Genomic DNA, 72,089 nt, shown 5'->3' with positions numbered 1-72,089 from the left:
CTTTCCAGAGGTTCTTGCATAACTGGTAAGGAAATAAAGGGAGTCTTTTCTGGGAGCTTCTGGGGCACCTTCTGGCATTCCAGACAGGAATGGCAGTATTCCTTCACATCATGGTAAAGTCCAGGCCAGAAGAACCGGGCAGTCAGATGATCTACGGTCCTGCCTTTCCCAAATGGCTGGTTAGTGTGTGTGAATAAGCCATATTAAGTAGGGGTCTCCTAAAGATCATGGGAATCATAACCTGTTTTCTTTCTTGTGCCTTTTCACTTTTTATTACTCAAAAGAAGAGGTTATGACTTTAAAAAAAAAAAATTTATATTCCACATATCCTACAATTCTATGCGGATTACAAATTATTCAGGTACTCAAGCTTTTTCCCTAACTGTCCCGGCGGGCTCCCACTCTATCTAATGTACCTGAGGTAATGGGGATTAAGTGACTTGCCCAGGATCACAAGGAGCAGTGCAGGATTTGAACCCACAACCTCAGGGTGCAGGAGCTGTAGCTCTAACCACTGCACCACACCCTCCCACAAGTGGGGATATACTTCCTGGCCCTTAGTTCTACTTGGTCTTTTTTCTCCCAAAAGCTTTTCAGAGAGGTCTCTTTTTTATGTTCTTGGGGAAATTGCCTGAACCTACCCACCACCTCATTTTTCAACGATTCTACCTGGTTTGACAGTATCTCCCACTTCCCCTTCTCTTCCCTCCTGGCTGACTTTGGCTTCCTACTCTTTCCTGGTGGGCCTATAATGTTAGGGTTTGAGAAAGAAAATATCACCCCTAATTGGAGAGTCTTTGTTTCTTCCCTTGAATAATCTTTTACTCAAGTAGAGACCCAGGCAATTATGGCCATTAATACTTCTTGTATTCCCTTTCAGTCTCTTCTCAGGATTAGAGGGAAGGGCAGTTTTTCTACTATTGCAATTCTCAAGTTCTGGGATTTCCCTTCTGTTATCTCAGTGGTATAAGTCTTTTCAAGTTTCACATCCCTGTGAACAAAGTGGACGTAAACCGAGCCACTGTAAAAACCTTATTCATCCCCAACCCTCAGCCTCTGGGCCAAATGTCCAGACATCAGGGACTGATTACTGCCCATATCTATAAGGGACATCACCTCCCCCAGCCACTCATATACCTCTTTTTAGGGCCTAGTAAGAGGGGGGCGGTCTGACCCATATGTGGTCTTCAACGGGGCACCCCCCCCTTCTCACTCATCCCACTGCTGCCCTTTTTAATTTCAGCGCGAGCAGCGACGAACTTGCTGCCCATGTCGGCGCTTTCTCTGAAGCCGACGTGGGCAGCAAGTTCGTCGTTGCTGCTGATGAAGTTAAAAAGGCATGGGGAAGGGGCGTGCGCATGGCAGGGGGCGGGAAAGATGGCGAAAGAGAGGTGCCACCTTCCCGGGCGCCAGTCAACCTCGCTACTCCACTGAACACAAGCAACTGAGTTTTTTGAAAGGTTGTACCAAAACCAGATCAAAGTGGAAGGCTCTATTTGTGATTTACAAACAACAGTTGCACAGAATGTCCCTTTTGTACTTTAATAAAAAGATTTAAATATAAAATCATAAGTGTTTGTCCCCTTGTCATTCTCTACACTGTAAGTGCTGTACAGTGAGAGATTAGAGAAACTGGGCCTCTTCTCCCTTGAAAAGAGGAGACTGAGAGGGGACATGATCGAAACGTTCAAGATAATGAAGGGAATAGACTTAGTAGATAAAGACAGGTTGTTCACCCTCTCCAAGGTAGGGAGAACGAGAGAGCACTTTTCTAAAGTTAAAAGGGGATAGATTCCGTACACACGTAAGGAAGTTCTTCTTCACCCAGAGAGTGGTGGAAAACTGGAACGCTCTTCCGGGGGCTGTTATAGGGGAAAACACCCTCCAGGGATTCAAGATAAAGTTAGACAAGTTCCTGCTGAACCAGAACGTACACAGGTAAGGCTAGTCTCAGTTAGGGCACTGGTCTTTGATGTAAGGGCCGCCGCGGGAGTAGACTGCTGGGCATGATGGACCACTGGTCTGACCCAGCAGCAGCAATTCTTATGCTCTTATAAAGTTAGGACAGAAAAAAAAAGCTGTCCTATTTTTATGCACCAAGTTAACTGGGCACAGGTCTGAATATCAGCAGATGCTTGTTTAACTTCTGGGTGAGTGGCCATGCCCTGATATTCAGTGCAACGAGCCAAGCATTTCCTGGCTTTGAAAAATCTAATCTAATCTGGTATTTATGAGTCACACTATGCCTACACGGGTTCAAGGGAACTAAAATTCAGAGTTAATTTAGTATGTAGCTGTTAGCAACATGCAACTGCTTACTGCTGAGGGCTGAATATTATGTCCAAAAGAAGACAAAAGAGGCGACCTGTGATGCTCAATCTGTTTATTCACTGTTAAGACCCGACATGTATGTGTTTCGGCCATAAGGTCTGCTTCAGGGGTCTTATCTAAAAAGATGGTAATTAATAAACTGTTTGAAACCTGATCACTAAGACCCCTGAGGCAGGCCTTACAGCCGAAACACGTACATGTCGGGTCTTAACAGTGAATAAACAGATTGAGCATCACAGGTCGCCTCTTTTGTTTTACCTTGAGGAGGTAGAATCTCCTGTATTCGTGTATCATACTGAATATTATTTCCTACATTTAAAAGAAGTCAAAGAAAATATTTCTTCACTCATTGTGTAATTAAGCCTTGGAATTCATTGTCAGAGAATATAGTGCAGCAGAGTTTAAAAAGAGTTAGGAGAAGTTCCTGGAAGAAAAGTGCATAAAACATTACTAAGGTGAACTTGGGAAAATTAATTGCTTATTCCTATGATAAGCTGCATAAAACCAGTTTTGCAGTACACTTTTGCAATCTTTTCAGCCAGGGAACAGCTACTGTTGGAAATAGGATACTGGGCTTGATAGACTATTGCACCGTCGAAATACAGTAATGCTTATGTAGTTATGAGCACTAAATGGATTACACCGGCCCTGAGCTTCATATTTACATGTGTAATTATAAGCAGGTGTCATTACTGATAACTATTTGAATATTTGCATGAAGAATCCTGGGGGCATCCCTGCTGCTAGTATTTGTACTCCTGCCAAAGTGCATGTCTTCACTTTTCAGTACAGATCAGGGCTAGGAGCAGGAGAATTTCCTCCTTACAATGAGGCAGCTACAGACTTTGTTACTCTGTGTCCTGCTCTGCTTTTCATGTATGTACAGCATTAAATTTTTATAAATTGGATTATATATAAGAATAGTGTAAATAGTAATTTATTAATTCTTTTTTGTTCTGCTTCCAGATGTTCAGTCTCAGACGCCTGTGATGTCTCCTCCTGTTCTCTCTGCTAGACTTGGGCAAAGTGCGACTTTTAACTGTGATGTTGGAGTGAAGAATATCCATGTTACATATTTTCTTCAACAGATCCCGGGAGAAGCTCCAAAGTTCCTCCTGTACCACCATCACTCCTACTCAGCACCAAAGTATGGACCAGGAATTTCAGCAGCACATTTTACTTCCACTATAAACAGTGCAGGGACAGTGTATCAGCTACTTATAAATAACGGAGAACTTAAAGATACGGCTCTTTATTACTGTGTAAAATGGTATGATAGTCCCCAAGGATACCACTCTGATAAAGTACTTGACAAAAACCTAGACTGATCTGTGTAGAAGAGCACAAAGAGGAAGAGAAAAGAGCAGGTGTTAGAAGCAAATAGAGTGTGACAGAGGGAAAGAGCAGCGTTGCTAACTTCTGCTTCCTTGTTTTTCCTTCTGCTATGGACAAGGATCCACATCACAGTGGGAGCAAAACTACCTCTCTATCTCATCCCAAGAATTCATCTGGATCACTGACTCCCAAGTTCTATCTATAGCTTTCACTGGGACACAGTGACTTACTAGGCTTACCAGATGTTTGGAAAAACCCAGAGATGTCCTCTAGAGGAGTCGTCCTCAACCTTTTTGACACCAAGGACCACTTTTATAGAAGTAAATTTTTCCAGGGACCGGTAGGGGAGGGGGACGATTCAGAGCAGGTTTGTAGGGCAGTTTTATACATAATATACATTACATTTCTATTATTATTGTTATAATATCATAATAGAAATTATACAACTTACCATAATGCAGAATCAATGGGAGCCCTGAGCTTGCAGAACCCCGATGACCCCGCCAACCCATCCCTCTGTGCAGCACCTTTCCATCTCTCCCTCCCATTCTATCCCGCACAGCCGACCCTCCCACCGCGATGCCGACATGCCTCTGTTTGAAACAGCAGGGGCGGCAGCAGTGAACAGGCTGCTTCGCTGCTTTCCCCACTGGGGCCTTCCCTCTGCTGCCACGTCATTAATGCATGGAGGTGCAAATCATTTGCATGCAAACCCACCGACTCAATCGTTCAGTGAGCGATTGAGACATGTGTAGAGCCCTAACAGTAGTGATAGGGAAAGCAGCCTCCTGTCACTGCTGTCATGGCTTCTGCTAGGTTGTTTTTTTGGTTTTTCTTCTTTTTTTATGGCATAGATATTGTCCCCCACCGCCGGCCCTCCCCCAAGACCCCTGAACAAATGCTCACCTCCCGACACATGGTGACCCACAAATGGCAGGAGGGATGCCCACTCCCTCCTGTCATGAATAACAAACCCCCACACACACAAAAAAGGCAGTAGGGATGCCCACTCCCTCCTGCCACCAGACACTCCGACAAGCCCTTCCCTCCCACTGAACTGAAATATGGCAGGAGGAATGCCCACTCCCTCCTGCCATCGCCCCCCCTCACTGTCTGGCCCCATACCTTTAAGTTGGGAGCAGGAGGGTGTTTAGTCAGTTCCTCCTGCTCCTCTGCCAGCCACTGACTGCAATGTGGGCCTTAGGCCCTGATTGGCTCAGATGCTTCAAGCCCCTCCACTTAGGTAGGCTCTTAGGCATCTAAGCCAATCAGGAACTCCCTTAGGCTCCCTCTGTATCCTGGATACAAGGGGAGGAGCTTTAGGCTTAGGCTCCCCCCCCTTGTATCCAGGATACAGAGGGAGCCTAAGGGAGTCCCTGATTGGTTCAGATGCCTATGACCCCACCTAAGGCTAGGGTTTTGAGGCATCTGAGCCAATCAGGGCCTTAGGTCCTTCCCCATGCATCAGATGATGCACCAGGGAGTGGCTTAAGGCCCAAGTTGCAGCCAGCAGCTAGTGGAGGAGTAGGAGGGACTGACTGAACACCCCTCCTGCTCCCGACTTAAAGGTACAGGGAGGGGGGCGATGGCAGGAGGAAATGGGTATCTCTCCTGTAATATTTAAGTTAAGCATGAGTGGGAGGTGGGAGACCGGGGAGGGGCCGATGGCCGGAGGGAGTGGGTATCCCTCCTGCCATTTTATTGGGTTCAGGGAGGAAGGGGGTGCTTTGTCAGGTACACACAAAATATCTGTGCCATTGCAAAAAAAAAGGGAAAAAAATCCTCCAGGCAGACCTGTCTGTAACACAGTTATCGACATGTTACAGCAATCATGTTTTAGGATAGGTAAAACCCGTTGCTAAATAGCCAGGCAATGTATGTGAATCAATTGCTTGGCTATTTTTCATGGGGTTTTACTGATTTGCATGGCCGGAAAATGGGTGATCGAGGGGAAAAACACACGGTGGACCATTTTGGGAATCGGGTTGGTTAGCAACAATCATTGCTAAACCTGTGAAAACAGGTTTAGTGACAATCACTGACTTTAGGGATTCTAGGCCTTAAGGCCTGAAAAAAACAGCTAAATGATTGGATTCAGTATGTAAGGATTATATAGTTATCCCTCACTGATATCTCCCACTCTAAACTTTGGCAAGTTCAGTAAAGCAAAATGTATTCTCACAAATGACAAACCTATCCTATTCTTTTTTTAATAAAAATCAAAATTTCACTCACCAGCTTTAACACCATTTCAGCGGAACTTCCTCTTTGAAACTACTACCATACTTGATCCACCAGCCAATCAAATGACTCCTAGCTGTAGCTGTCTCCAGGTCACTTAGTAATTACATTACACATGATTACCTATGGCAGATGATTGGGCCTAGCAGAAGATTAGTTTATGTGGAGACTATTTTATGAATGCTCTTGTGTGTTCTTTGAATGATGTCCCTTTATTTATCATACTGAAGGAGTCCCTTAATCTATTTGTTTTAACATATATACTATATGTTATCTCACCGTAAAAACTCAGGACAGACTCTGCTATAGAACAGTGATTTATTTTACTCTCATGCAAGAAAGGATGTCTCACATACAGAGTAAAAAATCAATCAAATACTATACTTCTTATGGTCATCAGTTATATACGTTTGGATCTCAGCAATGTGCCTCCGCTGCAATCCAAATTTCATTGCCACTAACAGGAGAGTACTTCAAATCTTCACTGATTCAATAAATTTATCCAACCTTAAATTTTAATCTATTGCTTATATTTTAACTTTTGAGTAACTTATTTCATTTAAATAGTTTCCAACAGTAATAAATATTAATTGAAAGCATATAACTTAGCTTTAAGATTCAGTCGGCAAGGGGGTTCACTTCACTGACATGGCTCATGTTTCGTGTTTCAAGGTAAACACCCCCTTTTACTAGCATCACGTCACTCTCCTAGTCTATTTTTATTCTTGAAGACTAGAGTAGGAGAGTGGCGGTGACGTATGCGAATAAAAACCTTTTTAATAATCTTTGAAAATTATTCAAATTTTCTTGACTTATGTACAACAAGATCTCATTCCACTTGTGAGGGCCTATACAGGAAAACATGCCCTGGTTACTTTCAACTTTACTTGTTTAATCTTTGGAGTATATAGATCGACACGATCCACAGAGCGCAACTTTGGAAGTGTAACATATGAGAAATCTGCCTTTGGTTAAATGACAATATGTTAGCCCTAAACATCTCAAAAACCAAGAACTTGTTTTTTCCTTGGAAAGAGAGGCTAACCCTATGTGCCCCTATCACACTCAAAGGTAGTATGTTGCAAATAGTTACATCTATTAAAATCCATGGGGTCATCTTTGGCACTAAGATTTCGTACCGCGACCACATTAGTAGTATGGTTAAATCCAGCTTTTACAGACTACGTTTGATTTGTTTGGTATCTAAATTTTTAAGATTCCAAATCATTGAACATTCTGATCCATTCCCTAGTAATCTCTAAGCTTGATCACTATAATTCTTTATTCAAGGGTATTACTCAACAGGAAATGCGACACCTCCAAATCATACAAAACACGGCCATAAAACTTATCATGAATGCAGGAAAATTTGATTAGGTATCGTCACTCCTGGTAAAAGCCCACTGACTCCTGGTCTCACATAGGATTACATACAAAATAATTTTGCTGTCATTTAAAACACAAGTATTTAAAGCTCCACTATTCATTGACAAACTCCTCATACCATACATCCCTCTACGGTCGCTTCAGTCTAACAGTCAACACATACTAACTATCCCTTCTTTGAAAGTAATTAATACAAGATGCCAAAATATTTTCACTGTCTTTGCATCTCAACTCTGGAATTCTCTACCGATTCACTTAAGAGAAGAAAAATCTTTTGAACGGATCAGAGGCAACTTAAAAAGCTTCCTATTTAAAGGCTCTTTCAATTTATAACATCCATTATTAGGTTATTTTTCTACCAATTACATTTCCCCACTTCCAATCATTCTTTGTTTCCTTCATCTTTATCCCCCACCTTGCTGTTTTTACCTTAAACGTGCCACTATCCTATCTTAGAAAAACATAGAAAAAAACATAGAAAAATGATGGCAGAAAAGGGCCATAGCCCATCAAGTCTGCCCACTCTGATGACCATCCCCCCAACTTTACCCTCTTAGAGATCCCACATGCGCATCCCATTTACTCTTAAAATCTGGCACGCTGCTGGCCTTAATCACCTGCACTGGAAGTTTATTCCAATGATCGACCACTCTTTCAGTGAAGAAATATTTCCTGGTGTCTCCATGAAATTTCCCGCCCCTGATTTTTAGCAAATGCCCTCTTGTGGCCGAGGGTCCTTTAAGAAAGAAAATATCATCTTCCTCCTCGATACGACCGGTGATATATTTAAACGTCTCAATCATGTCTCCCCTCTCCCTACGTTCTTCGAGAGAGTACAGCCGCAATTTATTCAGCCTCTCCTCGTATGAGAGATCCTTTAGCCCCGAGACCATCCTGATGGCCATTCGTTGAACCGACTCAATTTTCAGCACATCTTTTCGGTAATGTGGCCTCCAGAATTGTACAGTATTCCAGATGAGGTCTCACCATGGATCTATATAACGGCATTATGACCTCGGGCTTCCGGCTGACAAAACTTCTACGGATACACCCCATTTGTCTAGCCTTGGTTGAAACCTTCTCCACTTGATTGGCAGCTTTCATGTCTTCACTAATGATTACTCCTAAATCACACTCTGCTGCAGTTCTAGCTAAGGTCTCACCATTTAGGGTGTAATTTCTGCACGGATTTCTGCTGCCAATGTGCATGACCTTACATTTCTTAGCATTGAAGCTAAGTTGCCAAGTCAAGGACCAATGTTCCAACAAGAGTAGGTCCTGTGTCATACTGTCGGGCAAATTGCTATTACATACTATGTTACATAGTTTGGCGTCATCGGCGAATAATGTTATTTTACCTTGAGGCCCCTGAGTCAGGTCTCCTACAAATATGTTGAAAAGGATCGGGCCCAAGACTGAACTCTGCGGCACTCCACTGGCTACATTTTGGAGAGGGTACCGTTAACCACCACCCTCTGAAGTCTACCACTTAGTCAATCATTGAAACCATGTAGTTAGTGTTTCTCCTAATCCCATCGATTTCATCTTGCTCAATAACCTACGGTGTGGAACGCTATCAAAAGCTTTACTGAAGTCCAAGTACACGACGTCCAAGGACTCTCCCAAATCCAGTTTTCTTGTGACCCAGTCAAAGAAGCTAATTAGATTGGATTGGCAAGACCTACCCTTGGTAAATCCATGTTGGTGGGAATCACGTAGATTCTCGTTGCTCTGGATTGTATCTAATTCATGTTTAATTAGTGTTTCCATGAGTTTACTCACTATCGATGTGAGAATCACCGGTCTGTAATTCGCAGCCTCTGTCCTGCAACCCTTTTTGTGCAGTGGAGTGACATTAGCTGTTTTCCAGTCCAAGGGGACTCTTCCTGTACTCAGGGAAAGATTGAAGAGCACGGATAACGGTACCGCTAGGACATCACACAACTCTCTGAGCACCCTCAGGTGTAGATTGTCCGGTCCCATGGCCTTGTTCACCTTGAGTCTTGATAGTTCGCGGTAGACATCGCTGGGTGTAAACTCGAAATTCCGAAACGGAGTTTTGCCTTGCCTGCAACTGTGGACCGGACCCTGGCGCCTCGCAAGTGAAGACTAAGCAGAAGTATTCATTTAGAAGTTCTGCTTTATTGGAATCTGATTCTACATAATTCCCATCTGGTTTTCTAAGGCGTACTATCACGTCTGTGTTTCTTTTTCTGTCGCTAATATACCTGAAGAAAGATTTGTCCCCCTTCTTAATGTTCTTCGCTAGATTTTCCTCTATTCGAAGCTTGGCCTCTCTGACTGCCATTTTGACTGCTTTAGACCTGGCTATATAGTCTGTTTTAGCCTCCCTTTTCCCAGATTGTTTATAGGAAATAAATGTTCTTTTCTTTTCTTTAACGAGGTCCGAGATCTCCGCAGTGAACCATTGGGGTCTATTGTTTCTTTGCCATTTGCTCACTGTTTTTATGTAGCAGTTTGATGCTTCGTGTAGGGTAGATTTCAGGGTTGACCACATCGCCTCCACATTATCGGTTTCGGCTTGGTTTTTTTAGTGCCCGATGGACGAAATCTGCCATGAGTTTGAAGTCAGTGCCTCTAAAGTTGATGTATTTGATTTAGTGGAACCTTTCCTGAGGTTGAACCATACCATGTTGTGGTCGCTGGAGGCTAGCGTATTGCCTACTGAAACCTCCGAGACGCTTTCTCCATTTGTGAGTACTAGGTCCAGTATCGCCTGATGCCTAGTGGGCTCCAATACCATTTGTTTGAGTCGTGCTCCTTTTATGGAGGTTAATAGCCTTCTGCTGCCCCTGGTTGTCGCTGAAAGTGTGTTCCAATCTGCATCGGGCATATTGAAGTCTCCTAACAGTACAGTGTCCCCACGTAAAGTGATATTCTCTATGTCCTCGATTAATTCTATGTCCTTGTCTTCCAGCTGTCTTGGAGGTCTGTATACTACTACTACTACTAATAATAATAATAACAGTTTATATACCGCAATAGTGTTAAGTTCTATGCGGTTTACAAAAGATTAGTGGGGTACAAGTTGAGTTGACGTATAAGTTGAATTAACTTAAGGGATGTGGGGAACAATTGGGAGAAAGGGCAAGAGAGGGGAAAGAGGGAAGTGGGTCAGCTGTCTAGGTCTTTCAGGAATAGGTGGGTTTTGAGGCATTTCCTGAATATCTCATAAGTGGTGGGCAATAGGAGTTGTTCTAGGTCTTTACCCCATAGAGCAGCCTGATGTGAGAGAAGATGCTCATGGTGTTTTTTTAGTTTGCATCCTCTAACCGGGGTAGAAACGAAGTGCGAGTGGGAGCTTCTCTTGTGTTTGTTGGCTGAGAAGGAAAATAGGTCAGTGATGTATTTAGGGGTTAGACCGTAGAAAACTTTAAAACAAAGGCAGGCAAACTTAAACTTTACATGAGCTTCCATCGGCAACCAGTGTAGCTGTTTGAAGTATGGCGTCACGTGATCGAATTTCTTTAGACTGAAGATTAGTCTGACCGCAGTGTTTTGCACTAGTTGCAATCGTTGCATATTCTTTTGAGGGATTGATAAGTAGACGATGTTACAGTAGTCGAGTTGACTTAATACTACACCAAGATACAGTGGTGCCTCACACAACGAACTTAATTCGTTCCAGGAGCAAGTTTGTTATGCGAAAAGTTTGTTATGTGAAACGCGTTAAGCGCAGTGACTAACGACTGCCTGCAGTGCCTGCGCGGGAGGATGCAATACATCGGCAGCGATCGTGGAAGCTCGGGCGACTTCGTTGTGTGAAACGAAGTTCGTTGTATGAATCATGACATGAAGTTCGTTGTGTGCAGCGTTCGCTGTGCGAGGCGTTCTTTATGCGAGGCACCACTGTACAAGCATTTTTCGGTACCTCTGGCCAGGTTCACCCAGAGGGATTCTCCGGTGTACTAGACATCTGTGTTTCTGCTAGTTTTGATGTCTTCTTTAGTGTATAGCGCTACCCCTCCTCCTAACTTGCCCTCTCTATCTCAACGAAGTAAGTTGTAACCCAGTATAGCCATATCCCACTCATGAGAGTCCGTGAACCAAGTCTTGGATATCGCCACCACGTCTAGCTCAGCGTTTATTATTTCCGTCTCCAATTCCAGAATTTTGTTGCCTAAACTGTGTGCATTAACATACATAGCCCTCCATACCTTATGTTTGCTAAGTCCCAGTGGGGATTTTCCCGCCTGAGTTAGTGTGACTCTTAAAGAATTGTTTGCAATGTGGGTACTTACCTCGGACTCCGAAGTGGAGTCACGACTTACCTCCTCAGGATAGTTACTCACTGCGCTGGTATGTGAGTGGATACCCTCCCCCAACTTACCTAGTTTAAAGCCCTACGAAGTAGGCGGGCTAGTCGGTGTCCAAAGACGTTCTTACCTCTACTGGTCAGGTGTAGTCCGTCTGGTCCTTGAAGTCCCTGCAGTGCCTCTCCATGGTTTAGGAATCCGAAGTTCATCTCCCTGCTGGCTTATATTGTATTTCTTCCCTTTTTTCCCCTCTCTGTTTCAGTCTGTCTATTTGTATTTGTATTTTCTAAGTAATCAAAATGTCTGAAAGTATAAGAGAAATTACATCCCTTGATAAATTTAAAAGTAATTTGAAGGCTTTTCTTTTTAAAGACGCATATGGTGTATAATAGTCTTTTTAAGGACGGTAATGGAATTCTATTCCTTGCCGTCTTTTAACCTTCTAGCATATTTTTACATAATTCTAGACCTTTTATACTTTGTTCCCCTTCCTATAGTTTTGATCCCTCTTCCCCCTCTCTTTCTCTTCATACAAATTGTATTTCTCCCCCTCTCCATCTTGTATCGGTAAGTTTATGTTCGTCAGTGAATTTGATTGTTTGTAACACTTTGTAATTTGTTTTTAATGTATATTTTTACTACACTCTGCTTTTATATTATGTAAAACCGATTTGAATTTTTAATAAGGCGGTATATCAAATTTTTAATAACCCTAAAACCTGAAAACATGAATACTAGATATTTTGGTGCTAATCGATAAACAATCAACAACAATTTATAATGTATACTGTACTCCAGTTTAAGCCAGTACAATTTTATGTAATATTCTGATACATGTTCATGATTCCCCACTCAAAATAATGCCTTAATAATCGAGATTTGCGCAACCTGCAAAGCACACAGAGCCGTTGCAGGTTATGCCCAACAAAACTCGATAAAAGTACTGTCTGCAAAACAATCTTAAAATTACTCCCTGACAAATACGGTTTGAGATTACTAAGGTGAATTTGGGAGAATCTACTGCTTATCCCATAGATAAGCAACATATTATTTTGTAATCATGCAAGATACATAGACCAGGATTCGGCACAGTTGGAAATAGGTTACTGGGCTTAATTGACCTTTGGACAGTTTACATCAGCCATGATCTTCATATTTACATGTGAAATTATAAGCAGGTATCATATTTGCATATACAGTCCTGGGGGTCTCCCTACTGCTGGTATTTAAACTCCCACCAAGTGTCTGCCTTCACTTTAGAGCACAGATCTGAGCTGGGAGCAAGAGAATTTTCTTTTTTACAATGAAGCAGCTACAGACTTTGTTACTCTGTGTCCTGCTCTGCTTTTCATGTATGTATGGCATTAAATGTTTATAAATTGTATTATATATAAGAATAGTGTAAATAGTAATTCATCAATTCTTTTTTGTTCTGCTTCCAGATGTTCAGTCTCAGACGCCTGTGATGTCTCCTCCTGTTCTCTCTGCTAGACTTGGGCAAAGTGCGACTTTTAACTGTGATGTTGGAGTGAAGGATAACCGTGTTACAGCTTTTCTTCAACAGATCCCGGGAGAAGCTCCAAAGTTCCTCCTGTACCACCATCACTCCTACTCAGCACCAAAGTATGGACCAGGAATTTCAGCAGCACATTTTTCTTCCACTATAAACAGTGCCGGGATAGTGTATCAACTACTCATAAATAATGCAGAAGTTAAAGATACGGCTCTTTATTACTGTGCAAAATGGTATGAGAGTCCCGAAGGATACCACTCTGATAAAGTACTTGACAAAAACCTAGACTGATCTGTGTAGAAGAGCACAAAGAGGAAGAGAAAAGAGCAGGTGTTAGAAGCAAATAGAGTGTGACAGAGGGAAAGAGCAGCGTTGCTAACTTCTGCTTCCTTGTTTTTCCTTCTGCTATGGACAAGGATCCACTTCACAGTGGGAGCAAAACTACCTCTCTATCCCATCCCAAGAATTCATCTGGATTACTGACTCCCAAGTTCTATCTATAGCTTTCACTGGGACACAGTCTATATCTCACTCCCAGTGATAAAAGTAGGTGACTAACTAGGCTTACCAGATGTCGGGAAACCCGGAGATGTCCTCTAGAGCAGTAGTCCCCAACCTTTTTGACACCAAGGACCACTTTTATAGAAGTAAATTTTTCCAGGAACCGGTAGGGGAGAAGGGAGGATTTGAGGCGGGTTCATAGGGCAGTTTTATACACAATATACATTACATTTCTATTATTATTGTTATAATATCATAATAGAAATTATACAACTTACCATAATGCAGAATCAGTGGGAGCCCTGAGCTTGCAGAACCACGATGACCCCGCCAACCCATCCCTCTGCGCAGCACCTTTCCATCTCTCCCTCCCATTCTATCCCGCACAGCCGACCCTCCCACCACGATGCCGACATGCCTCTGTTTGAAACTGCAGGGGCAGCAGCAGTGAACAGGCTGCTTCGCTGCCTTCCCCACTGGGGCCTTCCCTCTGCTGCCATGTCATTAATGCATGGAGGTGCAAATCATTTGCATGCAAACCCACAGACTCAATCGTTCAGTGAGCGATTGAGACATGCGTACAGCCCTAACAGTAGTGACAGTGGAAACAGCCTCCTGTCACTGCTGTCATGGCTTCTGCTAGGTTGTTTTTTGTTTTTTCTTCTTTTTTTTTTATGGCATAGATATTGTCCCCTATCGCCGGCCTTCCCCCAAGACCCCTGAACAAATGTGTACTCCCCGACACATGGTGACCCACAAATGGCAGGAGGGATGACCACTCCCTCATGCCATGAATAACAAACCCCCCCCCACACAAAAAAGGCAGTAGGGATGCCCACTCCCTCCTGCCACCAGACACTCCGACAAGCCCTTCCCTCCCACTGAACTGAAATATGGCAGGAGGAATGCCCACTCCCTCCTGCCATCGCCCCCACTCCCCCCCTCCCCCTCCCCACTGTCTGGCCCCATACCTTTAAGTTGGGAGTAGGAGGGGTGCTTAGTCAGTCCCTCCTGCTCCTCCGCCAGCCACTGACTGCAATGTAGGCCACAGGCTCCTCCCCTGTGCATCATCTGATGCACAGGGATGGACCTAAGGCCCTGATTGACTCAGATGCTTCAAGCCCCTCCGCTTGGGGAGGCTCTTAGGCATCTAAGCCAATCAGGAACTCCCTTAGGCTCCCTCTGTATCCTGGATACAAGGAAAGAAGCTTTAGGCTTAGGCTCCCCCCCCCCCTTGTATCCAGGATACAGAAGGAGCCTAAGGGAGTCCCTGACCCCACCTAAGGCTAGGGTTTTGAGGCATCTGAGCCAATCAGGGCCTTAGGCCCTACCCATGCATCAGATGATGCACCAGGGAATGGCCTAAGGCCCAAGTTGCAGCCAGCAGCCAGTGGAGGAGCAGGAGGGACTGACTGAACATCCCTCCTGCTCCCGACTTAAAGGTGCGGGGAGGGGGGCGATGGCAGGAGGGAATGGGTATCCCTCCTGTAATATTTAAGTTAAGCATGAGTGGGAGGGGGAGACCGGGGAGGGGCCAATGGCAGGAGTGAATGGGTATCCTTCCTGCCATTTTATTGGGTTCGGGCAGGAAGGGTGGTGCTTTGTCAGGTACACACAAAATATCTGTGCCATTGCAAAAAAAATGAAAAAAAATCCTCCAGGCAGACCTGTCTGTAACACAGTTATCGACAGGTCTACAGCAATCATGTTGCTAAATAGCCAGGCAATGTATGTGAATCAATTGCTTGGCTATTTTTCATGGGGTTTTACTGATTTGCATGGCCGGAAAATGGGTGATCAAGGGGAAAAACACGCGTTGGACCATTTTGGGAATCGGGTTGGTTAGCAGAAATCATTGCTAAACCTGTGAAAACAGGTTTAGTGACAATCACTGACTTTAGGGATTCTAGGCCTTAAAGCCTGAAGAAAATAGCTAAATGATTGGATTCAGTATGTAAGGATTATATAGTTATCCCTCACTGATATCTCCCACTCTAAACTTTGGCAAGTTCAGTAAAGCAAAATGTATTCTCACAAATCACAAACCTATCCTATTCTTTTTTTTATAAAAATCAAAATTTCACTCACCAGCTTTAACACCATTTCAGCGGAACTTCCTCTTTGAAACTACTACGGTACTTGTGCCATCAGCCAATCAAATGACTCTTAGCTGTAGCTGTCTCCAGGTCACTTGGTAATTACATTACACATGATTACCTATGGCAGATGATTGGGCCTAGCTAAAGATTAGTTTATGTGGTGTCACAACCCCAGCCTTAAGGCTAAGCTTGTGCCAGGTAAATCTCCTCATAATCCAAGCCTTACCCTGAAAAAGCTAACCAGTGTGACAGGTTAAACTCAGACAGACAGATAGGGTCTGAGTTCCAATTAAACTACCATGGGGAGGGGAAGATGAGTGGGAGAACAGCCTGGAGCAGCTGTCCTTACAAAAAAGGACAGCCTAAGAGGCAGGCTCAGAGCTCATGTAATGCACAGCTGCTGGGTCCAATTAAGGCCCAAAGGAGAACTCAGCAGAAGCAGCAGGTTGCCCTTCCCCCTCATAGGTTATGGCATGGCCAGCTCAGTGCTTTAGAAGCTGAGCTGAAAAAGACCAAATCAGTCTACCCTGGGTCAGCCCAGGAAGGAGGCTCGAGGGACTGGGCTCCTGAATTCCAAAAGAACCAGGACATTGAAATGCTGGATGCAACTTCTTTCCCTGAGGCAAACCAGACAGCCAACCCGGATGCCATAGAGCTTATAGATACTTCCATGGAACCTGAAGAAATCCACATGGATGAGAATTAAGTGGAATTTCCTGACTGTTTGTGGGTTTTGAATTTTGGTTTTTCTTTTGGGCTGTCTGGAAGCACAAGGCAAGTGCAGGCAGCGTGAGCAGTGCTAGGCTCACGGCTGGATTTGGCACCTTATTTTTGGGACATTGAAGAAAGTGTGTTTTGTGCATTTTTACTTTTGCCTTTTTCTGTTTGGATGGGACTTTGTGGCTGACCGTGTGAAAGGGGTAGTAGTGGGGAGAATCCACACAAGATCCTCGGGTGGGATTGTGGGGCCAATTTTTGGCAAATTAAAGTATAGTGGATTCAGCTACTCCCCTCCTCCACCAGCTGCTTGTTAAGTTGGCTGGGGAAGGCCTGTTAAAAACCAGGCCTAGGCAGCACGTTCTAAAAGTGTTTAAAAACATAGTGAATGACCAGTGTAAAGTCTGGATAAGTCCTGTAGCCTTAGTTTGCCCTTTTGACTGTGGGACTGATAGGGCAGTGCTACAATAATACCATTTGGACACTTACCTGCAAGCAAGGTGTGGGCTATGTTTTTGCAAGCCCGTATTTTCTATTTATGTCTTGAGTTCAAAGACTAAACTGTAGCAGTTGCTACTTAGGAAATAAAGTTGGACTCAAGTTTATTGAAAAGCTTAATTGTTCCTGACATTTTTCTTTATTTTACGCATAAGAACCAGCAGGACCTTCAACTTCTTTTGAAGGCACGTCAAGTTCGGTGTTTGTTGAGCCCTGTTCGGTAGCCAGTTACAAAACCCGGCACCGGCAGGCTCACAGTGGAGACTATTTTATGAATGCTCTTGTGTGTTCTGTGAATGATGTTCCTTTATTTATCATACTGAAGGAGTTCCTTGATCTATTTGTTTTAACATATATACTATATATATATATATATATATATGTGTGTGTGTGTGTGTGTATATATATATATATATGTGTGTGTATATATATATATATATATATATATATTGTACACTGTGAGAAATAACATTATCTCACCATAAAAACTCAGGACGGACTCTGCTATAGAACAGTGATTTATTTTACTCTCTTGCAAGAAAGGATGTCTCACATACAGAGTAAAAAATCAATCAAATACTATACTTCTTATGATCATCAGTTATATAAGTTTGGATCTCAGCAATGTGCCTCCGCTGCAATCCAAATTTCATTGCCACTAACAGGAGAGTACTTCAAATCTTCACTGATTCAATAAATTTATCCACCATTCAATTTTAATCTATTGCTTATATTTTAACTTTTGATTAACTTATTTCATTTAAATAGTTACCAGTCAGTAATAAATATTAATTGAAAGCATATAACTTAGCTTTAAGATTGAGTCGGTAAGGGGGTTCACTTCACCGACATGGCTCATGTTTCGCGTTAGCTGTTTCAAGGTAAACACCCCCTTTTACTAACATCACGTCACTCTCCTAGTCTGGTTTTATTCTTGAAGACTAGAGTAGGAGAGTGGCGGTGACGTATACGAATAAATACCTTTTTAATAATCTTTGAAAATTACTCAAATTTTCTTGACTTATGTACAACAAGATCTCATTCCACTTATGAGGGCCTATACAGGAAAACATGCCCTGGTTACTTTCAACTTTACTTGTTTAATTGTTGGACTATATAGATCGACACAAACCACAGAGCGCAACTTTGGAAGTGTAACATATGGCAAAACTGCCTTTGGTTAAATGACTATGTTAGCCCTAAACATCTCAAAAACCAAGAACTTGCTTTTTCCTTGGAAAGAGGGGCTAACCCAATGTGCCCCTATCACTCTCAAAGGTAGTATGTTGCAAATAGTTACATCTATTAAAATCCATGGGGTCATCTTTGGCACTAAGCTTTCGTACCGCGAAGTAGTATGGTTAAATACAGCTTTTACAGACTACGTTTGATTTGTTTGGTATCTAAATTTTTAAGATTCCAAATCGTTGAACATTCTAATCCATTCCCTAGTAATCTCTAAGCTTGATCACTGTAATTCTTTATTCAGGGGTATCACTCAACAGGAAATGCAACACCTCCAAATCATACACAACACGGCCATAAAACTTATGAATGCAAGAAAATTTGATTAGGTATCGCCACTCCTGGTAAAAGCCCACTGACTCCTGGTCTCACATAGGATTACATACAAAATAATAATGCTGTCATTTAAAACACAAGTATTTAAAGCTCCACTATTCATTGACAAACTCTTCATACCATATGCCCCCCTATGGTCACTTCAGTATAACAGTCAACACATACTAACTATCCCTTCTTTGAAAGTAATTAATACTAGACGTCAAAATATTTTCACTGTCTTTGCATCTCAACTCTGGAATTCTCTACCAATTCACTTAAGAGAAGAAAAATATTTTGAACGGTTCAGAGGCAACTTAAAAAGCTTCCTATTTAAAGGCGCTTTCAATTTATAACATCCATTATTAGGTTATTTTTCTACCAATTACATTTCCCCACTTCCAATCATTCTTTGATTCCTTCATCTGTATCCCCCCACCTTGCTGTTTTTACCTTAAATGTGCCACTATCCTATCTTAGAAAAACATAGAAAAATGACGGCAGAAAAGGGCCATAGCCCATCAAGTCTGCCCACACTAAAGACCCACCCCCCTAACTTTACCCTCTTAGATATAACATAGCCCATCAAGTCTTCCCACTCTGAAGACCCTCCCCCCAACTTTACCCTCCTTAGAGATCCCACATGCGCATCCCATTTACTCTTAAAATCTGGCACGCTGCTGGCCTTAATCACCTGCACTGGAAGTTTATTCCAATGATCGACCACTCTTTCGGTGAAGAAATACTTCCTGGTGTCGCCATGAAATTTCCCGACCCTGATTTTTAGCAAATGCCCTCTTGTGGCCGAGGGTCCTTTAAGAAAGAAAATATCATGTTCCTCCTCGATATGACCGGTGATATATTTAAACGTCTCAATCATGTCTCCCCTCTCCCTACGTTCTTTGAGAGAGTACGGCCGCAATTTATTCAGCCTCTCCTCGTATGAGAGATCCTTGAGCCCCGAGATCATCCTGGTGGCCATTCGTTGAACCGACTCAATTCTCAGCACATCTTTTCGGTAATGTGACCTCCAGAATTGTACACAGTATTCCAGATGAGGTCTCACCATGGATCTGTATAACGGCATTATGACCTCGGGCTTCTGGCTGACGAAACTTCTACGGATACACCGCAACATTTGTCTAACCTTGGATGAAGCCTTCTCCACTTGATTGGCAGCTTTCATGTCTTCACTAATGATTACTCCTAAATCACGCTCTGCTGCAGTCCTAGCATTTAGGGTGTAATTTCTGCACGGATTTCTGCTGCCAAGGTGCATGACCTTACATTTCTTAGCATTGAAGCTAAATTGCCAAGTCCAGGACCAATGTTCCAACAAGAGTAGATCCTGTGTCATACCGTCGGGCAAATTGCTATTAATTACTATATTACATAGTTTCGCGCCATCGACGAATAATTTTATTTTACCTCGAAGCCTCTGAGTCAGGTCTCCTACGAATATGTTGAAAAGGATCGGGCCCAAGACCGAGCCCTGCAGCACTCCACTGGTTACCTCTGACGTTTTGGAGAGGGTACCGTTAACCATCACTCTCTGAAGTCTACCACTTAGCCAATCATTGACCCATGTAGTTAGTGTTTCTCCTAATCTCATCGATTTCATCTTGCTCAATATCCTAGGGTGTGGAATGCTATCAAAAGCTTTACTGAAGTCCAAGTACACGACGTCCAAGGACTCTCCCAAATCCAGTTTTCTTGTGACCCAGTCAAAGAAGCTAATTAGATTGGATTGGCAGGACCTACCCATGGTAAATCCATGTTGGTGGGGATCCCGTAGATTCTCTTCGTTCAGGATTGTATCTAATTCATGTTTAATTAGTGTTTCCATGAGTTTACTCACTATCGATGTGAGACTCACCGGTCTGTAATTTGCAGCCTCTGTCCTGCAACCCTTTTTGTGCAGTGGAGTGACGTTAGCTGTTTTCCAGTCCAAGGGGACTCTTCCCGTACTCAGGGAAAGATTGAAGAGCACGGATAACGGTACCGCTAGGACATCACACAACTCTCTGAGCACCCTGGGGTATAGATTGTCCGGTCCCATTGCCTTGTTCACCTTGAGTCTTGATAGTTCGCGGTAGACATCGCTGGGTGTAAACTCGAAATTCTGAAACGGGTCTTCCGAGTTTTGCCTTGCCTGTAACTGTGGACCGGACCCCGGCACCTCGCAAGTGAAGACTGAGCAGAAGTATTCATTTAGAATTTCTGCTTATCGGAATCTGATTCTATATAATTCCCGTCTGGTTTTCTAAGGCTTACTATCCCGTCTGTGTTTCTTTTTCTATCACTAATATACCTGAAGAAGGATTTGTCTCCCTTCTTAATGTTCTTCGCTAGATTTTCCTCTATTCGAAGCTTGGCCTCTCTGACTGCCATTTTGACTGCTTTAGACCTGGCTATATAGTCTGTTTTAGCCTCCCTTTTCCCAGATTATTTGTAGGAAATAAATCTTCTTTTCTTTTCTTTAACGAGGTCCGAGATCTCCGCAGTGAACCATTGGGGTCTATTGTTTCTTCGCCGTTTGGTCACTGTTTTTATGTAGCGGTTTGATGCTTCGTGTAGAGTAGATTTTAGGGTTGACCACATCGCCTCCACATTACCGGTTTTGGCTTGGTTTTGTAGTGTCCGATGGACGAAATCTGCCATGAGTTTGAAGTCAGTGCCTCTAAAGTTGAGTACCTTTGTTGATGTGTTTGATCTAGTGGAACCTTTCCTGAGGTTGAACCATACCATGTTGTGGTCGCTGGAGGCTAGCGTATCGCCTACTGAAACCTCCGAGACGCTTTCTCCGTTTGTAAGTACTAGGTTCAGTATCGCCTGATCCCTAGTGGGCTCCAATACCATTTGTTTGAGTCATACTCCTTTTATGGAGGTTAATAGCCTTCTGCTGCCGCTGGTTGTCGGTGAAAGTGTGTTCCAATCTGCATCGGGCATATTGAAGTCTCCTAACAGTACAGTGTCCCCACGTAAAGTGATATTCTCTATGTCCTCGATTAATTCTATGTCCTTGTCTTCCAGCTGTCTTGGAGGTCTGTATACTACACCAAGATACAGTCATTTTTCGGTACCCTCTGGCCAGGTTCACCTAGAGGGATTCTCCGGTGTACTTGACAGCTGTGATTCTGGTAGTTTTGATGTCTTCTTTAGTGTATAGCACTACCCCTCCACTAATTGCCTTCTCTGTCTCGACGAAGTAAGTTGTAACCCGGTATAGCCATATCCCACTCATGAGAGTCCATTAACCAAGTCTTGGATATCGCCACCACGTCTAGCTCAGCGTTTATTATTTCTGTCTCCAATTCCAGAATTTTGTTGCCTAAACTGTGTGCATTAACATACATAGCCCTCCATACCTTATGTTTGCTAAGTCCCTGTGGGGATTTTCCCGCCTGAGTTAGTGTAACTCTTAAAGAATTGTTTGCAATGTGGGTACTTACCTCGGACTCAGAAGTGGAGTCGCGACTTACCTCCTCAGGATAGTTATTCACTGCGCTGGTATGTGAGTGGATACTCTCCCCCAACTTACCTAGTTTAAAGCCCTACGAAGTAGGCGGGCTAGTCGATGTCCAAAGACGTTCTTACCTCTACTGGTCAGGTGTAGTCCGTCTGGTCCTTGAAGTCCCTGCAGTGCCTCTCCATGGTTTAGGAATCCGAAGTTCATCTCCCTGCACCATCCGTGTAGACACTCGTTAGTCCTCTAGACACGCTCATCCCCGGCTTATATTGTATTTCTCCCCTTTTTTCCCCTCTCTGTTTCAGTCTGTCTATTTGTATTTGTATTTTCTAAGTAATCAAAATGTCTGAAAGTATAATAGAAATTACATCACTTGATAAATTTAAAAGTAATTTGAAGGCTTTTCTTTTTAAAGACACATATGGTGTATAATAGTCCTTTTAAGAACGGAAATGGAATTCTATTCCTTGCCATCTTTTAACCTTCTAGCATATTTTTACATAATTCTAGACCTTTTATACTTTGTTCCCCTTCCTATAGTTTTGATCGCTCTTCCCCCTCTTTTTGTCTTCATACAAATTGTATTTCTCCCCCTCTCCATCTTGTATCGGTAAGTTTATGTTCGTCAGTGAGTTTGATTGTAACACTGTTTGTTATTTGTTTTTAATGTATGTTTTTACTACACTCTGCTTTTATATTATGTAAAACCGCTTTGAATTTTTAATAAGGCGGTATATCAAATTTTTAATAACCCTAAAACCTGAAAACATGAATACTAGATATTTTGGTGCTAATCGATAAACAATCAACAACAATTTATAATGTATACTGTACTCCAATTTAAGCCAGTACAATTTTATGTAGTATTCTGATACGTGTTCACGCTTCCCCATGCAAAATAATGTCTTAACAATCAAGATATGCACAACCTGCAAAGCACACAGAGCCGTTGCAGGTTATGCCCAACAAAACGAGGTTACAATAATCAAAACTCGATAAAAGTACTGTCTGCAAAACAATCTTAAAATTATTCCCTGACAAATACGGTTTGAGATTACTAAGGTGAATTTGGGAGAATCCACTGCTTATTCCATAGATAAGCAACATATTCTTTTGTAATCATGCAAGATACATAGACCAGGATTTGGCACAGTTGGAAATAGGTTACTGACCTTTGGACAGTTTACATCAGCCATGATCTTCATATTTACATGTGAAATTATAAGCAGATATCATATTTGCATGTACAGCCCTGGGGGTCTCCCTACTGCTGGTATTTAAATTCCCACCAAGTGTCTGCCTTCACTTTAGAGCACAGATCTGAGCTGGGAGCAAGAGAATTTTCTTTTTTACAATGAAGCAGCTACAGACTTTGTTACTCTGTGTCCTGCTCTGCTTTTCATGTATGTATGGCATTAAATGTTTATAAATTGGATTATATATAAGAATAGTGTAAATAGTAATTTATGAATTCTTTTATGTTCTGCTTCCAGATGTTCAGTCTCAGATGCCTGTGATGTCTCCTCCTGTTCTCTCTGCTAGACTTGGGCAAAGTGCGACTTTTAACTGTGATGGTGGAGTGAAGAATAACCATGCTACAGCTTTTCTTCAACAGATCCCGGGAGAAGCTCCAAAGCTCATCCTGTATCACCATCACACCTACTCAGCACCAAAGTATGGACCAGGAATTTCAGCAGCACATTTTACTTCCACTATAAACAGTGCCGGGACAGTGTATCAGCTACTTATAAATAACGGAGAACTTAAAGATACGGCTCTTTATTACTGTGCAAAATGGTATGATAGTCCCCAAGGATACCACTCTGATAAAGTACTTGACAAAAACCTAGACTGATCTGTGTAGAAGAGCACAAAGAGGAAGAGAAAAGAGCAGGTGTTAGAAGCAAATAGAGTGTGACAGAGGGAAAGAGCAGCGTTGCTAACTTCTGCTTCCTTGTTTTTCCTTCTACTATAGACAAGGATCCACATCACAATGGGAGCAAAACTACCTCTCTATCCCATCCCAAGAATTCATCTGGATCACTGACTCCCAAGTTCTATCTATAGCTTTCACTGGAACACAGTCTATATCCCACTCCCAGTGATAAAAGTAGGTGACTAACTAGGCTTACCAGATGTTTGGAAAAACCCAGATATGTCTCTAGAGGAGTCGTCCCCAACCTTTTTGACACCAAGGACCACTTTTATTGAAGTAAATTTTTCCAGGGACCAGTAGGGGAGGGGGATGATTCAGAGCGGGTTCTATAGGCAGTTTTATACACAATATACATTTCTATTATTCTTAAGTTTTAATATCATAATAGAAATTATACAACTTACCATAATGCAGAATCAGTGGGAGCCCTGAGCTTGCAGAACCCCGATGACCTCGCCAACCCATCCTCCTGCGCAGCACCTTTCCATCTCTCCCTCTCATCCTATCCCACACAGCCGACCCTCTCACCGCGATGCCGACATACCTCTGTTTGAAACAGCAGTGGCGGCAGCAGTGAACAGGCTGCTTCGCTGCCTTTCCCGCTTGAGCCTTTTCTCTGCTGCCGCATCATTGATGCATGGAGGTCCAAATTATTTACATGCAAACACACCGACTCAATCATTTAGTGAACGATTGAGACATGCGCAGAGCCCTAACAGTAGTGACAGTGGAAGCAGCCTCCTGTCACTGCTGTCATGGCTTCTGCTGGGTTGGTTTCTTTTTTTTATGGCACAGATATTTTCCCCCACCGCTGGCCCTCCCCCAATGACCCCTGAACAAACGCACACCCTACCCTGACACATGGCGACCCACAAATGGCAGGAGGGATACCCACTCCCTCCTGCCATGAAAAACCTACCCTCCCCCTACAAAAAAGATACTCCCCCAAACTCTCCCCCCCACTGAACTTAAATATGGCAGGAGGGATGCCCACTTCCTCCTTCTCCTCCGCCAGCCACTAACTGCAATGTGGGCCTTAGGCCCCTCCCCGGTGTATCATCTGATGCACAGGGAGGGGTGTAAGGCCTTGATTGACTCAGATGCTTCAAGCCCTTCCGCTTGGGTAGGCTCTTAGGCATCTAAGCCAATCAGGAACTCCCTTAGGCTCCCTCTGCATCCCAGATACAAGGGGGTGGAACTTTAGAGTTAGGCTCCCCCTGTGTATATAGGATACAGAGGGAGCCTAAAGGAGTCCCTGATTGATTCAGATGCCTAAGACCCCACACAAGGGGAGGGTCTTGAGGCATCTGAGCCAATCAGGGCCCTAGGCCCCTCCCCATGCATCAGATGATGCACCAAGGAGGGATCTAAGGCCCACATTGCAGACAGCGGCCAGTGGAGGAGCAGGAGGAACTGACTGAACACCCCTCCTGCTCCCAGGGAGGGGGGGGGGGCGATGGCAGGAGGGAGTGGGAAATAATAGTATCCTACTGGAAAAACTCAGGATGGACTCTGCTATTGAACAGTGATTTATTTTATTCTCTAGCAAAAAAGGGTGTCGCACAGAGTAAAAAATCAATCAAATACTATACTCCTTATAGTCATCCTCTATAATAAAACCCTAAGCGCACATGCGCACTTGGGATGGCGTGTTCACTGACAGTGTGATGTGTTCCTCTGTGCCGAATTCCATTTTCAAACACGGAGGCAGGGAACACGCCGGCAACTCCCCCCCTCCCCCCTCACTCACCCACACAAGAAACCGCTGGTGCCACTGTTGCGTCTCTTCAAAGCAGCCTGCTGAAGATCGTGGCCGGTTGTAGCGAACCTCACAGACAACTCTCCACCTCAGTAGCACGTTCCCTATGATGCGATCCCGTACGTCAGAGAGAACGTGCTAACGAGGTTCGAGGTTCACTACAGCCGGCCGCGATCCTCAGCAGGCTGCTTTGAAGAGGAGCAGCAGCGGCGGTTCGTGCCGATGGGCCAGAAGAGGGAGCAATACAGGCAGGCAGGGTGCCAGAGGGAAATGGAAAGGGGGCTGCTTTGGGGGGAGGGGTGTGCTGGGGGCAGACAGCAATCATGCTTTGCACTGGGAAATGAAAGGAAAGGAAGGCAGACAGAAGACAGAAAGAAGACAGACAGACAAGTGTCCAAGGAGAGAGAGACAAAGAAAAAAAGACAGACAGACAGCGGCCAAGGAGAGATAGAGAAAGAAAGAAAGACACACACACACACATCTATTCTAGCACCCGTTAATGTAATGGGCTTAAAGACTAGAAACAGAGAAACATAGAAAGATGACGGCAGAAAAGGGCTATAGCCCATCAAGTCTGCCCACCTACTGTCCCACCCCATTAAGTCAGAGTGCTGCTCGACCCACGTAGAGATCCCACGTGGATGTCCCATTTATTCTTAAAGTCGAGCACGCTAGTGGCCTTGATCACCTGCACCGGTAGTTTGTTCCAGTGATCCACCACCCTTTCTGTAAAGAAATACTTCCTGGTGTCACCACCAAATCTCCCTCCTCTGAGTTTGAGCTGGTGCCCCCTTGTGACTGAAGGTCCCTTAGGAAAGAATATGTCGTTTTCCACCTCGACACGACCTGTGACGTACTTAAATGTCTCAATCATGTCACCCATCTCCTTGCGCTCCTCTAGAGAGTAGAGCTGCAACTTGCCCAGTCTTTCCTCGTATGAGAGACCCTTGAGTCCGGAGACCATCCTAGTGGCCATTCGCTGGACTGACTCAGCTCGAAGTACATCTTTACGGTAATGTGGCCTCCAGAATTGCACACAGTACTCCAGATGAGGTCTCACCATGGTTCTGTACAGTGGCATTATGACTTCAGGTTTACGGCTGACGAAGCTTCTATTGATACATCCCATCATCCGCCTTGCCTTGAATGAGGCCTTCTCTACTTGTTTGGCAGCCTTCATGTCTGCACTGATGATCACTCCCAAGTCCCGTTCTTCTGAGGTCGTAGCTAGTGTTTCTCCATTCAAGGTGTATGTTCTGCATGGATTTCTGCTGCCGAGATGCATCACCTTACACTTCTTTGCGTTGAAGCCCAGCTGCCATGTTGAGGACCAGTTTTCCAACTTGATCAGATCCTGCGCCATACCATCCGTGAGATCACTTTCACCTACTATATTACACAGTTTGGCGTCGTCGGCAAACAGCGCTACTTTTCCCTGAAGCCCTCGGGTCAAGTCCTATATGAATATGTTAAAAAGGGATGGTCCCAGGACTGAGCCCTGCGGTACTCCGCTAGTCACCTCCAATGTCTTAGAGAGGGTGCCATTGACCACCACCCTCTGAAGTCTTCCACTCAGCCAATCATTGACCCATGCCGTTAGTTTCTCACCTAACCCCATCGATTTCATCTTGTTTAATAGTCCACGGTGTGGGACACTGTCAAACGCTTTACTGAAATCCAAGTACACTATGTCCAGAGACTCTCCCGAGTCTAGCTTTCCTGTCACCCAGTCAAAGAAGCTGATAAGATTGGATTGGCATGACATGCCCCTAGTGAATCCATGTTGACAGGGATCCCTCAGATTCCCCTCATCCAATATCGTGTCTAATTTCCCTTTAAGTAGAGTTTCCATGAGTTTACACTATTGATGTGAGACTTACTGGTCTGTAATTCGCAGCCTCCGCTCTGCAACCCTTTTTGTGCAGAGGAATAACATTGGCAGTTTTCCAGTCCAGGGGGACTCTCCCCGTACTTAGGGAGAGATTGAAGAGCATGGCTAACGGTTCCGCCAAAACATCGCATAGCTCTCTGAGCACTCTTGGGTGCAGATTGTCCGGTCCCATGGCTTTGTTCACCTTGAGTCTTGACAGTTCTTTGTAAACATCAGCTGGTGTGAACTCAAACTTCTGAAATGGGTCATCCATGCTTTGCTTTGCATCCAGCCGAGGCCCGTGCCCTGGTGCCTCGCAGGTAAAGACTGAACAGAAGTAATCATTCAGTAGTTTGGCTTTATCGGAGTCAGTTTTCACATAATTCCCTTCTGGCGTTCTAAGGCGTACTATCCCGTTTGTGTTCTTTTTCCTGTCGCTAATGTATCTGAAGAAGGATTTGTCCCCTTTCTTGATGTTCTTCGCTAGAGTTTCTTCCATACGAAGTTTGGCCTCCCTGACTGCTGTTTTGACCGCTGCAGACTTTGTCCTGTATTCAATGTTTGCTTCTTTTTCCCCCATGCGTTTGTATGATAGAAATGCTCTTTTCTTCTCCTTGACGAGGTATGATACCTCATCTGTGAACCATTGGGGTTTCCTTTTTCTTTGTTGTTTGGTTACCGATTTTATGTAGCGGATAATTGCCTCATGAAGGATCGATTTCAAGGTTGTCCACATAGCTTCCACATTATCAGTTACTTCTTAAACCTGCAGCGTCTGGTAGACAAAATCTCCCATGCGTGCGAAGTCAGTGCCCCTGAAATTGAGTACCCTTGTTTTTGTTTGTGATCTAGGGAAGCCTTTCTTAAGGTTAAACCATACCATGTTACGGTCACTGGTGGCTAGCGTCTCTCCCACCGAGATGTCCGAGACGCTTTCCCCATTCGTAAGTACCAGGTCCAGGATGGCCTGAGCCCTAGTGGGCTCTAGTACCATTTGTTTGAGCTGTACTCCCTTCATGGACGTTAATATCTTCCTGCTATCACAAGTTGTCGCTGATAGTGTGTTCCAGTCTACATCAGGCATGTTGAAGTCTCCTAATAGAACAGCCTCCCCCCGTAAGGTGATATTCCCAATGTCTTCAATTAATTCTGCGTCCTTTTCCTCCGATTGTCTCGGAGGTCTGTATACCACACCAAGGTACAGGCATTTTTCTCCACCTCTGGCCAAGTTTACCCAGATGGATTCCCCAGTATACTTGACATCTGTGATCCTGGTTGTCTTAATGTTCTCTTTGATATAAAGTGCTACCCCACCACCTAACTTACCCTCTCTATCTTGTCTAATCAGGTTGTATCCTGGTATGGTTATATCCCACCCATGAGAGTCTGTGAACCATGTTTCGGATATTGCTACTATGTCTATGTCTGCATTAACTATTTCTGTTTCTAGTTCTAGAAATTTATTCCCTAGGCTGTGTGCGTTAACATACATAGCTCTCCACTCTTTCTGTTTGCTAAGCTCCTGTTGTGAGCCACCCATTTGAGTCAAATTGTCTCCTAGCGATTCGTTTGCAGTAAGGGTACTTACCTCAGACCTAGAAGCGTAATGTTGGTTCGCTACATCAGGATTGTTACTTACTGCTCCGGTGTAAAAGTAGGCGGGCTAGTCTGTGTCCGAAGACATTCTTACCTCTGTTGGTCAGGTGGAGTCCGTCTGGTCCCTGTAGTCCCTGTAGTGTCTCTCCGTGATTCAGGAATCCGAAGTTCATCTCCTGGCACCATCTTTGTAGCCACTCATTCGTCTTCAGGATGCGTTCGTCCCTGTCCCTTCCTCTGTCCCTAACAGGAAGAATGGAAGAGAATACTACCTGTGCTCCTATCTGCTTCAGCCTCTTTCCCAGAGCTCCGAAGTCTCTCGCTATGTCCTCCAGGGTGTTCTTGGCAGTGTCATTCGTTCCGACGTGGATGAGCAGCATGGGGAAGTGGTCCTGGGGCCTGAGAAGTCTATCGAGACAGGTGGTCACGTCTCTTATTCTGGCTCCGGGCAGACAGCAGACTTCCCTCGACTGCATATCCAGTCTGCATATTGGTCCCTCGGTGCCCCTCAACATGGAGTCCCCAATGGCTAATACTCTATGCTTCTTTTGGGGGTGTCGATCCATCGTCCCCGGAGATGGAGAAGTGTGTTGATCCTGGTCCACGTTGGTAGTCTCTTCCTGCAAGACCTGGAATCTGTTCTTCAGGCTCAGCTGTGGAGTCGATGTGGAGCTGCCCTGGTGAGAGAAAGAGTGAGAAGGTGAGGAGATTGTAAATGGGGGGGGGGGTCTCCTACGTTTACCTGTGGAGGAGGTCACTAACTGCCAGGAATCAGTGTCTCCATCCATCTCCTGAACTGCAACAGTTGGTTTCTTTCTTTGTTGGCGGCCCTGGAGTCATCATGGGTGATCCGTCACGGGCCCGTTCTGTGATTTGGGATAGTTCCTGCACTATCCCATCGATGTAGGCCTCATCCTCTCTAATGCCTCTCAGACGTTTCACCTCCTCCCTAAGGCTTCTTAGTTCCTGCATGATGTCTTCATCCCGCTGACCGACCTCCTCTGTCTGTGTAGAGGCCGTGATATACTGCTGTGGGATGGCCTCGGTCTGCGCGGAGACGTCCTTTCCCGGGGCTGTGTTCTCCTCCGTCTGTGTGTAGGCCGAGTTCATCTCCCGGATCACCTCAGTGCAGGGGATGCCAACCTTGCTTGTAGTTTTCACACTCCTCGTCCGCCCTGCCATAACAAAAGGGAGAGAGTAAATGAGAGAGAGTAAATGTAAGAGTATGAGAGATAGTATGAGAGTATGTGAGGTTAGGACCTCTGAGGGGTAAAGTTGAAGTAAAGTTGAAAGTATAAGAGATAGTATGGGAGATAGTATAGAGTATGTGCCTCTGAGGGGTAAAGTAGAAGTAAAGTAAAGTTATATACTTTGGATCTCAGCGATTTACCTCCGCCGCATTCCAAATCTTATTACCGCTAAGAGGGGATTACATCAAATCTTCACTGATCCAATAAATTTATCCAACCTTCAGTTTTAATGTATTACTTATTTTTTAACTTTTGATTAACTTATTTCATTTAAATAGTTTCCAATCAGTAATAAATATTAATTCAAAGCATATAACTTAGCTTTAAGATTCAATCGGTAAGGGGGTTCAATTCACCGACATGGCTCATGTTTCGTGTTTGCTGTTTCAAGGTAAACACCCCCTTTTATTAGCATCACCGTTACTCTCCTACTCTAATTATATTCTTGCAGACTACAGTAGGAAAGTGGCGGTGACATGTGCGATTCTCAAAATTCGCTTCTGAGATTGGGCATCCTATACAGAATCCATGTCTCAGTCCCCATACTTCATCTTGCATTATAATCACCTTTTTATTAATCTTTTTAAATTAGTCACATTTTCCTGTTGACATATGTGCAACAAAATCTCATTTCATTTGTGAGGGCCTACACAAGAAAACATGCTTGCACTGCTTACTTTCAACTTTACTTGTTTAATCGTTGGAATATATATATCAACACGATCCACAGAGTGCAACTTTGGAAGTGTAACATATGACAAATCTGCCTTTTGTTAAATGACAATATGATAGCCCTAAACATCTCAAAAACCAAGATCTTGTTTTTTCCTTGGAAAGAGGGGCTAACCCTATGTGCCCCTATCACTCTCAAAGGTAGTACATTGCAAATAGTTGCATTTATCAAAATCCATGGGGTCATCTTTGACACTAAGCATTCGTACTGTGACCACATTAGCTGTTTGATTAAATCCACCTTTTACAGACTATGTTTGATTTCTTCCATATCTAAATTTTTAGATTCTAAATCAAACATTCTTATCCATTCCCTAGTAATCTCTAAGCTTGATTACCGTAATTCTTTATTCAAGAGTATCACTCAACAGGAAATGCAACGCCTCCAAATCATACAAAACACAGCCTTAAAACTAATTATGAATACTAGAAAATTTGATCACGTATCACTGGCTCCTGGTCTCACATAGGATTACATACAAAATAATTTTGCTGTCATTTAAAACACAAGTATTTAAAGCTCCACTATTCATTGACAAACTCCCCATACCATATGCCCCCCTACGGTCGCTTCAGTCTAACAGTCAACACCTACTAATCATCCCTTCATTGAAAGTAATTAATACAAGGCGCCAAAATATTTTCTCTGTCTTTGCACCTCAACTTTAGAATTCTCTACCGATTCACTTAAGAGAAGAAAAATCTTTTGATCGGATAAGAGGCAATTTGAAAACCTTCCTATTTAAAGGTGCTTTCAATTTATAACATCCATTATTAGGTTATTTTTCTACCAATTACATTTCCCCACTTCTAATCATTCTTTGATTCCTTCATCTGTATCCCCTACCTTGCTGTTTTTCCCTTAAATGTGCCACTATCCTATCTTATATTGTGTTTCTCCCCTTTTTTCCCCTCTCTGTTTCGGTCTGTCTGTTTGTATTTGTATTTTGTAATCAATCAAAATGTCTGAAAGTACTAATCTCTGTACCCATTTTAAGTTTTGTACATCGCTTAGAAAGTTTGATAAGCGATATAATCAAATCTATATATATAAAATCGGAGGTATGTATGTGTGTATGTATGTATGTGCCGCGATCACGCAAAAACGGCTTGACCGATTTGAACGAAACTTGGTATGCAGATCCCTCACTACCTGGGGTGATATGTTCTGGGGGTCTCGCGGCCCACCTGCACACGTGGGCGGAGCTACAAACAGAACATCAGATTTCACCCATTCATGTCAATGGAAAAAAATGTAAAAAGCTGCCATTCTCACAGTAATTCAAAAACGGCTTGACTGATTTGAACGAAACTTGGTATGCAGATCCCTCACTACCTGGGGTGATATGTTCTGGGGGTCTCGTGGCCTACCTGCACACGTGGGCGGAGCTACAAACAGAACATCAGATTTCACCCATTCATGTCAATGGAAAAAATGTAAAAAGCTGCCTTTCTCACAGTAATTCCAACTACCTGGGGTGATATGTTCTGGGGGTCTCGCGGCCCACCAGCACACGTGGGCGGAGCTACAAACAGAACATCAGATTTCACCCATTCATGTCAATGGAAAAAATGTAAAAAGCTGCCATTCTCACAGTAATTCAAAAACGGCTTGACCGATTTGAACGAAACTTAGTATGCAGTTCCCTCACTACCTGGGTGATATGTTCTGGGGGTCTCGCGACCCACCTGCACACGTGGGCGGAGCTACAAACAGAAAATCAGATTTCACCCATTCATGTCAATGGAAAAAATGTAAAAAGCTGCCATTCTCACAGTAATTCCAACTACCTGGGGTGATATGTTCTGGGGGTCTCGCGGCCCACCTGCACACGTGGGCGGAGCTAGAAACAGAACATCAGATTTCACCCATTCATGTCAATGGAAAAAATGTAAAAAGCTGCCATTCTCTCAGTAATTCAAAACCAGCTTGACCGATTTGAACGCAACTTGGTATGCAGATCCCTCACTACCTGGGGTGATATGTTCTGGGGGTCTCGCTGCCCACCTGCACATGTGGGCGGAGCTACAAACAGAAAATCAGATTTCATCCATTCATGTCAATGGAAAGGATGTAAAAAGCTGCCATTCTCACCGTAATTCCAACTATAAAACACTTTCTATGACACTATAACCACTAGAGACATCGTTTCTATTCTACCACGGACACCATACATATAGAGTTTGTATGTTCTAACTGTGTTTGTAACTGTTTCCTTCATGCACCCCAGTTCATAATGTTATTACATTACATGAGTACTCACATATCCTGAACTAGGAACACAGGTTCCATTCTGAACCGGGAAACAACTGCATGGAGTTTCTTTTCAACCTGAGTTTCCACATATTGAGTTGTTTAAATCAATGCTGGAACTTTTGGATGCCACTTATTCCAACAGATCTTCCTTTTCAGTTTAAGAGATTGCAAATTCCAGTGAGACTTGCATTCTCTATCACAATCAACAAATCACAGGGACAGACTATTACATACTGTGGAGTGGATTTAAGATCCCCCTGTTTTTCCCATGGTCAACTCTATGTTGCTTGCTCAAGGGTGGGTTCACCCAAGAATTTATATGTTCTTGCTCCTGGAGGTGAAACTAAAAATGTTGTTTATAATCACGTTTTGCGTTAGTTGTATTGTATTCATTTTGTCAAATATTTCACATTATAATTTGAATATTGTACTTTTTATAAAGCTGTTAAAAAATAATTTCATTCACCACTATAAAGTATCTTTATTTGATTCCATTTACAGTGTTATTGCTATAATTAAATACCCGTGCAACGCCGGGGCATCAGCTAGTTTTAAATAAAACTTAAATACTATGCACTAGATATTTTAGTGCTAATCGATAAATAATCAACAACAATTTATAATGTATACTGTACTCCAGTTTAAGCCAGTACAATTTTATATAGTATTCTGATATATGTTCACGCTTCTCCACTCAAAATAATGTCTTAACAATCGAGTTTTGCGCAACCTGCAAAGCACACAGAGCCGTTGCAGATTATGCCTAACAAAATGAGGTTACAATAATCAAAACTCGATAAAAGTACTGTCTGCAAAACAATCTTAAAATTACTCCCTGACAAATACGGTTTGAGATTACTAAGGTGAATTTGGGAGAATCCACTGTTTATTCCATAGATAAGTAACATATTATTTTGTAATCATGCAAGATACATAGACCGGGATTGGGCACAGTTGGAAATAGGTTACTGGGCTTAATGGACCTTTGGACAGTCCCACTGAGGTGATGGTTATATTTACATCAGCCATGATCTTCATATTTACATGTGAAATTATAAGCAGGTATAGGTACACGACGACATTCTATTTTTTTCAGTTACGGCTCCTCTAGCCTGGAACGCCTTGCCAATTTATTTAAGAGAAGAAAGAATTTTAGATAAATTTAAGAGCAAACTTAAGGGATTTCTTTTTAAAGATGCTTTTAGTGATTAATTGATTTTTTTTACATTTTATATTGAATCTTTTTTGCAGTCCATATCAAATTTCTGCACCTCTCCCTACTGTTTTTATCCTTAAATGTTTCTTTTATATTGAATTGTATTTCTTCCCATTACCTTACCTATTGTCATCACGTATGTTTATTGTTCTATTGTGTATGTTTAGTCATGTTATGTGTTTTAGGCTATTTTGATTTGTTTTAAGTTGTTCTAAATATGTATTTTTACCCTAACTCTGTAATTTATGATGTACATCGCCTAGAACCTGGAATAGGCGATTAATCAAATCTTATAATAAACATGGAAACTTGGTATCATATTTGCATATACAGTCCTGGGGGTCTCCCTACTGCTGGTATTTATACTCCCACCAAGTGTCTGCCTTCACTTTAGAGCACAGATCTGAGCTGGGAGCAAGAGAATTTCCTTTTTTACAATGCGGCAGCTACAGACTTTGTTACTCTGTGTCCTGCTCTGCTTTTCATGTATGTACGGCATTAAATGTTTATAAATTGTATTATATATAAGAATAGTATAAATAGTAATTTATGAATTCTTTTTTGTTCTGCTTCCAGATGTTCAGTCTCAGACGCCTGTGATGTCTCCTCCTGTTCTCTCTGCTAGACTTGGGCAAAGTGCGACTTTTTTTTTTTTTTTAAATATCATGTTTATTAAGACAAGAAACAGGTGGACAGCCACTGCCGTCTACAGCACAAAAAACAAACAGTACAGGTGCGCAAGAAAACATAGCAGATAACGTGTAAATCCAAACAGAGGAACAAAATGCGTTTTCATAAATATACAAGAACATGTGGTTAGGATTGTAAGTATACAGGAATATGGGGTATCGCACACCTGTAAAGAGCGTATAACAAGCAGAAAGAGAGGACAGTGGGCAGCCCAATGCCCCCCGTCTGTAATTTCTATTGAGAGAAAACAGCAAAAAACTAGGATCCCCAAACGATCCCTCTTATCTTCATAACATACGTATCCAATCAACCAATTATACCACCATTCATACCACATTCAACTCAACAAACACACATACATTAGTTTTCCTTAAGAGAATAGGAACAAAGGTAAAGCGGTATTTAAATATGCAAGAGCCAACGCAGGGAAGGGTACAAAATACAAGTTGTAAAAGAAACATAGCCAGAAATGTTCAATGCAGGGTTCATGTCTACAGTGCAAATAAGCAACCTGGGCTAAGGTGTCCCTCCAAAGTGAGCAATAAAGTTTCCAAGGGGGCTGGGGTCGTGAGGCATAAGTGTCCAGTTCAAAACGTGCCTGCATATGCATCCGTGAGATCCATATACTGTATGTCGGTACTTCTTCAGCTGCCCACTTGCCCAGTATTTCAGGATGAGTTGTTTGCCCAGAAGGATCGCGAGTAAGAAGTACTTATGAGCAGGAAAGTCCAGGCCCTGCTGTTTAAGATCAGTAATATTTCCCAGGGTATCGTACACTGCATGATGTTCGCTAAGCAGCGCTTCACAGAGTCCCAGAAATGTAATTTGGAACATGCAAAGAATGAGTGTACATAATCGCACCTATGAGAATTACATTTGAGACACATATCATCGCGCCACAATCCCATATGATATCCCCGGGCTCTAGTGATATATGAGCGATGCAAAATTTTATATTGTGTTTCCTTCAGGCCCGAGGCCTTCACATATAGATAAAGTGTTTGAAAGAGGAGTCGGAGGTCATGAATAGAAACAGATAGTCCAAGCTCTGTGGACCACTCTCCCCCCAGAACATGGAGGCAACTCTCTCCTGAGGTATCTCTCCCCACCTTATACCATGTAGAAATCTTATTGGAAGCAGTGGGTGTGGAGAGGAAAACCAGATCCAAAGGGCCGTAATTCCATCTATCCCCATGAGCATGTACTAAAGAGTAATAATAGTGGTGAATTTGCAGAAAAGTATACATATGTGTGGGTGGTAGTCGCCAAGAGATCCGCATCTGTGCTAAACATGGAAACTCTCCCCCTCCCATAGCCAGGACATCACCCAGTGTCGTGTCGCGTGCAGTGCGGTCTCTCAGGCCCGCCAGGCCTCCCACACCAGAAGTAAAGTCAGGGTTGCGAAGAAGTGAAAGAAACGGGGAAGCAGTAGGCAAACGGTTCTGTAAGACACGCCACCATCGCCATGCCCGTCTGAATGGAAAGAGGAAGGGCAAAACAGTGGAACGAGGCTTTGCGCCCCTACTCCCTGCTCCATGAAGAAAGGAAGAAAAGGACCAAGGTAAGCAGCAATCCTCAAGTAAAGAGTCAGTGGAATAACGGCGCAAGGAGACCAACTGCTCATGAATCCACCGAAGGAGCGCGGCTACATTATAAATTCTGAGGGCGGGCAGGCCCAGGCCACCTCGTTCACGACTCTGAGAGAGCTTAGTGGCGTTGATACGTGCTTTTTTCCCCCTCCAGACGAAGGAGCAAATAATGGTTTGATAGGCTCGTTCATCTGAACGAGAGATCCAGACGAGTATAGTCTGCAGGGGGTAGAGCAGTTTCGGGAACAGCACCATTTTGACTAAGGCCACACGCCCAAAGAGTGATAGAGGCAACGAGTGCCATTTAAGACAGAGCGTTTTTATTCGACCAATGACTGCAGAGATATTAGCCTCGTATAGTTTGCGCGGATCCCTATAAAGCATGATACCTAAATATTTCAATTTTCCAGGGGCTATACTCACACCCAAGTCTCTACACCAGGGCTCCGCTGGCAGACCCCCCAGCAATAGAGCCTCCGTTTTGTCAAAGTTGATTTTCAGACCTGAGAATACACCATAATTTCGAATTATGGACATCAGGGTAGGCATATTTTGATCTGCATGGTTGACGTACAAAAGCATGTCATCAGCGAACATGCTTATACGGAACTCATTTCTGCCCACCGAGAGGCCCTCCAGCTGGGTATCCTGACGAATGCGGGCTGCCAAAGGTTCAAGCGAAAGAAGGAAGAGAAGGGGCGAGAGGGGGCAACCCTGACGAGTTCCCCGACCCAAAGGGAAGGGTTCAGAAAGGTCGCCATTCACTAAGAGCTGGGATGTAGGTTGATGATACAGAGTCTGTAGCCATGCGAGAAAGTCTCCGTGAATTCCGAAGCGAGCGAGCGTCCGAAATAAATGGGGCCAGGAGACCATATCGAAAGCTTTTTCTACATCCAGGCTGGTGATGAGCGCTCTATCCGATGCGACATGGGGATGTTGTAACACTGCCAGAACTCTCAAAAGATTCATAGACGCGTGCCTACTGGGTACAAACCCGACTTGATCTTCGTGTATGAGGGATGGTAAAAATTTATTTAGACGCGCCGCCAGGATACTGGCCAAAAGTTTCACATCCTGGTTAAGAAGTGAGATAGGGCGGTACGATCCCAAAACGTCAAGAGAGTGCCCAGGTTTAGGGAGAACGATTACGTGCGCCCTGTTATGGGAGTCACCCGGGGGAGTGGAGCTACGGAGTCCCATAAAGTATTGTTGTAAAGAGGCCAGAGCCGGAGGGTCTAGTAACATAGAATTCTGGGCCAAAGCCATCAGGGCCCGGCGCCTTGGCCAATTTAAGCTTTTTGATAGCAGCCTGTACATCCTCTCCTGAAATAGGACCATTAAGAGCAAGAGATTGGTCTTCCGTCAGGGAGGGTAGACAAAGGCCCCGGAAAAATTTATCACTGGCCTCCGCGTCATAGGGTTGCCCTGCGTACAGGTCGGTGTAGAATTGCACAAACTGCTCCGTGACTCATGACGCCCCTTTTGTCTTTAATAGAAGTAATAATGTGACGAGCCCTGTACGGGCGCACCAGATTGGCCAGCAGTCTCCCCGTCTTGTCCCCCCAACGGTGTAGTTAATCTTTTCTTTAACATCGCACATGGCTATTTTTGAAGCATCATCGAGTCGGGAAATATGAAGAGACCGAAAGCCAGCCAGGTCCCGCGACAGGGCCAGTAATTCCCCATCCCTTTTTTTCTTCAAGGACGCCGAGTAGGCCAGGATGTGACCTCGCATGACCGCCTTGGCCTCCTCCCAATACACAACGGGTTCTACATCCGCTGCTGAATTAGTATCATGAAATTCGGCCCATCTCTTGTGAAAGAATTCTCGAAATTCCACATCCTTGTAGAGGAAAGGAGACATCCGCCAGATCCGGCTCGTGGCCTGGGACCCAAAATTTAAGTCTAGGCCCAAAAGGGCATGGTCAGATACTAATGGAGCCGATAGGCTCGCAGCCGATAGAGACGGAAATAGGGAGGCCGAAATGAGAAAGTAATCGATTCGAGAGTGAGACGAGTGGGGGTGAGAGTAGAAAGAGAAATCAAGGTCAGTCGGATGTAGCGTGCGCCAGGAGTCTATTAGTCCTAGCTCTTTAAGAAGGAAATGCACCCCTTTGGTAAAATGTCCCTTTGGAGCTGGTTTAGCCGGTCTGCGGTCCCACTGGGGGTTTGCCACAAAATTAAAGTCGCCTCCCAGTATAATCGGCTGAGGCAATAATGGCGCCAAATGACCCACCACTGATGTGAAAAAGGAATGAGAGTAAGTGTTGGGCGCGTAAACATTACACAAAACTAGTGGCTTGCCCCATAGTTCCCCCACTAGTATAAGAAACCTCCCGCTGGGATCATCATGTTGACTATGTAGGTGGAAGGGTATGTTCTTATGGACGAGTATAGCTACCCCACATTTTCGTGTAGTAAACGGTGCAGAGTAAGCCTGGCCCACCCAGCCCCTACGTAGTTTCCCATGTTCCACTGCACTCAGATGGGTTTCCTGCAAGAATGCTATGTCCATGTGTTCACGCATGAGATATGCCAGGATTTTTGTACGCTTAATGGGCGAATGGATCCCATCTACATTCAATGATTTAACATGCAATTGTACCATAAAACAAACAGTAAGTCATATAATGTGCAGTATAAAACCATAGGGCGAGCGGGAGAGGCCGTCCCAGCCTATGCCTTCCCCCACTCAAAAGATACAGATCTGGCGTGCTCGAGCAAAAATAATGGTTCATCATATGGATTCTCATACATACTTCCATACCATCTTCAGACATGCCCCCCACACAAACCCGATACATCCAATACAGCCATACACACAGTCCCCCAAACATTCTATCCCACCCTCCCTTACCCCCTCCCTCCCTCCTCCCATCCCCAGCATGGAAAGCCATGCTAAGTCAGAAAATAGAAAACAAAAACATTGAAACAACTCCAGGCCATGCCCCCAACAGGTAAAGCCTTCAAAACAGACAGAAATACTAGCAATAAATTTTAGCCGTGGTAAGGCCCAGGAAGCCAGAGATCTAAAGTGTAGTGAGATATGCCTTAAGGGGTTTGCTGGCTCAGGCCGTCCCCTGATCCCCCCTCCCCCCAATTCCGAAGCATAAAACATTAGATTTTACATGAATTAGGGAGGCAATGCTTAATGTTATATCCACAATATAAGAAAGAAGTTGGCACCATCATATCAGCTCTCACCACCTCCTACAGCAGGTCATTACAACAAGCAAATCTCCGGGAAGCCGGACAAGAGATGCACGTTCACAACGCTCCCCGGGGGGTGCGCCTCGTGCCCCCAAAGGCCAAAGAGCCTCAGCAAGCCGCAGGGGAAGGCACACCACAGGCCTTAGGCCTTAGAAATCCCGGTCATCCCCGCTGAGAATCAAAATCCAGATGCAGGTAACCAAGTACGCCAAAAGTAAGGGGCTTCCACGGCACATCTGGGAGAGGTAGGTGATGAATCCTCGAGGAGCAGGATATAGATATAGATAGATATACCCCCGGATGGTCGCTGCTTGTTCTCCATTTTGCTAGCAGCAGTTATAGCTCCATAGGTCCCCAACGTTGCTATTGCGGTTACCAGATGTGAGACGTGTCAAGCAACAGTCATGCTGATCCCGGTTCCGCCCGCGTGGGCGCCGGTAAGCTTTGTATGAAATGCTCAAGTTCAGAAGGTGTCTCGAAGTACTGGATCTTATTGTTGAAGGAGACACGTGCTCTGGCCGGGTACAGCAGAGACACCCTTATGTTTCATTGGTAGAGGGTGTTGCAATGCGGTGCCATTGCCCTGCGCCTTGACGAAACCTGTGGGGAGAAATCTTGAAAGACCAGAATCTTCTGCCCTTCGTAAGTAAATCCTGTCCCACGGCGAAATCGGGCGAGAACGCGCTCTTTCTGGGCAAAATTGAGGAAGCGAGCGAGGACAGGTCTGGGCCGCTGCTCATGTTCTCTCCTGATCCCCACCGGATGGGCGCGCTCGATGATCACCTTCTCTCCCAGGGCGTCCATCTCCAATGCAGCCGTGAGCCAAGTCTCCAGGCATGCTCGCAGATCGACTTCTCTGATATTATTGGGCATGCCGATAAATCTTAAGTTATTCCTCCGGCCCCTGTTCTCGTAATCATCCAGTCCCTCGAAACATGCGGTTTTTGCAGTTTCCAAAGAGCGCAAACGTTCTTCGAAGTTGCGGTGCGATCTTCCTGCTGGGCCACTCTGTCCTCCACTCGCTGTATCCTGCCCACGTGGGTTTCGAGTGTTTCCCGGAAATCCTCCATAAACGTTTGAATTTTTGCAAGTTTATCTTCCATTACAAGAGTAAGCGATTTGGTAAGTTCTTGTATAGCCGCTTCTTGAATTGTAAACATCGGCACCTCGTGGCCCTCGGCCATCTTTGTTTCAGGGAGCTTTGCTTTACCCCGGGTGTCCCGTTGAGCTCTCGCCGTCATTCCGAGCGTGGATTTCCCCAGAAAAACGTTCCAGGGGCGCCCGACAACCCCAAGAAGTCAGCGGGGTGGAGGGGAGGAAGATAGATGGGCAAGTTTGTGCTAGCATACAAAGTTCATGGCAGCATGGCCCGGAGCTGTGCAGAGGCACGTCCGATCAACGACTCGGCATCACGTGACCCCCCGCAAAATGCGACTTTTAACTGTGATGTTGGTGTGAAGGATAATGGTGTTACAGCTTTTCTCCAACAGATCCTGGGAGAAACTCCAAAGCTCCTCCTGTATCACCATCACAGCTACTCAGCACCAAAATATGGACCAGGAATATTAGCAGCACATTTCACTTCCACTATTAACAGTGCTGAGACAGTGTATCAGCTACTCATAAATAACGGAGAAGTTAAAGATACGGCTCTTTATTACTGTACAAAATGGTATTCCAGTCCCAAAAGATACCACAGTGATAAAGTGCTTGACAAAAACTTAGACCTATCTGTTTCTAACAGCACAAAGAGAAAGTGAAAAGAACAGGTGTTAGAAGCCAATAAAGTGCAAAAGAGGGAGAGAGCAGTGCTGCTATCTTTCTGCTTCCTTATTTTTCCTTCTGCCATGGACAAAGATCCATATCACAGCAATATGTATGAGAGCAAGACTGCCTCTATAATCCTATCCCAAGAGTCCTTTTGGATCACTGAAACCAAGTTCTATCTATAGCTTTCACTGAGACACAGTCTATATCCCACTCCCAGTGATAAAAGTAAGTGATTAGCTAGGATTACCAGATATCCGGGAAAACAAGAACATGTTCTCTAGAGAACTGTCTGGATGCCCAGATAGATTTCCAAAACCTGGCAATTTGCCCAGGTTTTGGAAAGCCTCAAGCTCAGGGCCCTGCGCTTGCGCTGATGCGACAAGATGACATCACATGCATGCATGCGACATCATTGCGTCACATCCATGCATGCTCAGAGACCCTCCAGACATGGCCCCGAGCTCGGGGTAGAAGAGATGAGGTATATGTGGGTATATATGGGGGCGGGGCTGGGGTGGAACAGGGTATAACTAGGGGCAGAAAGGGGCAGGGCCACGTCCTCTTTTTTTATCAAAGAAATCTGGTAACCCTATGACTCCAACCTCTATATAGATCCCCCTCCGTGGAACACAGTCGAGAATCTCTCTATATTCGACCTCTGGGCCCAGATCTGAACTGCTGAATTCAAGCTTTGTCTGAATCTCATTTTCACCCACAAACATATTCTGGGTAAGCGACTATAAATCCCACCCTCAAAACACAATTTAGGCCCTGGATTCTCAACCTAGTTCTTGGGATACATCCAGCCAGTCTGATTTTCATGATATCCACAATGAATAAGCATATGATAGATTTGCATGTTCAGTCTCTTTCGTGTGTGATCTCATGCATATTCATTGGCATATGCATATGCATTTTTGGTATTCTTCTAGCATCACTAGGTCCTTCCTCATGTTATTCACATCATCAGGGCTCTAGTGCACATTCTGGTACCACCCTCAAAGGGGCAAACCTTAATAGGCAGCCCTTCAGCAATATCATTAACAAAAATAGCCCAAGAACAGAGTTTTGTGGCATACCACTGCATTAGGGCTTAAAACTGAGGGGGCATAGGGGAGGAGTAGGAAGGAATGGGGCAGAGAGGAGGAGGGGTGCCGTGCCCCAATCAAGACAGCACCCGGGATGGACCGCCCCCTGCCCTTCTTCTTACTATGCCACTACCTCTTCTGCCAATTCCAGACTACGTTCCTTTCACCTCGCTGCCCCACATGCCTGGAATAGACTACCTGAGTCCATGTGTCACTCTCCTTCCCTTGTTCAAAAACAGATTGAAAGCCCACCTTTTTGAAATTGCCTTCAATATATAACCCTCTCCCTCTGCTCATCACCCTAGCCAGAGGTTTAACTATACCCCGCTAACTGTAACTCCAACCCTGGCATCCTGTTTGTCTGTTGTGATTGATTAGATTGTGAGTTCATTTGAGCAGGGACTGTTTACTTCATGACTATGTACGGCACTACATATGTCTGGTACTGATCTAGAAACAGTAGTAGTAGTAGTAGTAAAACAGGAAGTGCCCCTGTAGTCATCCCCATCTTGAACAAGGGGCATGGTCTGGGTGGTGTTTGGTGCAGGTTATGATATCACTTCCTTTGATAGCATCCAAAGGGCTAGGGTTTGAAGCAGGACCATGATGTCACTTTCAGTGATGACATCAAAAGGGGTGCGTCAGGGTAGGTGTGACTTGGGCAGAGTAGATATAACCTGGATGGAGAATAGGTTGGGCTAAGGTCCATCTCAGATCCAACATTGTGCCCTCTTCTCTCTCCATCACCCTCTCTCCAGCATCTTTCCTGCCTTTCTAATAGCTCACAACTTCACAGATTTCAACAGGGTCAGAACAGACTTAAGGCCAGAAGAAAACAGCTAAATGTTTTGGTTCAGTATGTAAGAATTATATAGTTATCCCTCACTGATATCTCCCACTCTAAACTTTTACAAGTTCAGTAAAGCAAAATGTATGTTCACAAATCACAAACCTATCCTATTCTTTTTTTAAATAAAAATCAGAATTCCACTCACCAACTGTTAACACCATCTCAGCTAAACTTCCTTTTTGAAACTATTATCGTACTTGAGCCACCAGCCAATCAAATGACTCTTAGCTGTAGCTGTCTCCATGTCACTTGGTAATTACATTACACATGATTACCTATGGCCTAGCAGAAGATTAGTTTATATGGAGACTCTTATGAATGGTCTTCTGTGTTGTGTGAATGATGTCCCTTTATCTATCATACTGAAAGAGTTCCTTGATCTATTTGTTTAAATATACTGTATATATATTATATATATACACACATATATATATTGTATACTGTGAGAAATAATAGTATCCCACTGGAAAATCTCAGGATGGACTCTGCTATGCAACAGTGATTTATTTTACTCTCTTGCAAGAAAGGGTGTCACACAGAATAAAAAAATCAATCAAATACTATACTCCTTATAGTTATCAGTTATATACTTTGGATCTCAGCAATTTGCCTCCACCGCATTCCAAATCTTATTACCAGTAAGAGGGGAGTACATCAAATCTTCACTGAGTCTGATCCAATAAATTTATCCAACCTTCAGTTTTAATCTATTACTTATTTTTTCAAGTTTTAAGTTTATTAAAAATTTGTTGTACACGCAATGTCAAATACTTCAATGCGTATGATAATTTATAATTAGGAAACAAACAATAAAACAACTTTATACAAATAAACATACAGTGTATATGTACAAATAATTATCAGTACAAAAGGAAAGGATGGTGAACTACAATCTTTAAAGAAAATAGAGATACATGTAGGGATAAAAACAACTAGAGGGTAATAGAAATTAGAAATTAATCTTGAAAGTATGGCTAAATATGGAAAACGTGGAAAAGAGGTAAAGGAGATTTCGACCTATACGTACAGTCTGATTAAAATTAAGTATTAGAGCATATGCTTTAATGATAGAAGATTTATGATATCTATGTCTCAAATGCGTCCCTATACAAGTAACTTTTTAAAGAGCTTTTAAATTTTTCTAGTGAGGATTCACCACGTAAGTAAATTGGTAAGTTGTTCCAGATCTGGGGTGCTATAACCGAAAAGATAGTAGATCTCCTAGTACCTATTACTTTTAAAGAAGGGATAGTCAGCAGATGTTGTTCTGTTGATCTATGTGTCCTGACTGGAAAATATGGTATTAGAAGATGATCCAGAAACATTGGTGCATTAGTTTGTTAGATTTTAAAGGTTATCAGTGCGATTTTATAAATTATTTTATGTGAGATTGGTAGCCAGTGTGCTTTTTGTAACAGAGGTGTGACATGATCATATTTTTTTGAATTAGTAATAATTTTTATTGCTGTATTTTGTATGATTTTTAGTCTTCTTATTTCTTTCTGGGTTATACCATGATACAATGTATTGCAGTAATCAGTGGCGTACCAAGGGGGGGATGGGGGGGTGGGAGTGGGGCGGTCCGCCCCGAGTGCAGGCTTAGGGGAGGTGCACAGACGGCCAGGTCTGGAAAATTCAGCGGTGAATTTGAAACAGCTCCCTTTCTCCCTCCCTGCCCCTTACCTTGTGGCTGCCAGTCTACATTACCTTCTTATAGCAGCTGGAGTTGCATCAGAGACGACCTTTACGGCAGCCATACAGCAGCTGGATGCTGTACGAAGGCTGTTTAGACATCGCCAGCCACAGGGCAGGGACATTTGTTGGACTGGGCCCACTGTCCGGGGGGGGGGGGGAAGAGAGCGCCACAAAGGTAAGGGGCGGGGAGGGAGAAATGGAGGAAAGGTGGGGTGGAGAGGAAAAGACGCTGAAGAGAAATTGGTAAAACAGAGGGGGGGAGGGGAGAAGGATGCTGAAAGCACATGGGGAAGACAGGGGGGGGACAAGGACGCTGAATGCACATGGGGAAGACAGAGGGGGAGAAGGATGCTGAAAGCACATGGAGAAGACAGAAGAGGGGAGAAGGACGCTGAAAGCACGTGGGGAAGATGGAGGGGGAGAAGGAAGCTGAAAGCACATAGGGAAGACAGAGGGGGGAGAAGGATGCTGAAAGCACATGGGGAAGACAGAGGGGGGAGAAGGACGCTGAAAGCACATGGGGAAGACAGAGTGGGGAGAAGGAGGCTGAAAGCACGTTGGGAAGACATGGGGGAGAAGGACGCTGAAAGCACATGGGGAAGACAGAGTGGGGAGTATGCTGAAAGGACATGGGGAAGAGAAAGTGGGGAGAAGACGCTGCCAGACTATGGGGGGAGCAGAGGGAAGAAGATGGATGCCAGACCAATTTGGAAGGGGAGAGAAAGGGAGAGGCACAGTAACAGAGTAAATGGAAGACGCAGAGAGAAGAGAGACAGTGGATGGAAGGAATTGAATGAGAAGATGAGGAAAGCAGAAACCAGAGAAGATAAAGGTAGAACAAAAATTTTCTATTTATTTATTGCTTTAGGAGACATGTGTCACTGTTTCTGTGGTGTTGCATTGTATGCAGAGTCCTGCTTCTTGCTGGTTCAATTTAACCTTTGTCTATGTATTTATATTTTATCCCCCCTTTTACAAAACTGTGGAAAGTTTTTTAGCACCAGCCATGGTGGTAGCAGCTCTGATGCTCAGAATTCTATGAGCGTCAGAGCTGTTACACCGTGGCTAAAATCCACACTACAGTTTTGTAAAAGGGGGAAAGGTTAGTTTGTGATGACATATTCCATACTAGGCAAAGGTATTTTCTGTGTTCTGTGTGTTCGAAAGACATGGTTTTCTGTTAGGATTGACGGTGTAGGATTGATCTGTATTAGTCTGGCTTGTTTAGTTTTACAATGGGTGTATTGATGTTGTACTGCTCATTGCAGTATGTAAGATGCTGCCTTTTCCTAGGTACTCATGTGTGATGTGTGGCTTTTTACTAAAAATGATGTTTTTTGTACAGATGGGGGGGTGCCAAAAAATGATGGGCCCCAGGTGTCACATATGCTAGGTACGCCACTGGCAGTAATCAAGCCTTGAGATGACCAAAGAATGAATGAGAATGTTAAGAGCTTCTGGTTTTGAGACTTTTGTTAAGGATCTGATAAGACGTAACTTATAGAAACAGCATTTAACCACTGAACTAATCTGATAATGAAAGGAGAGTTCTTGATCTAATAACACTCCCAGTATTTTCATTGTTGTTACTCTTTGGAGTGGGGAGTTATCCAAGATTATTTGTGATACGAATTTAAGATCATTTTTCCATGGAAAAAACATTACTGAAGATTTAGTAACATTCAGGGCCAACATATTATTTTTAAGCCATTGACTTATTTGTTTTAGTTTATTGTTTATATTTATTATCTCATTAGAATCAGCTGTATTTAATGGGTGCAATTGCTGAATGTCGTCTGCATAGGCAAAAGAGGAAAATCCTATAGATTGACTGAGGGTAAGTAGCGGTGACAAAAAGATGTTAAATAAAAGTGGAGACAGAATTGAGCCTTGAGGTATACCATAAGAATTTGTGTAGCTGTTCGATGATGAATTGTTAAAGACGACTTTGGCTGACCGCTCTTGAAAATATGATATAAACCAGTTAAGTACTTGGTCAGAAATGCCAATGGAGGACAGTTCTTAATAAGTAAATGATGATCAATAGTATCAAATGCTGCAGATAAGTCAAGTGAAATCAAAAGAACTGATTTATGATGATCCAGATGGTATTGGATATTGGTTGTAAGACCTATCATGTAGTGTTCTGTTGAATGGTTGGACCTAAAGTCTGTTTGATTAGGATGTACTATATGCGTTTTTTCTATAAAGTTGATTATGTGATTAAAGACAACCATTTCTATTAATTTGGCAAGAAAGGAAAGATTGGCTGTAGGTCGGTAATTTGATTCGATTGCAATTGATTCTTTAGGGTTTTTTAATATTGGACGGATGATTGCCTCTTTCCATTCTTTTGGTATAAATCCTGTGGTTAGACTAGTCTCAATCAATGTCTGATTAAGTAGCGTACTAAGGGGGGGGAGATCTGCCCCGGGTGCAAGTCCTGAGGGGGTGCTCCTGGCCTTGCCGTTCAGTCCCCCCCACCCGCGAAGGACCGCTCGACCCCCTGGCCTCCCTGCACCACCTATGAAGCAGCTCGCAGTGGGATCGCGATATCAGCGATCCCTGAGCTGCTTCAACGCTGCTTCCTGCGCCGTGGTCCCGCCCCTCCTCTGACATCAGAGGAGGGGCGGGACCACGGCAGAGGAAGCAGCTCCGAAGCAGTGCAGGGATCGCTGACATCGCGATCCTGCTGCGGGCTGCTTCATAGGTGGTGCAGGGAGACCAGGGGGGCGAGTGGTCCTTCAGGGTGGGACGGGCAGGCAGGCAGGTAGGCCTTCAAGGGGGAGGAGGGGTGACAGACAGGCAGGCAGGCCTTCAAAGGGGGGACAGGCCTTCAAGGGGGGGACAGCAGGCCTTCAAGGGGGGGGACAGGCCTTTAGGGGGTGCATGCCTTCAGGGGGGTGCAGGCCTTTGGGGGTTGCAGGCCTTCGGGGAGAGTGCACGCCTTGGGGGGGAGTGCAGGCCTTCAGGGGTGGGATGCAAACCTTTAAGGGGGGGGACAGGCCTTCAGGGAGGGGGGCCCTAGTGTAGAAATACACGGAAGGAATGGGGGGGGTTCAAAGAGACGCGCATATGCCGGACTTTGGGTGGGAAGAAATAATGGGTCTGAAAATAGAGAAGAGGGAGAGAGATGATGGACCGTGTTTTTTAGAGAGGGAATGAACAGAAAGGGAGAGAAGTTGGACACAAGGGATGGTGTGGAGGAGGGGATAGAGATACTGGATAGGAGGGTAGTTGGGAAAAGAAAGGGAGAGATGGTGGACCCTGGGGTGGTGGGGAAGGAGGTAGAGATGCTGGATGAAAGGGTAGTTAAGAAAAGATGGATCTGTGGAGGGAGACGAAAAAAGGATAGATGCCAGACCTCCTGGGGAGGGAAGGGAAACGGGGAGGACAGAATGGCAGATGAATGGTTAGCATGCAGAAAGAAGGAAGAAGGAGACCCTGGCAAGCAAGTTATCAGAAGACAACCAGAGCCTTGGACCAACAAGATTTGAAAAATAACCAGACAACAAAAGGTAGAAAAACTAATTTTATTTTCTGTTTTGTGATTACAATATGTCAGATTTGAAATGTGTATCCTGCCAGAGCAGGTGTTAGACTGCAAACGTGAGCTAGGATTTAACAGAGAGCAAAAGCCCTTTTTGTTTCTTTATTTTATTTACACTACAGCGCCAGTGTGGTTAGGAGAAGCCAAAAGGGGTGAAAAAGCTATAAAATAAACCCACCAGGATGTTTGAAAAACAAACAAACACCCAATTGGGCAGGAAAGTTGAATCGAAAAACCAATTCAATAGGCTGAATCGAATTGAAATTTTTTTTATTTCTTGAATCGGGCAGCACTAGTTTGCACTACTGTCTTAGACTTTAGGACCTGGGATTGGGGAGAGATGGCATCCTCAGTACTTTATAATGCAAGTGAAACGAGGATTTGGTCAGACTTTTGAAGGGTCTGCAGAAGAAAAATATTGTACAGGCCAGGGACATGAGACAGCAGGAAACGGGAACTTTTCTTCCTTCTATTTTTGTGAATGGCAAGGCTGAGGATATCAGAGAGTTCAGTTAAAATATGTGCTTTATAAGAAAATATAATAATGTGTTTTATAAAGTTTATAAGCATTGCTGGCCTACCCGGTGAGGTGTTCCTAATGATGGTGGTGGTGGCGGCAGTGTGTCAATGTGTTGAGTGGAAGAGGTGGTCTGGGAAATTCTGCTGAGCAAACTCCGGGCCCATTTCCACCCCCCAGTTAGTCCACTCCACTCAACTGGTTCACACACTGAGTGGGTCTTTGGGAGTTGTGCCTGGGTAGTTGTTTTGGGATCTCTTCCAGTGGTTTGTCAGTATCTCCTTGTGGTCCAAGGAAGGAAACTTTGTTAACCTTAGCATTGACCTTCAGAATATGTTTGTAACAGCGCTGCTTGTGTGGCATTAGGCTATGTAGTGATCGAAAGAAAAAACCAGACCTTTGCACATTTTTGCACTATATGGTGGGTGTATGAGGAGATTCACATTTCCTGCACAGCTAAGTCCTTGTGAAGTTACCTTGTTCTTCCTGTATTTGACATCTAGCAAGGTCTCTGTTTGGAAGGAAAGATCTAAGCTTAAAAATGAAGTGGCCAGAAGTTATGGTAAAAGCAGATAGCATTGCTGATTTTAAGAAAGGTTTGGACAAATTCCTGGAGGAAAAGTCCATAGTCTGTTATTAAGACATGGAGGAAGTGTCTGCGTGCCATGGATCGGTGGGTTTTGACCAGGTACTAGTGACCTGGATTGGCTTCCATGAGAATGGGTTACTGGGCATGATGGACCATTGGTCTGACCCAGTTAGGCTATTCTTATGTTATGTTCTCATCTGTAGGGGCCTTTGGTTTCACTTCTTATTTTAATGTATTTTTTTTCTGGGAACTTATCAGTGTTTTTTTAGAATGGGAACAAAAATGGAAGAGAATTAATGTGTGTGAATGGGGGGGGGGGTTACTAATTTCTTCAGCTAAATAATTAAATCCACTTCAACCAGACATAGGAGAACTCACGCACCATTCACATACCCTCCAACCAAAATCGTCAAAAGAAAAAAAACTGTTCGACAACCTCCTAACACTCGACCCCCAACTCTACAACCTACCACAAACCACAAACTACAACCACAAACTACAAAACCTTCAAAAAAGAAATAAAAACCCTTCTATTCAAAAACACATAAAACTGAACTAACACAATCAGAACTGTCCCAAGCATCACCTGCAACTACTCCATATGTACTTCTGATGTCATGACAATTCAGACATAATTTATGTTATGTTTGGATTAATGGTTACATATATGAGGTTCAATAAAAGAAAATTTTCAGTGCCTGTTTCTATTATGACCATTTATTTTTCATGGTTATTACAAAAAATATTTTTTTACATGGGGGGGGGTATCAAAAAATGATGGACCCCGGGTGCCACATACCCTAGGTATGCCATTGGTCTGAATAAAGGGACCAAAGAAAGAAAAGAGAGAAGCGTTTGAATTAAAATTTGAGCCTTTAATGTTAATACTTTGTAAAAGTTGTTTGAGGTCTTCAAGAGTTGGTATATTAAAATTGGCATATTTGAAAATAGGTATCGTTTGTATTTGTTCCGCGTCTATATTAGAATTAATTTTTGAATCAATGCTTTCTCTAATTTTCTTGATTTTATTTACAAAATAATAAGCAAGATTTTGTGCGGAGGGCTTATTTTCTAGAGCAGGATCTTCTATTTTTTTACTTTTGATTAACTTATTTCATTTAAATAGTTTCCAATCAGTAATAAATATTAATTCAAACCATATAACTTAGCTTTAAGATTCAGACGGTAAGGGGATTCACTTCACCGACATGGCTCATATTTCATGTTTACTGTCTCAAGGTAAACACCCCCTTTTACTAGCCTAACTGTCACTCTTCTACTCTAGTTATATTCTTGAAGACTAGAGTAGGAGAGTGGCGGTGATATGTGCAATTCTTAAAAAATGCTTCTGATATTGGGCATCCTATACAGAATTCAAGGCTCAGTTCCCATACTTCGTCTTGCAGAATAAATACCTTTTTAATAATCTTTTAAATTTACTCAAATGTTCCTGTTGACGTATGTACAACTGGATCTCATTCTACTTGTGAAGGCCTATACAGGAAAACATGCTTGCCCTGGTTACTTTCAACTTTACTTGTTTAATCGTTGAAATATAAAGATCAACACGATCCACAGAGCGCAACTTTGGAAGTGTAACATATGGCAAATCTGCCTTTGGTTAAATGACAATATGTTAGCCCTAAACATCTCAAAAACCAAGACCTTGCTTTTTCCTTGGAAAGAGGGGCTAACCCTATGTGCCCCTATCACTATCAAAGGGACTACCGTACGTTGCAAATAGTTACATCTATCAAAATCCATGGGGTCAACTTTGACACTAAGCTTTTGTACTGTGACCATATTAGCTGTTTGATTAAATCCACCTTTTACATACTACGTTTGATTTATTCAGTATCTAAATTTTTAGATTCCAAATCATTGAACATTCTGATCCATTCCCTAGTAATCTCTAAACTTGATTACTGTAATTCTTTATTCAGGAGTATCACTCAACAGGAAATGTGATGCCTTCAAATCATACAAAACACAGCCTTAAAACTAATTATAAATGCTAGAAATTTTGATCACGTATCGCTACTCCTGGTAAAAGCCCACTGGCTCCTGGTCTCACATAGGATTACATACAAAATAATTATGCTGTCATTTAAAACACAAGTATTTAAAGCTCCACTAATCATTGACAAACTCCTCATACCATACGCCCCCCTACGGTCGCTTCAGTCTAACAGTCAACACCTACTAACCATCCCTTCATTGAAAGTAATTAATACAAGGAGCCAAAATATTTTCTCTGTCTTTGCACCTCTACCGATTCACTTAAGAGAAGAAAAATCTTTTGAACAGTTCAGAGGCAACTAGAAAAGCTTCCTATTTAAAGACGCTTTAAATTTATAACATCCATTATTAGGTTATTTTTCTACCAATTACATTTCCCCACTTCTAATCATTCTTTGATTCCTTCATCTGTATCCCCCACCTTGTTGTTTTTCCCTTAAATGTGCCACTATCCTATCTTATATTGTGTTTCTCCCCTTTTTTCCCCTCTGAATGTATTTGTATTTTGTAATTAATCAAAATGTCTGAAAGTACTAATTTCTGTACCCAGTTTTGTACATCGCTTAGAAAGTCTGATAAGCGATATAATCAAATTTTAAATAAAACTTGAATACTATCAACTAGATATTTTGGTGCTAATCAATGTGCTCAAAGATTATCAATCAACAACAATTTATAATGTATACTGTACTCCAGTTTAAGCCAGTACAATTTTATATAGTATTCTGATATATGTTAACGCTTCTCCACTCAAAATAATGTCTGAACAATTGAGTTTTGCGCAACTTGCAAAGCACACAGAGCCGTTGTAGGTTATGCCCCACAAAACGAGGTTACAATAATCAAAACTCAATAAAAGTCCTGTCTGCAAAATAATCTTAAAATTACTCCCTTGACAAATATGGTCTGAGATTACTAAGGTGAATTTGGGAGAATCCACTGCTTATTCCATAGATAAGTAACATATTATTTTGTAATCATGCAAGATACATAGACCGGGATTGGGCACAGTTGGAAATAGATTACTGGGCTTAATGGACCTTTGGACAGTTTACATCAACCATGATCTTCATATTTACATGTGAAATTATAAGCAGGTATCATATTTGCATATACAGTCCTGGGGGTCTCCCTACTGCTGGTATTTATACTCCCACCAAGTGTCTGCCTTCACTTTAGAGCACAGATCTGAGCTGGGAGCAAGAGAATTTCCTTTTTTACAATGCGGCAGCTACAGACTTTGTTACTCTGTGTCCTGCTCTGCTTTTCATGTATGTACGGCATTAAATGTTTATAAATTGGATTATATATAAGAATAGTATAAATAGTAATTTATGAATTCTTTTTTGTTCTGCTTCCAGATGTTCAGTCTCAGACGCCTGTGATGTCTCCTCCTGTTCTCTCTGCTAGACTTGGGCAAAGTGCGACTTTTAACTGTGATGTTGGAGTGAAGAATAACCATGTTACAGGTTTTCTTCAACAGATCCCGGGAGAAGCTCCAAAGCTCATCCTGAACCACCATCACACCTACTCAGCACCAAAGTATGGACCAGGAATTTCAGCAGCACATTTCACTTCCACTATAGACAGTGCCGGGACAGTGTATCGGCTACTTATAAATAACGGAGAACTTAAAGATACAGCTCTTTATTACTGTGCAAAATGGTATGATAGTCCCCAAGGATACCACTCTGATAAAGTACTTGACAAAAACCTAGACTGATCTGTGTAGAAGAGCACAAAGAGGAAGAGAAAAGAGCAGGTGTTAGAAGCAAATAGAGTGTGACAGAGGGAAAGAGCAGCGTTGCTAACTTCTGCTTCCTTGTTTTTCCTTCTGCTATGGACAAGGATCCACTTCACAGTGGGAGCAAAACCACTTCTATATCCCATCCCAAGAATTCATCAGGATCACTGACTCCCAAGTTCTATCTATAGCTTTCACTGGGACACAGTCTATATCTCACTCCCAGTGATAAAAGTAGGTGACTAAATAGGCTTACCGGATGTTTGGAAAAACCCAGATATGTCCTCTAGACTAAGGAGTCGTCCTCAACCTTTTTGATACCAAGGACCACTTTTATAGAAGTAAATTTTTCCAGGGACCGGTAGGGGAGGGGGACGATTCAGAGCGGGTTTGTAGGGCAGTTTTATACACAATATACATTTCTATTATTCTTAAGTTATAATATCATAATAGAAATTATACAACTTACCATAATGCAGAATCAGTGGGAGCCCTGAGCTTGCAGAACCCCGATGACCCCGCCAACCCATCCCCCTGTGCAGCACCTTTCCATCTCTCCCTCCCGTCCTATCCCACACAGCCGACCCGCCCACCGCCATACTGACATGCCTCCGTTTGAAACAGCAGTGGCGGCAGCAGTGAACAGGCTGCATTGCTGCTTTACCCGCTGGAGCCTTTTCTCTGCTGCTGCGTCATTGATGCACGAAGTGCAAATTATTTACATGCAATCATTTAGTGAACGATTGAGACATGCGCAGAGCCCTAACAGTAGTGACAGCGTAAACAGCCTCCTGTCACTGCTGTCATGGATTCGGCTGGGTTGGTTGCTTTTTTTCTTTTCTTTTTTTTTATGGCACAGATATCCCCCACCGCTGGCCCTCCTCCAATGACCCCTGAACAAATGCACACCCTACCCTGACACATGGCGACCCACAAATGGCAGGAGGGATGCCCACTCCCTCCTGCCATGAAAAACCTACCTTCCCCCCACAAAAAAGATACTCCCCAAGACTCTCCCCCCCACTGAACTTAAATATGGCAGGAGTGATGCCCATACCTTCCTGCTCCTCCACCAGCCACTGACTGCAATGTGGGCCTTAGGCCCCTCCCCAGTGTATCATCTAATGCACAGGGAGGGGCCTAAGGCCTTCATTGACTCAGATGCTTCAAGCCCCTACACTTGGGTAGGCTCTTAGGCATCTAAGCCAATCAGAAACTCCCTTAGGCTCCCTCTGTATCCCAGATAAAAGGGGGTGGAGTTTTAGACTTAGGCTCCCTCTGTGTATACAGGATACAGATGGAGCCTAAGGGAGTCCCTGATTGGCTCAGATGCCTAAGACCCCACACAAGGGGAGGGTCTTGAGGCATCTGAGCCCATCAGGGCCTTAGGCCCCACAACATGCATTAGTTGATGCACCAGGGAGGGATGTAAAGCCCACATTGCAGACAACGGCCAGTGGAGGAACAGGAGGAAATGACTGAACATCCCGCCTGCTCCCGACTTAAAGGTACGGGGGGGAGGGGCGATGGCAGGAGGGAATGGGAAATAATAGTATCCCACTGGAAAAACTCAGGATGGACTCTGCTATTGAACAGTGATTTATTTTACTCTGTAGCAAAAAAGGGTGTCGCACAAAGTAAAAAATCAATCAAATACTATACTCCTTATAGTCATCCTCTATAATAAAACCCTAAGCGCACATGCACACTTGGGATGTCGTGTTCCCTGACAGTGTGATGTGTCCCTCTGTACCGAATTCCATTTTCAAACACAGAGGCAGGGAATACGCCAGCAACTCCCCCCCTCACTCACCCAGACAAGAAACCGCTGCTGCCGTTGCTGCTCCACTTCAAAGCAGCCTGCTGAGGATCGTGGCCGGCTGTAGTGAACCTCGAATGCCGCTCTCCACCTCAGTAGCACGTTCCCTCTGATGCGATCCCGTGCATCAGAAAGAACTTGCTACCGAGGTGGGGAGCAGCCTGTGAGGTTCCCTACTGCCGGCCGTGATCCTCAGCAGGCTGCTTTGAAGAGGAGCAGCAGCGGCAGTTCGTGCCGATGGGCCAGAAGAGGGAGCAATACAGGCAGGCAGGGGGCCAGAGGGAGAGGGAAAGGGGGCTGCTTTGGGGGTAGGTGTGTGCTGCGGGAAGACAGCAATCATGCTTTGCACTGGGAAAGGAAAGGAAGACAGACAGAAGACAGACAGACAAGCATCCAAGGAGAGAGAGAAAGAAAGACAGACAGACAGACACACATATCTATTCTAGCACCCGTTGATTTAACGGGCTTAAAGACTAGTCAATTATATACTTTGGATCTCAGCAAAATCTGCCGCATTCCAAATCTTATTACTGCTAAGATGGGAGTACATCAAATCTTCACTGATCCAATAAATTTATCCAACCTTCAGTTTTAATCTATTACTTATTTTTTAACTTTTAAGAACATAAGAACATAAGCAATGCCTCCACTGGGTCAGACCCGAGGTCCATCATGCCCAGCAGTCCGCTCACGCAGCGGCCCAACAGGTCCAGGACCTGCACAGTAGCTCCCTATCTATACCCCTCTATCCCTTTTTCCAGCAGGAATTTTCCAATCCTTTCTTGAAATCCAGTACTGTACTCTGTCCTATTACGTCCTCTGGAAGTGCATTCCAGGTGTCCACCACACGCTGGGTAAAGAAAAATTTCCTAGCATTTGTTTTGAATCTGTCCCCTTCCAATTTTTCTGAATGCCCTCTTGTTCTTATATGTTTTGAAAGTTTGAAGAATTTGTCCCTCTCTACTTTCTCTATGCCCTTCATGATCTTGTAGGTCTCTATCATATCTCCTCTGAGTCTCTGCTTTTCCAGGGAGAAGAGCCCCAGTCTCTCCAATCTTTCAGTGTATGAGAGGTTTTCCATGCCCTTAATCATTCGTGTCGCTCTCCTCTGGACCCTCTCAAGTGTTGCCATATCCTTCTTAAGGTACGGTGACCAATACTGAACACAGTACTCCAGGTGCGGGCGCTCCATTGCCCGATACAACGGCAGGATGACTTCTTTTGTTCTGGTCATAATACCCTTCTTAATAATACCCAACATTCTGTTTGCCTTCTTCGCGGCTGCTGCACATTGTGCCGTTGACTTCATTGTTGTATCTACCAGTACACCCAAATCTCTTTCAAGGTTACTTCCCTCTAATACTAATCCCCCCATTTGGTAGCTGAACATCGGGTTCTTTCTCCCTATATGCATGACCTTACATTTCCCTACATTGAAGTTCATCTGCCATTTATTCGCCCACTCCTCCAGTTTGTTTAGGTCCCTTTGTAGGTCCTCACACTCTTCCGTAGTTCTAACCCTTCTACAGAGTTCAGTGTCATCCGCAAATTTTATAACTTCACATTTCGTCCCCGTTTCCAGGTCATTAATAAATACATTAAACAGCAGCGGTCCCAGTACAGACCCTTGTGGAACTCCGCTCGTGACCTTCCTCCAGCCCGAGTAGTGACCCTTCACTCCAACCCTCTGTCTTCTGCCTGCCAACCAGTGTTTGACCCATCTGTGTACATCCCCTTCCACCCTGTTGTTCCACAGCTTCCTAAGTAGCCGCTCATGGGGTACCTTGTCAAAGGCCTTTTGGAAGTCGAGGTAAATGATGTCTATGGGTTCCCCTTTGTCCAACTGGCTGTTCACCCCCTCAAAGAAGTGCAGTAAATTTGTTTGGCACGATCTTCCTTTGCAGAAGCCATGTTGGCTCGCTTTCATCAGCCCATGTTTTTCGATGTGCTCACAGATGCTGTCCTTTATCAGTGCTTCTACCATCTTGCCCGGAACCGATGTCAAACTTACCGGCCTGTAGTTTCCCGGGTCTCCTCTTGACCCCTTTTTAAAGATAGGTGTAACATTTGCTATCTTCCAGTCCTCCGGGATCTCCCCAATTTTCAAGGATAGGTTGCAAACTCATTGGAGTATTCCCGCTATCTCATTTCTTAATTCCTTTAGTACCCTAGGGTGGATTCCGTCCGGGCCTGGTGATTTGTCGCTTTTCAATCTATCTATCTGTTGGAGGACATCCTCATGGCTCACCTCTATTGTTGACAGTTTTTCTTCTTGATCACCATGGAAGATTACGTCGGGGTCTGGTACAGTGGATGTGTCCTCGCTTGTGAAGACTGACGAGAAGAATTTGTTTAACCTGTCAGCTACCTCTTCTTGCTCCTTTATCACTCCCTTTTTGTCTCCATCATCCAACGGTCCTACTTCCTCCCTCGCCGGTTGCTTCCCTTTAACATATCTGAAGAACGATTTGAAGTTTTTTGCCTCCCTGGCCAGCCTCTCTTCGTATTCTCTTTTCGCTCTCCTAACCACTTGATGACATTCTCTTTGGCGTTTTCTGTGTTCCTTCCAGTTTTCCCCAGTTTGGTCCTTTTTCCATTTCCGGAATGAATTTTTCTTGTCTCCTATCGCTTTCTTCATCTCATTGTTTATCCATGTGGGTTCTTTTGTTCGTTTTTTTTGCACCCTTTTCTAAATCTGGGGATGTACATATGTTGTGCTTCTTGCACTGTGTCCTTGAATAGAGACCAGGCTTGCTCTACAGTTTCTCCTCTCCTCGAGCTATTTCTGAGTTTTTCCTTACCATTGCTCTCATAGCATCATAGTTCCCTTTCTTAAAGTTGAACGTTGTCATTGTGGTTCTCTTCCCTTTTGCTGTACCTACTCCTAATTTGTACTGAATCATGTTGTGATCGCTGTTTCCTAGTGGTCCTACTACTTCCACTTCTTTTGCAGGTCCCCCTATTCCGTGAGGATTAGGTCAAGAGTGGCATTACCTCTTGTTGGTTCCTTGACAAGCTGATCCATAAAGCAGTCCCTCACAGACTCTAAGAATTCTGTTTCCCTCGCACAGTTCGAGTTTCCAATATCCAATTTATCCCGGGGTAGTTAAAGTCTCCCATTACTGTCATTTTCCTGTTGTTGCCTTCCCGCCTTAATTCTGCTGCCAGATCTTTGTCGTTTGCTTCCGTTTGTCCAGGTGGACGATAGTATAGACCCAACCTTATGTCAAAGCCATTTTTTCCCAGTAATTTAACCCATAATGACTCCAATCCTTCCGCCTTTGGTTCTATATCCACTCCGGACAAGGGAATGGTGTCTTTTATGTATAGTGCTATTCCTCCCCCCTTCTTGTGGGCCCTGTCTCTTCTATAGAGTTTGTACCCTGGCAATGCTACGTCCCATTGGTTATCCTCGTTCCATCATGTTTCCGTGATTCCAATGATGTCTAGGTCTCCTTTTTTGGCTATGACTTCGAATTCTCCCATTTTGGACTTTAGGCTCCTTGCATTTGCGTACAAGCAATTTAAGTCCCAGTCTTTTCTTTTCTCGGCTGGTTTTACATGTGTTTTGCTCCTCTTGCCATCCCCTATCTGGGCTGCCAGTCCCTGATTTATGTTCCTTTCTTCCTCATTTCTTTGTGCATCTTTTTTGTCTGCAACCTGATTTCCCAATCTCTCCTGTTCCTCTAATTTTATCTGTTTGCCCTTCTTGTTGGTCAACAGTTTCTGTTGTTCATCTCTTGCTTGTTCCCAGCATTTTTCCCGCTCAGTATCTTCTTTGGATATTCTTGTCCGAACTGTCGACGTCGGGTCAACTATCGGCTTTCCCCTTCTTCTCAGTTTAAAGCCTGCTAAATTCCTCTCTTGACGTTGTTTGCTAGCAGCCTCGTTCCTGCCTTACTCAGGTGTAGTCCGTCCCTCCTGAAAAGCTTGTTCTTCCCCAAAAAAGTTGTCCAGTTCCTCACAAAAAGGAATCCTTCTTCTTCGCACCATCTCCTCAACCATGCGTTTATTGCTTGGAGCTCGGTCTGCCTCTTCACGTCTGCCCTCGGTACTGGCAGAATCTCTGAGAATGCTACCTTCTGTGTCCTCAGCTTCAGTTTCCTTCCTATTTCCTTCCTATTTCATTTAAATAGTTTCCAATCAGTAATAAATATTAATTCAAAGCATATAACTTAGCTTTAAGATTCAGTCGGTAAGGGGGTTCAATTCACCAACATGGCTCATGTTTCGTGTTTGCTGTTTCAAGGTAAACACCCCCTTTTAATAGCGTCACCGTTACTCTCCTACTCTAATTATATTCTTGAAGACTACAGTAGGAAAGTGGCGGTGGCATGTGCGATTCTCAAAATTTGCTTATGAGATTAGGCATCCTATACAGAATCCATGCCTCAGTCCCCATACTTCATCTTGCAGAATAAACACCTTTTTAATAATCTTTTTTAATTAGTCAAATTTTCCTGTTGACATATGTGCAACAAGATCTCATTCATCTTGTGAGGGCCTACACAGGAAAACATGCTCGCACTGCTTACTTTCAACTTTACTTGTTTAATCGTTGGAATATATAGATCAACACGATCCACAGAGCGCAACTTTGGAAGTGTAACATATGGCAAATCTGCCTTTGGTTAAATGACAATATGATTGCCCTAAATATCTCAAAAACCAAGACCTTGGTTTTCCTTGGAAAGAGGGGCTAACCTTATGTGCCCCTACCACTCTCAAAGGTAGTACGTTGCAAATAGTTACATCTATTAAAATCCTTGGGGGTCATCTTTGACACTAAGCTTTAGTACTGTGATCACATTAGCTGTTTGATTAAATCCACCTTTTACAGACTATGTTTTATTTGATCCGTATCTAAATTTTTAGATTCCAAATCGTTGAACATTCTGATCCATTCCCTAGTAATCTCTAAACTTGATTACTGTAATTCTTTATTCATGGGTATCACTCAACAGCAAATGTGATGCCTCCAAATCATACAAAACACAGCCTTAAAACTAATTATAAATGCTAGAAAATTTGATCACGTATCGCTACTCCTAGTAAAAGCCCACTGGCTCCTTATCTCCCATAGGATTACATACAAAATAATTTTGCTGTCATTTAAAACACAAGAATTTAAAGCTCCACTATTCATTGACAAACTCTTCATACCATACGCCTCCCTATGGTCGCTTCAGTCTAACAGTCAACACCTACTAACCATCCCTTCATTGAAAGTAATTAATACAAGGAGCCGAAATATTTTCTCTGTCTTTGCACCTCTACCGATTCACTTAAGAGAAGAAAAATCTTTTGAACGGTTCAGAGGCAACTAGAAAAGCGTCCTATTTAAAGACGCTTTAAATTTATAACATCCATTATTAGGTTATTTTTCTACCAATTACATTTCCCCACTTCCAATCATTCTTTGATTCCTTCATCTGTATCCCCCACCTTGCTGTTTTTCCCTTAAATGTGCCACTATTCTATCTTATATTGTGTTTCTATCCTTTTTTCCCCTCTGTATGTATTTGCATTTTCTAATTAATCAAAATGTCTGAAAGTACTAATCTCTGTACCCATTTTAAGTTTTGTACATCGCTTAGAAAGTTTGATAAGTGATATAATCAAATTTTAAATAAAACTTGAATACTATCCACTAGATATTTTGGTGCTAATCGATAAATAATCAACAACAATTTATAATGTATACTGTACTCCAGTTTAAGGCAGTACAATTTTATGTAGTATTCTGATACATGTTCACACTTCCCCACTCAAAATAATGTCTTAACAACTGAGTTTTGCGCAACCTGCAAAGCACACAGAGCCGTTGCAGGTTATGTCCCACAAAACGAGGTTACAATAATCAAAACTCGATAAAAATCCTGTCTGCAAAACAATCTTAAAATTACTCCCTGACAAATACGGTTTGAGATTACTAAGGTGAATTTGGGAGAATCCACTGCTTATTCCATAGATAAGTAACATATTATTTTGTAATCATGCAAGATACATAGACCGGGATTGGGCACAGTTGGAAATAGATTACTGGGCTTAATGGACCTTTGGACAGTTTACATCAACCATGATCTTCATATTTACATGTGAAATTATAAGCAGGTATCATATTTGCATATACAGTCCTGGGGGTCTCCCTACTGCTGGTATTTAAACTCCCACCAAGTGTCTGCCTTCACTTTAGAGCACAGATCTGAGCTGGGAGCAAGAGAATTTCCTTTTTTACAATGAGGCAGCTACAGACTTCGTTACTCTGTGTCCTGCTCTGCTTTTCATGTATGTACGGCATTAAATGTTTATAAATGGGATTATATATAAGAATAGTGTAAATAGTAATTTATGAATTCTTTTTTGTTCTGCTTCCAGATGTTCAGTCTCAGACGCCTGTGATGTCTCCTCCTGTTCTCTCTACTAGACTTGGGCAAAGTGCGACTTTTAACTGTGATGTTGGTGTGAAGGCTAATGGTGTTATAGCTTTTTACCAACAGATCCTGGGAGAAGCTCCAAAGCTCCTCCTGTACCACCATCACAGCTACTCAGCACCAACGTATGGACAAGGAATATCAGCAGCACATTTCACTTCCACTATAAACAGTGCCGGGACAGTGTATCAGCTACTCATAAATAATGCAGAAGTTAAAGATACGGCTCTTTATTACTGTGAAAAATGGTATGACGGTCCCTCAAGATACCACAGTGATAAAGTGCTTGACAAAAACTTAGACCGATCTGTATCTAACATCACAAAGAGAAAGTGAAAAGAACAGGTGTTAGAAGCCAATAAAGTGTGAAAGGTGGAGAGAGAGCAGTTCTGCTACCTTATTTTTCCTTCTGCCATGGACAAAGATCCACATCACAGCAAGATATATGAGAGCAAGACTGCCTCTATAATCCTATCCCAAGAGTCCTTTTGGATCACTGAAACCAAGTTCTATCTATAACTTCTTTTGAAGTACAGTCTATATACCCACTACCAGTGACAAAAGTGGGTGACTGACTCCAACATCTGTCTAGATCCTATTTCTAGGACACAGTTCACTAACTATAGGCTCTGTCTATATCCGCTATCTCCTTCCCCAGAGCATAGTGTGAGTCACCGACTCCGGAATCTACTTATAGTAACATAGTAGATGAGAGCAGATAAAGACCCGAATGGTCCATCCAGTCTACCCAACCTGATTCAATTTAAATTTTTTTTAATTTTTTCTTCTTAGCTATTTCTGGGCAAGAATCCAAAGCTCTACCCGGTACTGTGCTTGGGTTCCTTCTGTCGAAATCTCTGTTAAAACCTACTCCAGCCCATCTACACCCTCCCGGCCACTGAAGCCCTCCCCAGCTTCTTCTTGAAAGGCTATTTCAGTCAAGTCCAGCTGGGAATGGATTCTTCTTGCCATCATTTTAGCTCCTTACTAGAGAATGACATAGGGATGAGTACCCATGGTTAACCGCAGGGTAGGATTGGGGACTGAGCCCACAAGGCAGGGACGGAGACAGAGCCTGTGTGGATGGGGCGGGGTCAGGGATAGAGCCTAAGTGGACAGTACAGGGGCAGGAACAGAGCCCACCCAGACAAGGACAATCCTCACGTCATTCTCTAATACTCGAGACTAGTATCAATATGTAAAAATTTAACACATCTTAGATAATTGGCAACTGAATTCAATGATTAAAAATAATTGCAGAAGAGTTTTTTTTGGATTTTGACCTATATATATATATATATAATTTGTGTCTTGTCTGCCTTTGATGTGGCAACAAGAGTCTTGTCTGATGATCAGTTTTCTACCATCTGCAACATCCTTCCATCATGTGCCCAGCTACTCAAGCAACTTACTGTTACTACAACTGATTCATCATTCGTTGTTGGCATCCATGAGCATTTCCAACATTTAATAGACACTTATTTTCCTGTTCATCTGCTGTTTAGGTTCTCTTCTATACCCATGTCTGAAAGACAATCCAATTATCTTCCTAGATGATGGAAAAACATAGGCAACTGAATCTTTGGGAAGGTTGTACAAAAACCAGATTGAAATGGAAGGCTTTATTTGTGATTTAGAAATAGTTGCACAGAATATTGTCTCTTTTCATACTTTAATAAAAAGATTTAAATATAAAATCATAAGTGATGGAGTCTTGTGCAAATGAGGGCAGTTTGTGGGGATGGAAATGGAGCCTGCATGGAAGGAGCAGAGATGGGTACAGAGCTTGTGGGGATGGGGACAAACTTTGTCCCTGTGTCATTCTCTACTTCTTACCCCTCTGGAGCTATTTACTACATTCAGACTGACTAACAGAAAGTTCGGCCTCTTTTTGTGCTGACATCATCAGCCAGCATCGAAGCCCCGCAGATGGGACCTGCAGACCGACCCCTCTGAAGGGTCCTGCAAAAGGTCCTTTGTGCGGTTCAAGGAGGATAAACAATCGTAAAGTATTAATATGCTTTAACTGTTCCTTTTAAATCATCAATATGCTTTGGTTCATACTCTCTGTCCTTTGCTTTCTGGACTGGTCAATTCCCACCAGTCTTGATCCTTAGTGTCCTGGGAATATATTTTACTATGCATTGCCAAATATCTATCCTGTGTACAATCTCTCTTCATCGCAGAAGACTGAGGTCATTATAGGCAATTGACCTATCAATAGACTGAATACACCTAGATCTCCATCTATTATCAAGAATCTGCTATGTGTCAACTTCTCCAATTAACTCCTTACCCTCTCATTTATTTATACCGTACTTTTATTTTAATGCTAGGGCAGTCTGTAATAAACCTTTTATTATTAAGGACCTGATAGGAGACACACAGGTTGGTTTTGCTTTTATCACTGAAACTTGGATTATAGATAACGATCCTTTTGTTTTAAATGCTCTGCCCTTAAGACTATAACACCATAAGCACTTCTAGAACTGGAGGAGGAATCGCTGTTATTTATAAGGAGTTTTTAAAACTCTCAGTAGTAGAATCTGAATCAGACCAGATTTGGAATTACTTTGCTGTAAATTGATTGATATAAATTTAATAGGAAATGTGGTCCTTATTATGGTCTACTGACTTCCAGGAAGCTGGATGAAGACTAAGGAAAGGCTTTCTGAATTCCGTTTGTCAATTATCACTTTTTATCATAGAAACATGATTACATTACATTACATTACATTAGAGATTTCTATTCCACCATTACCTTGCGGTTCAAGGCGGATTACAAAAGAGTTATAAATGGTGGGATACAATGGAAGATCATTGATGAATTCAAGAGAAGTTAAGGAGAAGAACAGGTAGTATCTGTGGGACGGGACGAAGGTGGGAGGAGGGAAGGTATTTGAGATGTTAAGAGTGTTTCAGTGATTTCTTGAAGAGTATCATTTTTATTTCTTTTCTGAATGTCTTGTAGTCGGGAGTGGTTATCAGTAGGTTGGAGATTTGGTTATCTAGTTTTGCTGCTTGTGTTGCTAAGAGGCCGTCATACAGTTTTTTCCATTTGACTTCTTTGATTGGAGGGTGTGTGAAAGGGGTGTGTGTTTTTCTATATCTGGGTGATGTAGTTTGGTTGAGGCGGTTGTTTAGGTAGAATGGGCTGTCTCCGTTTAAAGATTTAAATAGCATGCAGTAGAATTTAAATAGTATTCTTTCTTGAACTGGTAGCCAGTGTGAGTCGATGTATGCCTCTGTAATATGGTCATGTTTCTTCAGTGAGTAGATGAGTCTCAGAGCTGTATTTTGTATCGTTTGTAGTTGTTTAGTCATTGTTGCAGGGCAGGGGAGGCAGATAAAAGCCAGATGGTTCATCTAGTCTGCCCATCTGAAGTAACCATTATCTATTTCTCTCTCTGAGAGATCCCACACCTTCTTTAATTCAGACACAGTCTCTCCACCACTTCTTCCGGAAGACTGTTCCATGCATCTACCACCCATTCTGTAAAAAAGTATTTCCTTTGATTACTCCAACTCCATCCAACCTCTTAACTTCATCCTATGCCCTCTCATTCCAGAGCTTACTTTCAGTTGAAAGGACTCATGTGCATTTATGCCACGTAGGTATTTAAACGCTTTTATCATATCTCCCCTCTCCAGCCTTTCTTCTAAAGTATAAATATTGATGAAGACCATGCACCATTTTAGCAGCTTTCCTCTGGACCAATTCTATCCTTTTTATATCTTTTTGAAGGTGCAGTCTCCAGAAATGTACACAATATTCTAAATGAGGTCTCACCAGTCTTATACAGGGCTATCATTTCCTCCTTTTTCCTACCTCTTCCTATGCACCCTAGCATCCATTTTAGCTTTCGCTGTCACCTTTTCAACCTGTTTGGCTACCTTAAGATCATCATATACAATCATACCCAAGTCCCACTCTTCTGTCATGCACATAAGTTCTTCACTCCCTAAACTGTACCGTTCCTTCGGGTTTTCGCAGCCCAAATGCATGATCTTGAATTTCTTAGCATTAAATTTTAGCTGTCAAATTTCAGACTATTCTTCAAGCTTCGTTAGGTCTTTCTTCATGTTATTCACACCATCCGGGGTGTCTACTCCATTTCAGGTTCAATATCTTCGCCAGTGCAAACAACTACTTCTGCCTGCTCGTGGCGACCTGGCTACCTCTTCCGGGTCACGGGGCTAGGAAGTGATGTCAGAGGGAAAGCCAACACCAAGGATATGGGGGTGGGAAGGGAAAGCGTGAGCGACGAAGGCAGAGAGGAGGAAACGCAGGAGGGGGTTGGCATGGAAGGAGCAAGGGGAGCGGAGAAGATGATGTGGAGGAGGGGCACTACTACCCTCACTACATCACTGGGGGACACAGACCTTTTGCAAAATAGGCATCCGGATTTCCCTGGACATGTCCGGGGGTCCGGACAGCTTTTCAAAACCCGGCACTTTGTCCGGGTTTTGAAAAGCTTCTAAGAAATCGCCAATTTGATTCCTATAGACTGGAATGTTCATAGATCTCATCTTGCCAGAAGTTCTCAAAAATTAAAACTTACATTTCCCTCTCTCAGTGGTAAAAACAGAACCTTTAAGAGATTTAGTCATTCTTTTGCTTTTAAATTAACTGAATTCTGGAATGCTTTACCGTTTACATTAAGAAGTTTAGGTTCTTTTGCTTTATTCCGGAAAATTCTGAAAACTTATTGTTTGCTAAACATTTTGGAAATTAACTATTTCAGTCTACTTTTCCTTGTCAAGTTTATGTATTACATTGTTAACTGAGTCAAGCTCATCTTGGTTGATAACTCGGTCTATAAAACTAAGTTTTAGTTTAGTTTAGATTTACATGGAAGAGTCGGATGCTGCTAGGAAGCTCGGAAAAGACCACAAGTAGAGTCTCGATGGGTCAAAATTCCGGGAACAAATGGAACGGAAATGAAGACTGGCATCTACTACCGACCCCCAGGGCAGTCCGAAGAAATTGATGGAGAAATGACAGGCAAGATTAAACGCAACTGCAAGGGAGGCAAAGCAGTTATCATGGGTGACTTCAATTATCCGGGGATAGACTGGAACCAAGGCACCTCCACCTGCAGTAGGGAGACCAAGTTCCTGGATGCTATAGACGATTGCTTCCTGGAACAACTTGTCAAGGAAAATATGAGAGGAAATGCAATTAAGGACTTAATTCTAAATGGATTATGAGGACCGGCGCAAGGTGTAGAAGTAGAAGGGACGCTGGGAAGCAGTGATCATAATCTGACCTGCTTCAACCTGGACACAGGGGCAAAACATCAATCCAGAACGACGGCAATGGCACTGAACTTCCGAAAAGGGAATTACGAAGGGATGAGCATCATGGTAGGGAATAAGATTAAGAGGATAAGCACTGTAAAAATGCTAGAGCAAGCATGGTCCCTTTTTAAGGACACAGTCACCGAGGCGCAAAATCTATATATACCGCGTATCAACAAGGGATCCAAGATGAAAAAGAACAAGGAACCAGTGTGGTTCACTGTAGTAGTGAAGGAAGCGATCAGAGACAAGAAGACTTCGTGTAAGGAATGGAAAAGGTCAAAAACGGATGAAAACTGTAAAAAGCAAAAACAACATCAAAGCAGATGCCATAAAGCGGTAAGAGGGGCCAAAAGAGACTACGAGGAAAAATAGCCAAGGAGGCAAAAAACTTCAAGCCATTCTTTCGATATATTAAGGGGAAACGACCCGCGAAGGAAGCGGTGGGGCCGTTGGATGACCATGGAATGAAGGGTGTGCTAAATGAGGACAAAGCCATCGCCTACAAACTGAACACATTTTTTGCGTCTGTATTTACCAAAGAAGATATACACAACATACCGGAAGCCAACAGGCTATACGCAGGAAACGAAGACGGGAAGCTGACAGGGTTGACGGCCAGTCTAGAAGAGGTATGCAGGCAGATTGATAGGCTTAAAAATGATAAATCCCCCGGCCTGGATGGCATCCATCTGAGGGTAATCAAGGAACTGAAAGAGGCTATAGCTGAACTGCTTCAACTAATAGCCAATCTGTCGATCAAATCAGGAAGGATTCCGGAAGACTGGAAAGTGGTGAATGTTATGCCGATCTTCAAGAAAGGTTCGAGGGGGAATCTGGGAAACTACAGACCGGTGAATCTGACCTTGGTTCTGGGAAAGATGGTAGAGGCACTGATAAAGGACCGCATCATTGATACCTTGACAAACACAATCTGATGAGGACCAGCCAGCACAGCTTCAGCAAGGTAAGATCTTGCTTGACGAACTTGCTGCACTTCTTCAAGGGAGTAAACAGGTAGATAGACAAGGGCGACCCGGTCGACATTGTATATCTGGATTTTCAGAAGGCGTTCGACAGGGTCCTGCATGATTGACTACTTTGAAAAATTGTGAGCCATGGAATCGAGGGTGAAATACGTGGATTAAAAACTAGCTGGTGGATAGGAAACAGAGAGTGGGGGGTAAATGGACAATACTCAGACTGGAAAAGCATCACGAGTGGAGTGCCGCAGGGTTCGATGCTTGGACCCGTGCTTTTCAACATATTTATTAACGACTTGGAAATTGGTACGACGAGTGAGGTGATTAAATTTGCAGATGATACAAAGTTATTCAGAGTAGTAAAGACGCAGGAGGATTGCGAAGACCTGCAACGTGACATAAACACATTCGAGAAATGGGCTGCGACATGGCAAATGAGGTTTAAAGTGGATAAGTGTAAGGTGTTGCATGTTGGTAACAAAAATCTTATACACGAATACAGGATGTCCCGTGCAGTACTTGGAGAGACCCCCCAGGACAGAGACTTGGGAGTACTGGTCGACAAGTTAATAAAGCCATCCACGCAATGCGTAGCAGCGGCGGCAAAAAGGGCGAACAGAATGCTAGGAATGATTAAGAAGGGGATCACGAACAGATTGGAGAAGGTTATCATGCCGCTGTACCGGGCCATGGTATGCCCTCACCTGGAATACTGTGTCCAGCACTGGTCTCCATACATGAAGAAGGACACAGTACTACTCAAAAAGGTCCAGAGAAGAGCAACTAAAATGGTTAAGGGGCTGGAGGAGTTGCTGTACAGTGAGAGATTAGAGAAACTGGGCCTCTTGTCCCTTGAAAAGAGGAGACTGAGAGGGACATGATCGAAACATGTAAGATAATGAAGGGAATAGACTTAGTAGATAAAGACAGGTTGTTCACCCTCTCCAAGGTAGAAAGAACGAGAGGGAACTCTCTAAAGTTAAAAGGGGATAGATTCTGTACAATTGTAAGGAAGTTCTTCTTCACCCAGAGAGTGGTAGAAAACTGGAACACTCTTCCGGAGGCTGTTATAGGGGAAAACACCCTCCAGGAATTCAAGACATAGTTAGACAAGTTCCTGCTGAACCAGAACGTACACAGGTAAGGCTAGTCTCAGTTAGGGCACTGGTCTTTGGCTTAAGGGCCACCATGTGAGCAGACTGCTGGACACGATGGACCACTGGTTTGACCCAGCAGCGGCTTTCTTCAAGGGTATGGCCCAGGGATATCAGTTAGCGTATGGCCCAGGTATATAGGTTAGCATAATCCATTGTGACAAGGGACACATCAAGCCCATGGTGACTCTTTCCAGGGGTTAAGAATCTAAGAACATAAGCAATGCCTCTGCTGGGTCAGACCTGAGGTCCATCATGCCCAGCAGTCCGCTCACGCGGCGGCCCATCAGGTCCCGGACCTGTGCAGAAATCCTCTATTTATACCCTTCTATCCTCTTTTCCAGCGGGAAACTGTCCAATCCTTTCTTAAATCCCAGTACCGTACTCTGCCCTATTACATTCTCTGGAAGCGCATTCCAGGTGTCCACCACACGTTGGGTAAAGAAGAACTTCCTAGCATTTGTTTTGAATCTGTCCCCTTTCAACTTTTCCAGATGCTCTCTTGTTCTTTTATTATTTGACAGTTTGAAGAAGCTTTCCTTCTCATAACTGGTAAGGAAATAAAGGGAGTCTTTTCTGGGAGCTTCTGGGGCACCTTCTGGCATTCCAGACAGGAATGGCAGTATTCCTTCACATCATGGTAAAGTCCAGGCCAGAAGAACCGGGCAGTCAGATGATCTACGGTCCTGCCTTTCCCAAATGGCTGGTTAGTGTGTGTGAATAAGCCATATTAAGTAGGGGTCTCCTAAAGATCATGGGAATCATAACCTGTTTTCTTTCTTGTGCCTTTTCACTTTTTATTACTCAATAGAAGAGGTTATGACTTTAAAAAAAAAATAATAATAATTTATATTCCACATATCCTACAATTCTATGCGGAATACAAATTATTCAGGTACTCAAGCTTTTTCCCTAACTGTCCCGGCGGGCTCCCACTCTATCTAATGTACCTGAGGTAATGGGGATTAAGTGACTTGCCCAGGATCACAAGGAGCAGTGCAGGATTTGAACCCACAACCTCAGGGTGCAGGAGCTGTAGCTCTAACCACTGCACCACACCCTCCCACAAGTGGGGATATACTTCTGAGAGGGAAAAGAGGATGAGACGAAGAAGAAGAAGTCCTGGTGTGATACAGGTGAAGCAGGATAAGTCCTTTGGATAAAGATGAAGTAACCAGACCTCACAGGAGAAAACCCCCTCCCCTCCCTCTTGCTCTAATAAATCAGTATATTAACTGTAAAAGATATTTCATAACCCACTTGCCAGCTGGCCTATAGTGATTGAGAAATATTCTGTTTCTGAGTTTGCTATGGTAAGCAAAAACTTGTAAGAAACAAGACTTAAATTCCGATGCATGGCACCTGGCCGGATATTATGCAAAGAGGAACACAGCTCATGGTCAGAAAAACAGAGTACTCAGGAACATTATTTAGCAAGATATATCATGTGTTACCACAGCAGAGAAGGAATTTTGGACTCGGAATTGCATATATGGTAAAGGGAAAAGGGCATTTGCAGGAAAGGGTTAGGCCTTACGGTAAACTGAACAGACGTATAAGATGACACAAATAGATAAGCCAGTAAATGAATCTACTTATGTATTGACGTACAAGAAAAATAACCAATAAAGATATATCATGTGATTTAGGCTAACGTGGTATTGACCACCAAGAAATGTATAAAACCAGGCATATAAGCAGAAATAATTAGAACAGACATCAGAGGACCCTTAGGCCTGAGGATCACATCTGTTACATTATATGCTGAATAATTTATTCTTGTAAGCTGTTACTGATTTGTTAATAAATGTATACCTATTGAAACCAGTATATAGTGTGTGGAGTCTCCATTCCGAGGTAGACCTAGACTGCGGCCTACTTCACTTCCTGGCCCTTAGTTCTACTTGGTCTTTTTTCTCCCAAAAGCTTTTCAGAGAGGTCTCTTTTTTATGTTCTTGGGGAAATTGCCTGAACCTACCCACCACCTCATTCTTCAACGATTCTACCTGGTTTGACAGTATCTCCCACTTCCCCTTCTCTTCCCTCCTGGCTGACTTTGGCTTCCTACTCTTTCCTGGTGGGCCTATAATGTCAGGGTTTGAGAAAGAAAATATCTCCCCTAATTGGAGAGTCTTTGTTTCTTCCCTTGAAGCAACTGAGTTTTTTGAAAGGTTGTACCAAAACCAGATCGAAGTGGAAGGCTCTATTTGTGATTTACAAACAACAGTTGCACAGAATGTTGTCCCTTTTTGTACTTTAATAAAAAAGATTTAAATATAAAATCATAAGTGTTTGTCCTCTTGTCATTCTCTACACTGTAAGTGCCGTACAGTGAGAGATTAGAGAAACTGGGCCTCTTCTCCCTTGAAAAGAGGAGACTGAGAGGGGACATGATCAAAACGTTCAATATAAAGAAGGGAATAGACTTAGTAGATAAAGACAGGTTGTTCACCCTCTCCAAGGTAGGGAGAACGAGAGGGCACTTCTCTAAAGTTAAAAGGGAATAGATTCCGTACACACGTAAGGAAGTTCTTCTTTACCCAG

At 43.3% G+C, this 72,089-nt stretch overlaps 3 gene segments (V, D, J or C); all 3 read left to right on the top strand.

Moving 5' to 3' along the window:
• The first annotated feature begins 12,829 nt into the window (after positions 1 to 12,829).
• Positions 12,830 to 13,374, top strand: LOC117365481. The segment is given in 2 exon segments: positions 12,830 to 12,922; positions 13,013 to 13,374. Coding segments are annotated over 2 exon segments (411 nt in total).
• A 9,900-nt stretch (positions 13,375 to 23,274) lies between these two features.
• On the top strand, positions 23,275 to 53,833 carry LOC117365480. The segment is given in 2 exon segments: positions 23,275 to 23,330; positions 53,472 to 53,833. Coding segments are annotated over 2 exon segments (411 nt in total).
• An 8,040-nt stretch (positions 53,834 to 61,873) lies between these two features.
• Positions 61,874 to 62,443, top strand: LOC117365479. The segment is given in 2 exon segments: positions 61,874 to 61,961; positions 62,052 to 62,443. Coding segments are annotated over 2 exon segments (441 nt in total).
• The last annotated feature ends 9,646 nt before the right edge of the window (positions 62,444 to 72,089 follow it).

This window comes from Geotrypetes seraphini, chromosome 8 (assembly GCF_902459505.1).
Source record: "Geotrypetes seraphini chromosome 8, aGeoSer1.1, whole genome shotgun sequence".
Classification (NCBI taxonomy): domain Eukaryota; kingdom Metazoa; phylum Chordata; class Amphibia; order Gymnophiona; family Dermophiidae; genus Geotrypetes; species Geotrypetes seraphini.
The sequence above is the reverse complement of the archived record's forward strand: the minus strand, read 5'-3'. Positions and strand labels throughout refer to the sequence as shown.